Source organism: Euleptes europaea, chromosome 5 (assembly GCF_029931775.1).
Source record: "Euleptes europaea isolate rEulEur1 chromosome 5, rEulEur1.hap1, whole genome shotgun sequence".
Taxonomy (NCBI): Eukaryota; Metazoa; Chordata; class Lepidosauria; order Squamata; family Sphaerodactylidae; genus Euleptes; species Euleptes europaea.
Genome location: NC_079316.1, coordinates 52,003,328 through 52,074,892, shown reverse-complemented (window position 1 = coordinate 52,074,892; position 71,565 = coordinate 52,003,328). Strand labels below are relative to the sequence as shown.

The 71,565-nt window shown below is 46.6% G+C and overlaps 1 protein-coding gene across 1 annotated transcript; it reads left to right on the top strand.

Moving 5' to 3' along the window:
* Positions 1-29,375: 29,375 nt before the first annotated feature.
* On the top strand, positions 29,376-69,969 carry R3HCC1L (R3H domain and coiled-coil containing 1 like). The gene is made up of 7 exons (XM_056850163.1): positions 29,376-29,431; positions 51,754-53,582; positions 64,038-64,213; positions 64,691-64,761; positions 64,916-65,011; positions 66,007-66,147; positions 69,868-69,969. Exons 2-7 carry the CDS (start codon positions 51,768-51,770, stop codon positions 69,921-69,923), a joined length of 2,355 nt encoding a protein of 784 aa, XP_056706141.1. The 5' UTR covers positions 29,376-29,431; positions 51,754-51,767; the 3' UTR covers positions 69,924-69,969.
* The last annotated feature ends 1,596 nt before the right edge of the window (positions 69,970-71,565 follow it).

The following is a 71,565-nucleotide window of genomic DNA, read 5'->3' as shown; positions in this document are numbered from 1 at the left end:
TCCTTGTGCCACAACAGCTGGAGATTAGCCCCATAACATGGGGGGGGGGAGGTAGTACCAAGTGAAGCTTCTCAGAACAAGTAAAGAGAGGTCTCTTTCTCAAAAGTCTCGCTGGACATTGAGCATGGTGGGTGTGTTTACTGCCATGCTCTCATTCTCTCTTTCTTTTCAGACCCCAGATTCTACCCCATTGATGTGGTAAGCTCTGCCCAGCGCTAGAGTAACTGGATTTGTTACAGCACACAATCCCTGTGCCTTCAGTAGTTTTGCAGAAGAATGTGAACAGGCACAACTTCTCCTGATGCATTTCCGCAATGGAGGGAGAAGCTGCTCCTGCCGAAGTTCTCTCTTCCACTGAACTCTTACATGCTCAGGAGCCCCATCCCTCACTCATCCTGCCCTGCCCTTACATTGTGTCCTTCTGCTCTCCCTACCCCTCTTTTTCTGATATCGTTCTTCGTGGTTCCCTTGGTGGGCCGTGCCCCAGGGACCTATTTGGACTCTTCCTGTCGCCAGGACATTGCTCAAAATGTGAATTATTCATTCTCTCTAAAAGCCCTTTTTGCTGTCTTGCTGTTCTTGAGCACTTGCTATAGCTGTGTAACCGGAGCTACTGCCACACAGTCCCCTTCACTGCGGTCACCTCCCCACTTGCTGCCAACATACATGCGATGGGGGCTGGGAATGTCATACCAGGGCCCGAGGGGTGCATTTAGTCAGCCTGGCTTCTAAGTGCTTCTAACACTTGGGGGCTTTGAATGCCTGGTTAAGTCCGGGATTCCTCCCTCAGAAAGACCAAAGCGCTTTCTTGGAATGTTTCCTATACTTGGTAGCCATGGTGGCTCTCATCCTGGTGGCTCTTTCCCAAAGGTCCAGGGTTCCTGGCTTGTTGGTGTAGAGAATAGCAATAACCTTCCAGGCCTATGGAGCCAGCAACAGTACCAGGATGAGCAGGTCCCAGCAGTCTGGAATTCTGCAGTAGTCTTCCTCTGAGAGCAGGAGGCGGGGACACAGACGACAAACTAACCTTCCTTTTGGGCTGACTTCACTGGAGTCCAGGCAACAATAATAAGGAAGAGGTGCTGGCATCACAGTAGTGGTGAGGGAATGAAGAACTGCCCCATTAGTTAGTACATTGAGCTGTGTGGTGTTTCCAAACCCTGGGAACTGAGTAGGGTTGCCAGCCTCCAGGTAGTAACTGGAGATCTCCCGCTATTACAACTGATCTCCAGCCGATAAAGATCAGTTCCTCTAGAGAAAATGGTTTGGCAATTGCTTTGGCAATTGAACTCTATGGCATTGAATTCCCCCCTCCCCAAACCCCGCCCTCCTCAGGCTGTGCCCCCCAAACCTCCCGCCGGTGGCGGAGAGGGACCTGGCAACCCTAGGACTGAATCTGTATCTCTAGCTAACCCCAATGCAGGGCTAGTTCCATTTATATTGTTATCCGGGGTGAAAATTAATTTTGCTTCCTCCATCACACATCTCTGCTTCGGGGAGGGGGTTTACCCTGATTACAGCCCCTACCCCCAGTGAATGGAATAAGGAGAAGGGGTTGCAACAGAGAAAATTGTGGGCAGTGGGATGCACTTGCCTCTGCCTCTGACCATGTTGCCCCAGAGTTCTGGGGCAGGTAATATTTTGTTCCCAGTTGAGTTTTCAGAATATCCAGGCTTGGATCCAAGGCAGTGGAGCTGCACTGCATAGGTGATAACTGCCTCCCTCCTGCCGCTGCTGTCATTTATGCCCCTGCTATCGTGCCTCCAGGGGTCAGTAGACCCTCAGGAACATCATGGGGGTCAAAATGAGGGGATGCGGGGAGAGGAGAAATGGACAAAAATTAACCTCCCCCTCTTCTGCTAGCAGAAAGGGAATTTAGGGTCCAGGCCCGGGCACCTACCTATCGGGCTGCTCCTGTGCTAAGGACATAAGAGGTGACTGTGGGATCAGAAATGAGACCCCTCCAAAGGAGAACAGCCAGGAGTTGGTCTGGGCTCCATTGCAGAGGCCATTTGTTATGAAAGTTTCTCACGGATGGGAGCACAAGGTGAGAGGATGCCAGGAACAGCAGATGCATACCAAGATACTAGAACACAAGGCCAGCTAGGGCCAGCCTGCCCTGCTGCTTTGGATTTGGAATCAGAGCTGAAAGGAGGCCCTTGGAAGTAACTTTGATTTAGTAACATCAGGGACAAGTCCAGAGAGCTGTGGGTAGGGCTGTTGATTCGGTTCGGCCCGAACTGAAAATCAGCCGAATTTCCCCTGATTCGGTGGTTTTTAGTTCGGGAGGAACCGAACTCAAAACTGGCGGGCAACCGGGGGGGGGGCGAATTCAGCGAGTTCGGGAGTTCGCGAATAAATCCGACAAATTCGGGGCCGTCAGTAAGCAGCATAACCGTCAGTAAGCAGCATTCTCCTCCCCCGGCCAATCGGTGGCCAAGCTGGGTCTTCTTCTGGCCAATCAGTCAGGATTGAGTACTGGAGGAATCAGCTGATGTGCGGCCCAGCCAGGGAGAGAGAGAGAGAGAGCGAAATCCTCATGTGTGTGTGTGGGGTGCTTGTGCACATTCGCTCCTTTCTGTGGCTGCAGGGGGCGTATTTTTTGGGGTACAGACACAAAACTTTCAGCGGAGCTTCAGATGAAGCTTCTTAAGATACCCCCCAAGTTTTGTAAACATTGGGTCAGGGGGTCCCGAGATATGGGCTCCCCCCTTTTTCTTTCCATGGCTGCAGGGGGCACATTTTTTGGGGTACAGACCCCAAACTTTCAGTGGAGCTTCAGATGAAGCTTCTTAAGATACCCCCCACGTTTTGTAAACATTGGCTCATGGGGTCTAGAGATATGGGCTCTCCCCCTTTTCCCTCCCCCCTTTTCCATTTATGTGGCTGCAGGGGGCGTTTTGGGGATATAGCCCCCAAACTTTCAGCATAGCTTCAGACAATCATTCTTAAGATACCACCCAAGTTTTGTAAAGATGGGTTCAGTGGGGGCAGAAATATCGCCTCCCCCCTTTTCTCTTTCCGTGGCTGCAGGGGGTGCATTTTTGGGGGTGCAGATCCCAAACTTTGAGCGGAGTTTCAGACAAGTGTTCTTAAGAGACCACCCAAGTTTTGTGAACATTGGGTCAGGGGGTCCTGAGATAGTGGCTTTCCCCTTTCCCCTTTCCCCTATTGGGATGAATGGATCAGCCGATCCTGTGTGCATCTCCAGAGCAAAACGTCCCGTGCCTAATTGGAATCATCTTGGAATCCAAGTCCTCCCCAGCCCCTCCTGATGGAACAGAAGACAGCCACAGTAAGACCCCTTTGGGGGCTTTAATCTATAATTTTTCTCCTGTGTATGTGTGTGTGTGTGTGGGGAAAGCAGAGTCTGTGTGTGTGTGGGGAGGGAGCAGTTTCTGTGGGTGGGGGGGAAGCCAAAGGGGGCTTTCGTCGGTTCTGCCTGGGGTGTGTGTTCCCCCTCGAGTCTCTCGCTCCCTGGTTTGAGGGGGGAGGTTTCAGTTGTGTGTCTTCTGGTTTTCCCTGTTGCAAAGGTGTTGTTTTACAAGGTTGTGTTGCTTTGCAGTTGCTTTGCAAACTTAGCTGTTGTCGGGGCTGGGAGCTTTGTGCGTGGGCGGCAAGCTCTGCTGAGAGATGCACATTAAGGGTGGGGGGGGACCCCTTTCAGGGCCTATAACTCAGCCCCCCTGACCCAATCTTTACAAAACTTGGGAAGTCTTTCAATAAACGTCCTTTGAAGCTCTGCTGAAAGTTTGGGACCTCTAACCCCAAAAATGCCCCCCCCGAGCCGCAGAAAGGCGCGATTGTGTTTTTAATGGCTTTATTCGGCCGAATTTTTTTCCCGAACTTTGAATTCCCGCCGAATTGAACAGACCCGAAGTGGGGGAGTTCGGACTTCGGCATATCCCGAATCTAAACAGCCCTAGCTGTGGGACCACAGCTGCACGCCTTCCCCATGGCTAGTGGGGGGCCAAGAGAACTGGTTTCCAGTGCTAGTCTGCTGTGCCATGCTGGGTCCCAGCTGGCACTCCTCACATTTGGCATCTCATGCCCAGCCCCTGCAAAATGTGTCCTCAATCTTGCCACTAGGCAACGTATGCTGTTCAGACCAAGGCTGGGAAGATCTTCGGGCATCTGCATAGGGTATTTAGAGGCATTTGGAAACTGGAAACACTTTGAAAGCTGGATTGGCTGGTGGTTAGCGTCACCAGCATGAGAGAATGATATTCAAAGGGCAAACGGAAGCTGCATTTTAGCAGGATCAAAGTCCTTAGCCTCCCCCTCTTTAGAACTGCCAGCTCTGCCTGTTGCAATTAAAGCAGAAATGCATGTTAGGACACACTTTGCATGCAACTGACCGAAACCAGGGACAATGGCAGGAGGCACGTGAACAGTAGGGAGAAGGGGGCTTGCCCAGCCACTCCTTCCCCTCCACTGACCCTCATGAAAGACAGATTAACGCCAAATGAATCTTGCTGATTAATCAGTTCGAATCATTGTCTACCAGGAGTATTTGGGTTCCAAATGGATGTCACTTGACACCACAGCCCCTCCCAGCAGAAGCCGGTGCACTCTGATAAGGAGCATCTTTCTACGACCACGTGGATTGAAAAGAGCTCTTTCCCAGGGCACTGCCAAACTCTAGGCATGGCGCATTGTAACAATCCAAAACTACCCTCCTCCTCCAGAAAGTGGAGTCCAAAGATCTCTGTTACCATCTGCGAGGCAAAAAAAGGTTCTGTGGCTCACAATTAATTTGCCGGTCAGCAAGGAGGATATTTCCCAGTGTCCACCTTCCAAGTGGCAAATTCGTTTCCCGGTGGGTCCCAGCCAATGACTCTGCTCAGATGAAAAGCGGCTGCCACGTCTCTCTGTGGCCTGGCCACCACTTTGGTTTCTGTGTTTGGTCTACTCAGTAATCCCCTGGCACAGAGCAACACGGCGACGACAGCTCTCAGTGTGCTGCTGGGCACACAGTCGCTGGAAGATCCTGTGGCTTTCTCCCCGTTTCAGCCCAGTGATGCAAGAAAGCCTGCGCAGAGACATTATGAAGCTTGAACCCAGCGCTACTCAGCAAATCCCTTCGTGCTGTTCCACACAGCTGCTGCTCCCATTTGCCCATGTGCCAGGATCTCTGAGGCTAGCCCTTTCTGCAGCAAGGTCAGAAGCACAATTTGAATTTGCTCAGCAGGATCACGTTTGTATTTGCCAAGAAGCCCTAGGGAGGCACTTGCCGTGATGTTACTTGGAGACGCCGGCAACGAGCCTCAGTCACAGTTTCTGCTCGAGCTCCACCAATTGGTACCAAGCCCAGGGGTCCAAAATGTAGCTTTTATTGGTGAGGAAAGAGGAGTTAAGCCCTAAACAGATGTAAATCAGGGTTTGTCTGTACTGCACCGCATGGTTTAAGCTAGCAGGGGGAATGAACAACTCTTTACCCTGCAATGAATCAATCATCTTTGCAAGTGGGAATGCCGCATAATCTCCAGAAGAGGCTTCTAGGAATGGACACTGAATGTTGGTCTCCTGTAAAGCCACATAGCCCCCAGCACCAGGAGAACCACTTTCTCAAATCCGGTTGACTGGTCATCTATATACTCTGGACTTGCTAGGCTAGCTAGTCTGGCTCCTCTTTTCCCTTTGTTGTCCCCCCAACTATGAATTTTAGATTGTAATTGCCTTGAGGCAGAGACCATTCCATTGTTGTTACTTTGTGAAGTACCATTACACTGATGATGATGATGATGATAATAATAATATTGTTTTGTTCCACTCCTTACTGCATTAGGATTAGGATTGCTAATACCATATGAAAACTGTAGCTTGCATGTCTTTTAAAAGAAAAGGTATTCTTTTAAATAAGGCGGAAGGATGCAATCCAGTTACAGACATCGGATTTGGGATGTTTGGAGATAATGTCTAGAATTCTAGTTTGAAGCAGTGAGATTTTTATATCCCCAGAAACACAAAAGCAGTTGTTTTGGCCTGGCAGCTAAAATAGTCTATAACAGCAGGGTTTTGTGTGTATGTGTGTGTGTTTCTATGATATCTGTAGCTGTCATCCTCTGTACTTGATGGTTTGGTGTAAGGATCCATACTCTAATACTGTCTCAAAAGTGTCCATGCTGTGATTCCTAAGAAGCACAGAACGTGGTGCTGGGCACAGAATTCAGCTTCCTGACAATCTCAGCTTTTATGTGTTGAAAAGGGTGAGAATGGAGGAAGGTATGTGTTTGTGTGCCCATGACTATACATAGACTTGCTCTATTTATATTCTGCTCCCCAAATAAAAATCAAGCTCCTAATATTCCAATGTCGGCACCAAAGAATCGCAAATTCTGCTCACAGAAAACTAGTATCCTGCTTTCGATGTAACTGTGCAAATAAAAAAATGATGTAAATATGCTTGTTTTGCATACCTTGGGTCAATTTATGACACTGTTTTTAATTTGGAATGGAGCAGGTTCACCATTGGAAGGATGCCAGTAGGAGTACATGGATGCAACATGTCCAGGTACAATGAGAGAAGGACAGTTGGAGAACACACAGAAGAGAGAAAAAGAGATTTTTCCAGATGTCTCCTGCACAATTTTAAGGTTGCTTCCACATGGGATTTTTAGAAAGCAGGAACTCCCTCACTTAAAGGGAAAGATCCATGTGACACTGTATCCATTCCAGGTTCGACTTGTGGCATTCCTGAGGCTTTCTCCTTTCAACTAGGAGAAAAAACAAACCTGCTTTTCTTTTGTTTGAAGAGGGATCTGTGGAGTGGCTGTAGTGGGGGTGTCTGGGGGGTCTCAGTGGACACTCCTGCCCTCCCCACTGTAGTGTGGGGGGGGGGAGAGCTAAGCCCGCTTTCAAAGTGGATCGGAGTTGCTTTCGTCTGTGTACCATTACCCCTCATTTAGCCCTGTAGGGGGAAATGAGGAGGCGAGGGCACTGGGGACATAGATGTTCCTGGGTTGATCCCTGGAACAGCTTCATTTTTTGCACAGGTGTGACAGGGAAGGGAAGGGCAGCTGCAACAATAACAGTGTGGGGACATGGGGGCGGTGGGTGACATTCCTGCCTGTACCTGCTCTATTTATTGCTGCTGCTGTGGTGGGAGGGCATTTTTGTGCCCAGTGTAGAAGCAGCTTTTAAAGTGCGGTCTCCATAGCCACAAGGGCTAGAACCCCTTTTTAAAAGAAAGATGTTGCTTCCCTGTAGGATTCCAGTTCTGGTATCATGTAGGGTCAGAGTGGTTAACACTGTGGACACCTGATCCGCACTCTGCCATGAATTTAACCAGGTGCGCTTCTTGGAGGAAAGGCAGGACAAAAATGCGAGCAGCAGAGAGAGACGATGAAAACAGCACCGAGTTATGTAGCACTTCAAAGGCGATCGCATTCATTGCGGCGTGTTTTTTTTTTGCAGGCTCGAGCCTGCTTCATCACTGGCAACTTTAGGGATGATGAACAGCCTTTTTATCGAGTGCTTGATCCTGAGCGAAAAACCTTTGGTTGCAGTTTCTGCGGTTGGTGATCTGATTCTTGTGCTCTGCCCTGAATGAGAAACAAAGTAGGACTCTTGACATAAAGGCATATGATGGGAATGGGAGAGGAGGAGTTGCTGCCCCTATGCCTCTTTTACACTAAAGTAACTCCTTTCAAAGAAGAACAAGCCCTGGACCTAAATGGGGGTGGGGGTGGGAACACAAGATAATCTCCATTTTCCCGTTTCTGAAAAATGCCTGCTGCAAAGAATTTCATGGTAAATCTTTATTTGGGGGCACTCTAATGCTGGGAAACTCTGCACAGGTGACCTCACCGTTCCAGATATGTCCTCATTCTGGAAAATGTTGATCTGGCTGGCCATCTTCTTGGGGCTGATCCTTCTCCAAAGACAGAGGCCCAAGCAAAGTGCTGCATTGTGGGGTGATGGCTGACTGTGAAAGGCCTTCTGAAACAGCCTTGTGAGGCTCTGACAGCTCCTTTCTCTATGCTGCTCATCTTTTCACTCACGAGGTCCCTGTGGTCTTTGCGACCGCGGCTGCAGATCAACAGACAAAGGGAGAGAAGCGGCAGCCATCAGTCCTAGGAGCCATGTCAAGGCCACGTCAAGCACCATGGGCTGAGCGAGGGTCTCCTGCACTGCGTCCATGAGCTCTAGGGCAGTGAGATGGAAGCACAAATCAGAAAATGCCTTGCAGGGGATATCCAAGGTAATCAACTGGTGAGTGGGACATTCTAGCCTTCACAGGGTAGCCTTAAGGGGTCTAGTATTGGACAATGGAAAAACTAGAGCTGCCAGATTCAGATCCCAAGAGGACATCTTTAAAGCCACAACTGTAAGCATGCTTTATGGAAGTAAAGTGCATTGCAAACAGTGGGAACAATGTATTCGGATCAGTGTTGCATAAAAGGAAAAACTACCACCTGCAACTTCTCCCATCACTGCAGATCTGTGATGGGGAAAGCCAGCCTTGGTGGAATTCTCAGTTTTGGCAGCTCTTAAAAATACAAGAGCCTCTCAGAATCTGAACCAGGAAACCCTATGGAGAACAATACTGTTTGCCCGGATATGATTGCAACAGGAAATCTTGCTGCTGGGCAGAATTAGCTCCTGAACTCGTTTCACAGCTTTCTCCAGAGTCAAGTGAGGGGCAGACAGAGGTTCAAAACTGCCTCCGCCTCCCCCCCCCCAATTTCCAAGTGCCTTCTGTTTTAAAGGGCATTTCCATAATGCATACCCTTCTGTCCCAATGTTAGACAGCATCATGTAGCTCAGTCTGGCCACAAAAAAAGAAGAAGAAAAAGGGTAGAGCAAGTGATAGGATTTGTGGTGTCATCCTGCACCAAAGTGATCAGTTCGCTTCAGGATGTCTCATGCTCCCTCCAGAGTCCTCAGCCTCCTTGGTACTCCTGGGTGCCAGGATGCTGATTAATGTCCAACTTTTCCCAGGATTCTGCAGTGGCCGAGGAGCTTAAGTTACAAGGGCTGGTGAGTGAGGATGAGTCAGGAACGTTAGAGGCTGTATACAGTGGCGGACTGGCCAGGGTGTCAGCTTGCCCAATGGCAAGTGGGCCCTGTGCCCCCTTTAAACATTAGACAATACGTTAAAAATGTTAAGGACCTTTTAGTAGCTTGAAAATATAATGGAAGTTCCGATACTATTACTGTATGCAACTAAAATTTTAATTGTACCTTTTTTTCCACTTATGTATTTTTTGAATATTTTATTTATTTCTTATAAAAATTAAATGATAGCCTTATAGTTGTGGGTGGGCCCCCTTTGTCTCCTGGCAACCAATATTTTTAGACCCAGTCCGCCACTGGCTGTATAAAGGCAAGAGCCTGCGCGGGGCTGTACAAAGGCTGCCTCCGTCCCCATTTGTTCCGGGCTCCAAACGCTGAGGCAGGGGATCTGCTTTAGGCACCTGGTTACAATCTGATACTGGGCTGCTGCTATGGAAACCACTGCTAAAGCCAGGGCCATGTCCATAGTTGGACTGACAGGAGGTCCTGAGGTATAGGGTGAATAGCTCAGGTTTGCAGAGGGCCTTGGGAGTCTATATTAATCCAGGCTGGTCTATATTAATCCAGGCTCTCATGCATCCTGCATATTTACTGGGGGTGGGGGAGAGAAAGATCCCCCCAAGAATCCATTTACTGCTCTCTCCGGGGGCTGTAGAGAAACTAGACGGGCTGGTTCAGGCATTCTTTGTCGAGTTAGAAGAGTTTGGAATGAATCCCCCACCCTACCCAGGGGCTCCTATTAGGGATCCCTGCAGATGAGGTAGTCAGAGCAGAGCTGACATTTTCTTAGGCTCCACAGGGGGACATTTTGGAAAGGCAGGGCTTTTTCTCTGTACCAGCAGGAAGACTGGAATGGACTCCCAGTGCCACCTTGGGACAACGTGATTCTGATGCTGTACAGGAAGGTTTAAGCAACATGCAAACAAGGATCCCTGCTCTACCCATGCAGATGAACTGAGGAGGCAGAGTGTTGAGGGGGTAGAAATGGACTGTACCACTTCAGATTTTAGATGGGGATCATGTTTTTTAATGTTCCCCTACATTAAAAAAAAGAACTCTGCAAACACAAAGCTAATGCATCTGGGGAGGGGGCTGGGGAGGGGGAGGGTTGCCAACCTCCAGGTAGTAGCAGGAGATCGCCTGCTTTTACAACTGATCTCCAGCTGATAGAGATCAGTTCACCTGGAGAAAATGGCCGCTTTGGCCATTGCACTCTATGGTGTTGAAGTCCCTCCCCTCTCCAAACCTCCCCTTCCTCAGGCTCCACCCCCAAAACCTCCCACCGGTGGCAAAGAGGGACCTGGCAACCCTAGGAGGGGGCAGGCTGGGCTATAGCCTTGTCCCTAGCATGCTAGGTTTTTTTTGGGGGGGGTGCACTTGCAAGGAGATTTTTATACGCAGGAGCATCTAAAATTGGTACAATCTACTATTCCATTCTACCATCTGATTCTGCTGCAGGTGTAGACTGGACCTCAGGGTGGGTGAAGGAATTAAGGAGTCCGATTTGAAATGCAGCTGGGGTCCAAGGGTCAGGGTTCACAGGCAGGCACAGTAGGAAAAGGAGCAGGAATTAAGGCTCCTACTGCGGTCTGCTGCAAGAATAAAAAGCAGAACAAGGCCCCACTAGGCCCTAATAAATGTCAAAGTCAGACACATTTGTAGGGTTGGGAAATTCATGGGATGGACCCTGGAGAGGGTGGAGTTTGGGGAAGGGAGGGAACTCAGCAGAGATGTGATGCCATAGAGTCCACCCTCCAAAACCGCTGCTTTCTACAGGGGAACTGACCTCTCTAGTCTGGAGATCACTTGTAATTCCAGGAGAACTCTGGAGGTTGCCACACCTAGTGTGAAAGCAGGACACATCTAACGTTAAGAGCACAAAGATCTGGTTTACCGGGAAAGACGTAGATGCGGCCATGCATTATCTCACCTTCTTCTCTTACCTCTACCCAAAACACGGCCTGCTGAGAATTTGTATCCAATCTGCTTGCAGCTGGGCCAAAGAAGGCTTCTGTACAGTATTAGATAAATTTCAATACGAGCAACAGCTTGCATATGAAAAGGCAAAGCTATCACCATTTGCCCATCATCATGCAGGGATGTTTTTGTGAGAATGTGGGCAGGATAAATTTCTGAGGAACAGACAAAGAATTGCACTGCTGGGTTGGGGGGAATGAAGAGGCTGAACAATATAAGCCTGAACTGAAAGCTTCTATGCTTGTCTTTCATCTCTCATCAGGTACAAGGCCAGTGCAGTGGATCATAAAGGCACCCAGCACTTCCCAAGGGACACTGTGCCAGTGTGTTTTCATATAGTTTTGCGGGGTAACTTGTACCACATTTTTCCTTCATCCCATTTAACTGTCCCTTGCTTCACAGTAAACTCTGTTGATTCATTTCTAATTGGGCAGAAGTGCAGTCTGGTTAATGGGAGAGGAACTGACCTGAAATTTGTCAACTTTGGGAGGGTGTGTGTGCATGGAGACACCAGTCTCTTTTCTGAAGCTTTTTACAATCTTGAAGAGCTTTGGGGTCAGGAGAGGACTTGGAGGGAGATTCCAGAAAGTAAAAGCCACACCGGTAGGTGACCAAGTGGAGCTTCCGTGCACCTCAGAGCTACTGTGCTCAGAGTTCTGACATGCAGAGTGGAACCTCACTTTTGCCAGTTTCGGGATCAACATCATCAACCCAAATTTTAAGCAGGTGTGATAACTAGGGTTGCCAGCTCCAAGTTGGGAAATACCTGGAGATTTTGGGGGTGGAGCCTGAGGAGGGCGGGGTTTGGAGAGACTTCAATGCCATAGAGTCCAATTGCCAAAGTGGCCATTTTCTCCAGGGGAACTGATCTCTATCGGCTGGAGATCAGTTGTAACAGCAGATCTCCAGCAACCACCTGGAGGTTGGCAACTCTAGTGATAATACACCTAAAGGCATGCTCTGTTTTGCAAGGAATGGACTTGCCGCAACACCTCAGGATGCCAAGATCAGCCACAAGCACAGGGCTGGCACCACCCAGGGCCAGCACCAGCATGCCCTGAGATAGGGCAGCTGCCAGGGCCCAAGGCTTCCAGAAAGGCTCACAAGCACAGATCCCGCCCACCCACATTCTTCCCCTGCCATTCACCCATGCTCCTTTTCCCCCTCTGCTTGCGAACACTGCTGGTGCCACCTGTGCTCCCCGCTGATCATATTGCCCAGGGAAGGCGTGCAGGTGGTGCATAGTGGAGGCAGTGTTTTGGGCAGTCACTGAGGTGGCACTTCCAGTCGCATGTACTTCCCTACACTGTCAAGGAAAGGGCTGCTGGTGGTGCGGATGGCTGTGAACACAGGTGGTAGAAGGGCCTGCAAGCAGATAGGGGGCACAGGCCAGCAGGGGAGGGCATGAGGGTGGGTGGGCAGGAAGGGAAGTGCAAGCAGGGGGGTTGGTGCTGGGCAGAGCAGGAGAGGGGAGCTCTGGGTACTTTCTGCTCAGGGCCCCCCAAATCCTGGAACGGGCCTTGGTATCAACTGCTCCATATGATGCAGCCCTGATTCTCCTGGCTCTCCTGAAAGCCAGCATGGTGTAATGGTTAAGAGCGATAGTTTGGAGAGGTGGACTCTGATCTGGAGAACCAGGTTTGATTCCCCACTCCTCCACATGAGTGGCAGAGGCTAATCTGGTGAACTGGATTTGTTTCCCCACTTCTACACATGAAGCCAGCTGGGTGACCTTGGGCTAGTCACAGTCTCTCAGCCTCATCTACCTCACAAGGTGTCTGTTGTGGGGAGGGGAAGGGAAGGTGATTGTAAGCTGGTTTGATTCTCCCTTAAGTGGCAGAGAAAGTCGGCATATAAAAACCAACTCTTCTTCTCCTTAAAAAATATGAAAAATACAGGCCTGATTTAAACATCATGTCAAAATTCCCCAATGAGGCATTCTGTACCTCATTCTAGATGTGCATCATTAAAATGACAGCACAGTGCCCAACTAGCCTACAGATGCTGGCAACCTAGAATGCCACCCAGATGACATTTTCGTAAATACCCAGAATTATCTAGAAGAGAAACTGCAATTTTCACTTTTCGCCACCAGAAGGCACTGTGCACATCAGGGTGGCTCAAGGCTGGCAGCTCATTCAGGCAGAGGGTGACCCGGGTAGGGGAAGCAACATCTGGAGAGCGCACAGCTGCCTCAAATCTCCCTGTCCTGCGCAGGGCCTGGGCTCCCTGCCACTCCCTTTGCCTCCTGATGCCATAAATCATTTTCTAATTTATAACATGAATAATTGATTTTACCGTGGCAGCCTCGGTGATAAATCTCTTGTGCGCACATGCATAAGAAAATAATAATAATCTTACAGTGAGCGACCGGGGCTCCCGCTATTGATTATCTGTGCAGAGGGCCACTTTCCCACGATTCATACTCTAACTCTTTCTGCTATGGCGCCAGCAGATACACTGGGAGATTGTTCTGGGTGACAGTGCTCCTCTCCCTCGGCCTTGATAGAAGGGGGAGTCAAAGGCTCCAGGGGCCTTGCTGGATTCCCTATCACAGTGATGGATTCCCTACCACAGTGATGGCGAACCTTTTAGAGACCGGGTGCCCAAACTGCAACCCCAAACCCACTTATTTATCGCCAAGTGCCAATACGGCAATTTAACCTGAATACTGAGGTTTTAGGTTAGAAAAAACAACTCATACATTCTCATATTTTGCGTTAAAAGAAAAACACAATAACAGAGCTTTCAATGATACAAACAACTTTTTATTGAAAGGTAAAAGTTTGCATTTGGCATGCATCTCTCCAGCACTCACCCTCTGCTCAGCCATCGGACATTATTGTACATAAGTAAACAATCATACTGTGCCTGAACCTCCTCAAGAAGTGCTTTAAACTGTCGACAATTCAGAGCACGAGCCATGATGTAATTCACCATTTTTGTGACATCTTTGAGGACATCGTCACATTTTTTGAACAATTAATGTGATTTTTGCTGTTGTGTGAATGCTGATAATTTGTCTACCCTTGGCTGATACTTTGCAAGTTTGAGAGCAACACATGCAGCACTCAGGTCGTCTGTTAGCATGTTTCTGGTGTCAGATTTGATATAATTCAAAGCTGAAAACAGCTGCTCACAAGCATAAGATGATCCAAACAAAGTCAGGAAAGCAATCCCAAGTGCTTTCATTGACTTAAAATTATTTGGCAGAGAATTCCACACTTTAAGGATTTCATTTTCAGAACTAACTGTGCTGTCCTTTGGCATCCCTTCTATCTTCTCAAGTGTTTCACGCAGGTCCTAGAATTTATTTTTCCAGATAGAGCTTTCTTGAAATTCTATTAGCTCCATTTCCAGATTTTCTAAATCTAACCAGTGTAGGCAGGAAAGATCAAGTTCTTCAAATTTGGCTTTATCTGGAGAAGTAAGAAAACACAGGGTTGTCTCCATCTTACGGAACTGTAAAAATCTGTTACTGAAATTCACCTTTGCAGCTGCTACAATGCTAGAAAATTCCTTGTAGATTTCCTGATGGCTTGTAGGATTGTCTGCAAATGTAGAATTTTCTAAATGCTTTTTTAGACGGGAGGGGCCCCAGACAAACTGAAGAGGGGCGCCCCCCCGACAAACAGCTGAGCTGCCCCACAGCTCAGCTGAGAGGGGGGGTGGCAAGGTGCTCGGCCACAGCCTCACAGTCCAAACTGAAGACGGGCGGGGCGCCCCGACAAAGAAGGAGAGGGAGGGGCTTGCCCCGGGTGCAAGGAGAGGGAGGGCACCAGTGCAGGCTTGGGGAGCATGGGCTTGGGGAGAAGGAGCACCGCCCTCAGTGCCCTCACCACGGCAACACGGCACAGCCCTAGGCAGACGCGACGGGTCCGCGCGTGCCCACAGAGAGGGCTTGGTGTGCCGGCTGCGGCACGCGTGCCATAGGTTCGCCAACACGGCCCTACCAGAAGGAAGGGATAATGCCTGGCTTGGGGAACAGCTCTGTTCAAGCTTTATAAGGTCGAGTACTTTCATAGGCTTAATTCCCAAGGCTTCCTTTGCAAAATGATCAACACTAGGACACCATCCTACCCGTGTCTGCCATCCAATATGAAATGGCACTGTAGTTATTTATTTTCTTCATTTATACCCCACTTTTCATCCTAATGGGGACCCCAGTGGCTTTTAACATTTTCCCCTCCAGTTTACCTTCACAATAGCCCTGTGAGGTAGGTTAGGCTGAGGGTGTGCGATTGGCCCAAGATCACCTAGAAAGTTTCCATGGCAGAGTGGAGATTTGGACCAGAGTCTCCCAGGTCCTAATCCAATACTGTAACCATTACACCAACTGGCTCTTATTTGTTTCTCATTTTAATGGAAAGGTTCTCTGTATACTCCTCTGGAAGACTTTTTTAAATTACTCTGTTTCAAATATTCCAGAACCTGCTACACCTACATCATAGCAGTGACTTAAAACTTGAATGCTCCATAGAGGAGTGCTGATGGGATAATGCAGGGCTGTGAGATTTCCCTCTTCTTTGACCCATTGATGACGGTGGAAAGTGCCAACGAGTAGCAGCCAACTTATGGCAACACAGTAGGGTTTATTATTGCCTGCCACTGTGCAATGACCCTGGACTTCCTTGGTGGTCTCCCATCCAAATATTAACCAGGACGGACCCTGCTTAAGCTTCCGAGATATGATGAGATCAGGCTAGCATGGGCCATCCAAGTTCGGGATTTGACCCATTAGTCACTTAAAATGTTTAGCCAGAAATGTTTAGAAACATTGTCAGAGTTAACAAAAGCAAGGGAGATAGCAGTGTTTGTCAAAAGCAAATTAAAAACAAAAGCCACAAAATACCTTTTGTTAAGACCAACCAAACCAATACAAACACAGCGCTGTGTTACATTGGACAGTCTTAATAAATGTTATTAAATGATGTCTTGGTTTAGACAACGGCATAGTGAGCCTCCTTGAGATAAAAATCGCACATGTGCTGTAATACAGAGGAAGGCTGAAATTTAGTTATAAAGCCATCTTCATGAGTGGCCGCCAATCAGTTCAGAACCCCAGTACCAGTGCATTTAAAACTGCCTTTCTGTTTCTCACATGTGCACCCCAACAACAGAAGGGCTGAAAAGTGCTTTTTGAGTGGCACATGTGAATTCCACCTAAATCAATAAAGCAAGTTAAGACAAAAGAAAGATGGTTCTGCAGGGGTGTGTGTGTGTGTGTGTGTGTGTGTGTGTGTGTGTGTGAGTGAGAGAGAGAGAGAGAGAGAGAGAGAGAGAGAGAGAGAGAGAGAGAGAGAGAGAGAGAGAGAGAGAGAGAGAGCGCAAAACAAAATTGGGGGTGGAAGAGTGGATAAGGGAAAGGGAAGGTGGGAAAAAAAAGGAAAAACATAAGAAAGCAAGACTACATAAATCCACAAGTTTCATATAGCATAAGGACTCTGCAGAAGCAAGAACTATGTGAAAAGTATGCTATAATCTAAATAAAATTTGCTTTGAAGCATATTCCTTTGATCTAATTCTAACTTACTGAGTGTGCTTAGGAATGCCTTTGCATCACTGATCGCTAGTTTGATCCTAAAGAGAGTGACACCCTTCTAAATCCATTGATTCCAGTTCAGTTGAAGGGCGTAACTCTGTTTAGGATTACGTTGTGCTCCTTTCAATTTACAGTTTTGCCCGCTGCAAAGAATTTGTTCTGTCTTTCACACACCACTCACACTGACAAGAACCTAGCCTTATTGAAGTGAAATCCTAGGTTAATGGTCAGCTTTGCCAGGCATTAGCATCACCAGGACTACTAAGGGTAGGGTTGCCAACCTTCACAACCCGAGCTTGTGTTGTTGTGGTGCTGCTGTGGAAAAATCATCTGTATAATTGTCATATTTATTCATTTATTTGGAAGCACATGGTGAATTAACCTATTTATGTTTATTGATATATGGTCTTACCTGTCTAAAGTTTCCTGTATGAAGTGAATACAAACTTTTGGATGTCAAATTGTATGATGTAAATACAAAGTCTTGGATATTTTTCTCATAGATATTTTTTCTTATACATATGCTTGTTCAGTATAAATATTTTACACAGTAAATTGCTATTTCTTAAAGAGCCCTACGTGCTGTTGTTTCTTGTTATAGCCATAATTTTCAGCATAGGTTATTGTTCTGATAGAACCTTCAGGTACTAGCAGGAGATCTCCTGCTTTTACAACTGATCTCCAGCCAATAGAGATCAGTTCACCTGGAGAAAATGGCTGCTTTGGCAATTGGACTCTATGGCATTGAAGTCCCTCCCCAAACCCCGCCCTCCTCAGGGTCCACCCCAAAAACCTCCCGCGGGTGTCAAAGAGGGACCTGGCAACCCTAACTTAGGGCCAAAGTAGACATGGAGAGAGTTTCTGGAGGTAGACTGTGTGTGTGTGTGGGGGGGTGTCTTAATTTTACATTGAAATTTGTGAGTGAAGAAAGCTGAATTATTACCCAACTTTGCCATATACTGGCCCTTCAGGCATCAGAATAGGGCAGGGAGAAAAGCTCTGCAGTGGTAGAGTGTGGTTAGATAAGGTAGGGGGCATCTTTTGTTGTAAAAATTAGCTTTGCCTCTCTCTCCTTACTGTAAACATGAATGGGGCAGACATGTGAATGACAAATATGGCTACTTGCATCATGCCTAGTTTGCTCTTAAGGGAGCAAAAGAGCATGACTGCCACACAACCCCACCCAGGTCATGGCCAATCCTTACAAAGCAGGGGGCTGTTCCTGTTGGCAGCAGAGGATAGGACTCACAATAATGGGTTTAAATTACAGGAGGAAAGGTACCGGCTGGATATTAGGGATTTTTTTTTAAATAGTAAGAGTTGTTTGACAGTGGAATCAGCTACCTAGGGAAGTGGGGAGCTCCCCCTCACTAGCAGTCTTTAGGCAGAGGCTGGACAAACAATTGTCAGGGGTGCTCTAGGCTGATCCTATATTAAGCAGGGGGTTGGACTAGATGGCCTGTATGGCCCCTGCCAACTCTATGATTCTATTCTAAAGTGGCAAAGCAACCTGAGAGGGTGGCAAGGGGACCTGAATTCTTGGCCCATTTGTTCTCCCCCACCAAAAACCAACAGTATTTAAAAGCTGTTTTTCTTCCAACAGGGATTACTTCGGATCACAGCGCATTGTGGGGCTGGGTTTAAAAAGTGGCTTTAGAGGTTCAGTTCCTGTCTCCACCTGTCTATGTTGCGTGTTAAAAGCTCCCCTGCCCCAGCTTTCTAGGGATTTGACAGTGGTTCAGTCCTGACACTCATCCACCACTTTAGTTCAATCTCTTTGTCCAGATGCAAGTCTTTGGGCCTGAGAAAGCTACCATACATGGACTCTGCAAACACCTGGCACCAGCCCCACTTAATGTCCCTCTAAGCACGCATATCTCTGGCTGCCTGGGGCCCATCCCTTTCCCATACCACCCTTGCCTACGTAGCCCTAGAAAGTGGCAGCGCCACCAGCTCCGCCCCGCCAGAAGCTAATAAAGCAGAGGAGTAACGGAGTAAATCCATATGGCTTTAATATGCGACATTAAAAAGTAATGGGAAAATCAATCCCAGCCACAGCAGGGTTCCCTCAGCAGTGAATGCAACTCAGGCACCAACAGTCGTCACTTGGCACTGCCATGGGAGCGTAAGGTGTCAGGTGCTGCATGGCTTATGCCGTGCCAGAATCCCCTGTCATCTGGCAGCTAGATGCCCACGTGAGACCAGCTCCAACCTTAAATTGTGAATAACAGTATCGTCAACATTTTTAATCCTTTTCAGCACAGCTGTTTTGGTAGGTCAGACACCCTCGGTTTGCATTATGATGTATCAGTGGGCACCTATTAGCCAGGGACCAGGAGGAGGCATTAATAGGTGTTGCTACCATATTGGAGACAAGAGGTCCCTAAGCTCCAGTTGTATGAAGCTAGGGACAATGCAGTGTTTGCTAGTGCCAAAGGTAGGTTACTGTGTTATCCTGTGCCATCCTGGCAGCTATTTTATAAGCCCAGCATGGGTGCAGGGTACCAAGGACACCCCCTGGACTTTTCCTGGCTGAGGTTTGATGCCAAAGCTGACTACAGGATGGAATGGGGATGAGAGGGATCTAGCACTGTGCTCCAGCTCCCGGAGTTTCAGGGGGACCAGTTTGCTTCCACAGTTGAGAATTCTGTGTTGCATCCGGATGATCTACAGGAGCAACTGAATCCTTTTGGCTGCGCGAGGAAAGACAGTTCTGACTGAGGTCTTCAGGAAAGCCTTCAGGAACTGATACCATTAGGAGCATCCCAAATGGGGCTGAACTCCTCTGATTAGTAGCTATGGGAGTTAACAGAAGGAGTAAGCTTGAGACTGTGATATGATAGGTGTGTGTGCGTGTGTGTGCATGCATGTATGTCTGTGCCCTGGTGTGCATGTGCAAATGCAGGCTTGAATTATTAAAGAGCCGAGGAAGCATTCATACCCAGGAGTGAAGGGCAGGAGTTATCGCTGTTATTACATCCTCTCCGTGCTAGAGAGATGGAAGCTTATCACCGCCATCAGTAAAACTTCCCTGCTTAGCAAATTAAATACAATACCAAGCAGCATGCAGGCCAGAATTACCTGGGCTAGCGAGCGCCAGAATACAAGGCATGGCACGGTGCCTGCTACTGAGCACTCGGCAGGAGGTGTTATTATTGGCCTGCATTCTGTACATTCTCTAGGGAGGCCAGAGGGGTACGAGATCGAGATCGGCAGCTCAAAGGAAGCCGCTCATTGTATCATACAAGGACACCGCCTGGCTTGCTCCAGAGCAGCTTGCCTTCTCCCCCACCACTGAATACTCCGGTGATTTGGAAACATCCCCCCACCCCACCCTAGTTGACACAGCAGAACTTTTCTTGTGAATGCTATGTCATCCAGCAGGGCATTTTGCTCAAAAGCCGCCTTTTCCGAGGGCCAAGCATTTAGTAAGCCCCACCCCCCTATTGGGATGCTGTGAGATGAGGGGGCCAAGGCAGGGCTGCAGGGAAGTGCCAAGTAGTGCTAGATGCAGGCTTTGTGCTCTCGGCTGTGATAACTACTCTGTCATTACCTGAGAGACAGATTAATCAAAGAATAATTAACTTTACTGCCTGCAGGGAAAATAACACACAGTCGTCTTCCGCTCAGTGGGTCCCTAGACTTGAGCAATCCGGTCCGGAAGGGAATCCTGGAATATAGGAGTGCTGCGTCTTGTCCCCCCTATTCTCCAACTCTTGCACACGGGCACAGATGACTCCCGCGGGACCGCGACAGCTGGTACAGCCGCCTTAATGAGAATTGCTACCTTTCACAGAGGGAAAAAGTCATTGCTCAATTGTATGTTTCAATTCACTCAAATGCATGCACATTTGGGGGGGGCGGGAATCCCAGGACATATTGTTGAGGATGACAGAGATGGGGACAGGAACAGAAAAGAAGAAGAAGAGTTGGTTTTTATATGCTGATTTCCTCTACCACTTAAGGGAGAATCAAACCGGCTTACAATCACCTTCCCCCCCTCCCCACAACAGACACCCTGTGAGGTAGGTGGGGCTGAGAGAGCTCTAAGAGAGCTGTGCCTAGCCCAAGATTACCCAGTTGGCTTTATGTGTAGGAGTGGGGAAACCAACTCAGTTCACCAGATTAGCCTCCGTCGCTCATGTGGAGGTAGGGTTGCCAACTGCCAGGTAGTAGAAGGAGATCTCCTGCTAATTCAACTGATCTCCAGCCGATAGAGATCAGATCACCTGGAGAAAAAATGGCCGCTTTGGCAATTGAACTCTATGGCATTGAAGTCCCTCCCCTCCCAAACCCCGCCCTCCTCAGGCTCCATCCCAAAAATATTCCGCCGGTGGTGAAGACGTAACCCTAGTAACCCTATGTGGAGGAGTGGGGAATCAAACCCAATTGTCCAGATTAGAGTCCACCGCTCCAAACCACCACTCTTTAACCACTACACCACACTTGCTGAAATCCAGCAAAAGGGCACACCTGGATTTATTTTGCAGCAGTGAGTCCAGTCTTGCCTTATGGCTGTTGGTGCCTTTCTGCAGGTATTGAGCAATAGATAGGTGGTTATTGTGTTAACAGATTAAAGAGATGTTCCAATACTTCTGGGCAGGGGGTGGCCTTCCTCACACATGGTATTTCCTTTTTTTGCAGGTATACATTCCTGTCTGACATTCACAGCCTGGCTTTCACACTGTTACATTTCCCCCCCATCCCCACTTTACACATTGGTCCAAACACTGTAAGGCCATGGAAGCTCTCCTCCGTGGTAGTAGGTTTCTTTTTTTTTGCTTGGCCAGAAATGTTGATCTGCAGTTGTGGAAGGGAGGGGTGTGAATCCCCAGTACAGACTAAGGTTTGAGAACAAAGGAAATAATGTAAGACTCCTTGGCAACTGATAGGATGGAAAGTAAAAACAGGAGTACAATGGCACTTAAAGAGAAACAAAATTTACTCCAGCATAAACGTTTGTGAGCTCAAGTCACGACATCGTCACATGTATGAAGTATAGATCCATACATCTGGCAAATTTATATTAAAGGCTTCAAAAACTTGAAAGGCAAGAGGAGAGATATTACAAAGAGAGGACAGTTAAAAAAGATACAATTGAAAGAGTAACCAACTCATAATCCAGGATAGATTTCATGAGAAGACACAAAGAAGATTATTGTGATGGGATCTTCTACACACGTGCAGGCAAACTCTATAGGTGGTGTTTGTGCTACTCATAGCTAGATCCCAAGGCTTCCTGATGTCCTGATCCTATGCTGGGAAGACTGACTACATGATACTTCAAATGTGGATCCCTTCCCTATATACACACACACACAGCTACAGGCATTTGGAAACTGCTGCAGTTTTCAAGCATTTATAATAGCACTGGCATGATTTTCATACATCATGGTGCACATGGTTTGTACATGGCTTTTACTATATCAATGTAAGAAAAAAAAGGCTATTTGTGAAAGTTACAGTGAAGGCATCAGTGCTTCCTGCAGTCTTAGTTCTTTAGTCTAGAGTAGAACAGAAATCTTGATGCCCAGGTAAGCATAAATAGAACTTGCTTGTGATGGTTTATGGAAGCAGTGCCCACAGGGAGTCCTAGGGGTCTTCAGCAGTGGGGGCTGTCAGAAAAGAAGCTTAACATGTAGCAGCAGCAGAAATTACCTGTGTTTTGCTGCAGAAGAAACACAATCTCCTTTTCTCACACAGACCACACATTCATTCATTCTCCTCTGCCCCCACCCTACACTAACTCCAATCAGGTCCTGTCAGCGCCTCCTCATTGAGGCTAAACACTGGGGAGATTCAAACCGCCAAACTGCACTGCAAACAAATCCACCCGGAGCTCTTGCTGATGATGGGAGACTCAGCTGGATTCACATGCACATGGTGTTGATTACTAACTAACAAGGCTATGAGCAAGGGGAACATTTCTGGCCTCCTAGAGCCAATTCACAGAAATTACCAAATTGTAAAATGGCCTAATATGCATGTCATACATGCATATTTAATTGACCATATTTCACTGCAAGGAAGCAGCAAAGAATGAAAAAACACTTCTATGTTTTCAATACAAAGAACTCTGACGTGAGCCATTCAGAACTAACTGCTCTTAACGACAGCCAGTATGGTGTAGCATCAGACTAGGAACTGGAAGACCCAGGTCCCTGCTCTGCCACAAAAGCTCACTGGGGGGACCTTGGGCCATTCACACTCTCTCAGCTTAACCTACCTCACAGGGGTGTTGTTGGGAGAATACAATGGAGGACAGAAGAGCAATGCTGCAGCTGCTTTGAGTCCCCATAGGGGAGAAAACCTGGGCATAAATATCTATACAAATGAAATATATGGCTGCTAGAAGGGCAGCAGCCATTAAAAAAATGTCTCTTCCCTTCTCAGTCTGAACTGATTATTCACTGGAACCAATGTAGGATGAGCTGTGGTAGTTTATGGGGTTGGGGCTACTGTATGCTAGGTTGACACTGAGCCTTCATTCTAACTCTTGTTATTCAAAGGGAATCTTTAACATGTACACACTGATATTTCAGAGCTGTTCAAGGGATTTGCAGTTTATCATGGTCATCAAAGATATTGGAGAGGAAGAGTGCAGGAAAGGCCAGTGATGTTGATTGAGGGATGGGATAGAAGGGATTGGGTTTCAAAAGGCACGTGAATCCACCTTACTTCCTTTGTTTAGCCCTTTTGCTTCTGCTGGTTTGGGGAGAACAGTCCTTGGGTGAAAAACTGGATCCTTGGGTGAAAAACTGCCCCACTGTGTCAATAGGGCTGCCAGCTTCCAGGTGGTAGCTGGAGATCTCCTGCTATTATCCGTAGGCTCCGCTCCAAAAATCTCCAGGTATTTCCCAACCCGGGGCTGGCAACCCTATGCGTCAAGCAGCTGCCTACAGGTGAATGACAAGGAGACAACTACAGCTGGATAGCATCCTGCCAGGAAATGAGAGCTTATGTGCTTTTATCTGATTAAGGTATCAGACAGCTCATCTCCCTTTCTGATACAAACTACCGTAAGCCAGGCCTAGCCCTTGACAACAAAGTAGAAATACAGACACACAAGACCTTGCTAGGATACTGTTAGGCCAATGTTGCAATCAGATCAGCACCCAAAGTGGCACAGACCTCACCAACAACAATCTTGCCCCCTTCTGAAAAGTTATTTAGCAGCCCTAGGCAGCTGCTTTGAAGGAGGGGAAGGGCTACTAAGAGAGAAAGTAGTTAACCCTTTCCCCCCCATGTCTTTTCCACAATTGCCCCTCTGAAGCTCCAATTCACTCTGCCTCGTATATGTATAATTCAGAACCTTTATTCTCCTCCTCTGCCCCAGAGTGTTTTGCAGCCTTGGAAGAGTATTTTAAATCCTGGGAGAGGCATGAGAGAAAAGGGTCAAACAATCTCTCACCTAGCAACTCTTTCCTGGTCTTCAAAGTAGCCATCTGGGATTGCTAATCAGCTTTCTGAAAAACAGATGAAAAATCCTATACCTTTCACATCTCCTCTAGCCTGGCTCTTAGGTTCAGCAGGCCCAACCACTCTGCATGTTGCAGTCTTATAGTGCCTACATCAAGATCTCTATTTCTTTGCTAGAAGTATTGTCTGATTTGCTGTTCAAAGCCACAAAAATTTGTTCCAGAATAATAGAGATGCTAAGTCTGACCTATGTGTGTATTTTCCTATACTTGATGGTTTAAGATAGAGAATGGACAAGGCATCTTCAAGGAGAAAAAAGTGGGCCCAGCACTGCAGTGTGGGACACTAGAGAGGATCAGGGCTTCGTAAAACAAAGTATATGGAAAGATGCTTTAGACCGTAGCAGATGAGAATGCCAAGAAAAGGACTTTCTGCCCTTTTAGAGTTCCTAGAACTCTAGTGTCACATAAGCTGTGGGCAAATGACAGCTTGCCATCTGCTCAGAGCAGACAATCATATGACCATTGCATGCCTGGACTAGCTGGAACATGGGTATGGCAACCAGTAATTTATAACTCAAGGTGCTGAGTTAATAACATGGTAAGATCCCAGGAAGATAAACACAGACAACTCTTCTACCCAAAGTCTCAACCAGGTTAGAGAGCTAGATCCTAACAGTCCCATAAATCCTTGCCAAGTGAACTTCCACAGCTGCCCTTCCCGTTGGCTCCATCTTTACTCAAAACATGTGCATTTTCAATTTTGTTAAAGTCCCGTTATCAGTATCAGCTTTCTAGCTTTGGCAGTTCTCAAGAGATCCTGCTGGTTGGTGATTCTTTGACATTGCAATGTGGCATTGCCATTCTTCAGTTACACATGAACACACTCACCACAATCAGATAAGCAGCATCAAAAAAGGCATGTAGTCAGAAAAGATGTCCAAGACAGAAATGTAGCCTCCTCTTAGCTGAATACCCAGGGATCTGACAATCCAAACAGAACACTCTTTAAGCCCAATAGACTTGAATTCACATGTGCCACTGAAAAGGTTTTTTTGGCCCCAAACCTGCTATTGCTGTGCAAGTGTGAAAAACAGAAAGGCAGCTCGAAATGAACTTGTCTCAGGTTTCTGACTCAACAGACAGCCATGCAGGAAGGCTGATTTACAATTACATTTCCATCATCCTGTGCTTTACACAATACATGCATAATTTTAGCCTCGTCACCTAAGGCATCATAAAGCTTTGGTATGACATAAGTCCCACCCCCTACCCATGACTGGGCCTTCAGCCTACAAAATTCAGACAATAATGTGCCACAAACAAAGAGTGGATGTATTCTAGAAATTTGCTTTCAATTACTCAAGAAAATGAGCTAATCCTACAGTTGCAGAGAAAGTCAACCCCCCTCCCTAGATTAGTATCAACTTGACCTTGGGGGGGACCTCCTCCTGACACCAAATATGATGAGCAGTTAGTCCCCAAGCTACTAATATAGCACCACTCAGTTGCAGAGAGATGGAGCCTGAATATTGTACACTTGGAAGAGCCATAAAAAGATAACGAGTCTTTAATCAACGGAGTAGCACCATCAGCCTCAATAAGGAAGAGAAGTGCACACACCTTCGCAACTCTCAGTAATTCTTGGACCACTGGAAGGCCATCCCCTTCAGGATGGTCCAGAGCTTTGATTCTGCATAGTATTGAATAAGGGTTTTGACCTGTTGGTAAGATCTGGCTCAGCTGAGTTCATGCATTCCTTCCATGGGGACACCACGCCCTATGAAATGCCCTAGAACTATGTCTGGGGTGCATAGGGTTCCCTCCCCCCCGTACAATTCACTCTCAAGCAAGGTGTCATCATGCCAATTATATACTTCCTTTGTAATTATCCCTATGAATAAAGGACTGAAGGATCTTAACCCCTAAGCCTTGGGCCACAACAAATCATACATAACCACGACTGGGAGACTGTCCCCTGGCATCGTATCTTGCCAAACATTTTGTTTTTGCACAATTCTCTCTAAGACATGGTAACTATAGTAATGAGATGCTTTCCTTTCAATTATGCTCTTGAATAAGGAACTGGATGTTTTGTACCTCTAACTAAGCCTTGGGCTTATTTATCATCATACATCCTCATGTTCAAGTGTGGTGTAGGGGTTAGAGTATCAGATAGGATCTGGGAGACCTAGGTTCAAATTCCCACTCTGCTACGCAAACTTGCTAGGCAAACATGGGCCAGTCACTCCCTCTCAACCTAACAGGCTTGTTGTTGTCAGGATAAAATGGAGGAGGGGAGAACAATGTTTAGATATTTAGTATATAAATATCTAAACAAAGCAAAAAGTGATGTCCCCTGTTGTGTCCTGCCCACAGCTTTGTTTTTGGTCCAGTCACCCTCAAGCATGATGTCCCCATGCAAATAACCTATGAATAAGAAACTAGAAGCTTTGCACAATGGGGACAACAATAAAAGGGTATCTCATATGGAGCAGTGATGGGAATGTATGTCTTGCAGGGGCAGCTCCTTATTCATGCTGTTCATGAAGCTCAGCAGCATTGCATAAGTAATTGGGAACTGGCCTTGTCCTGTGGTCCTTGGTTGGCTCAAAATGGGGCTTCAATGGAGGCACAGCAGTTCGCTCCCAGGAGCATTTCAAATACTGCTGTGCAAAGATAACTGTGGCTGTTATCTTGTTGTGATTGACCTCCTAGAGACCCTGTAAAGTACCTGGCAGCAACCTTTAGGGGTTTAACTTTCCACAGGTAAAAAGGCCTTTGCTATCTCCAGTTACTCAGGACCAGGGCTCAAATTATTGGGGGTGGTGTGGTGGATGTAATGAAACCCACAAGCCCCATCCTCCTGACCCTGCTCAATTTTAGCTCCTCTCATTGGAAGTACAACCCTTGCTCTGTTCCTACAAGGTTTTGTACAAATTATACATATAACTCTGCCACAAGCCAGGTTTATAAGGCTAAATGCAGAACAATCAGGATAGTGCTTGGGAATACCATGCCCTCTTCAGTTCAGGCTACAAACTACAAAACTAATAACCTTCTCCTCCTGCATATCTGCACTGAGAGGATTGGTCTAAATCCAAACAACAAAAGACAAAACCTGCAGAAATATCCCAAACACTCTTCCTCTTTGTTCTTGCTATGGTTGCAAAATGGGGGATACAGAAAGGGAAATGCCTACCAATGCTGAGCTCACCCAACAGCAACTGCCCCTGGGAAGGGGTAGCAACAGAGATATAGTATAGCGGAGTTACCTAGCAGATTATTATTTTCACTAATCTAATTCCCTTTAGCCAGTGAAATTTCTGCACTAGGCTGTTTCTCTCCACACTGACAAATTAATATCCACAGGGACCTCATCTCGTTCTGGGCTGATTGCTATCCTCCAATAGGGTTGCCAACCTCCAGGTACTAGCCGGAGATCTCCTGCTATTACAACTGATCTGCAGCTGATAGAGATCAGTTTACCTGGAGAAAATGGCCATTTTGGCAATTGGACTCTGTGGCATTGAAGTTTCTCCCCTGCCCTCCTCAGGCTCTGCCCCTGAAATCTCCCACCCATGGCAAAGAGGGACCTGGCAACCCTATCCTCCAACCGTCCCCTGAATTAAAAAAGGGCATTTTCAAACACTTGTCCACTATGGTCTTTCTCCATTTTGGGTCTTCATAAAACAGAGACCAGCTAGGCCTATTGCAGAAGCTCTGCTCAGCCCACACAGAATCCAGACGTGGTGGGATCCATTTGAATTAAATGCCATCCAACCCTCTCCTGCTCACCTTGGAACCATGGTTCTTTGGGATCCACATTGCCTCAGACAGAGGGAACATTTTAAAGAAGTCAGTGCACTTTCCACTCAGTTGGAAAACTCCCTCAGCCACTGTATGTGCACATGGGACTCTTGGGGCATCACAACATACTTTGAAGGACAAGAGAGATTATCTGACCCAAGCAAGTGCAAAGGAGGAGAGGGGCTGATAAGGAACCCGCTGGCTAAAGACAGATCCAACTTGTGGTCAATGCGTGGATGGAGTAAATAATGCAGAGCAGGAAGAGTACCCACCTCAGCCAAGCACATAGCTGCACATAGACGTGGTGGACAGAGCCTGGTGGAGGGCGGAATGCAGTAAGTAAGGGAAGCAGATTGTGATTCCTGGAGCCTTATAAAATGGTAGAAAGCCGCCCATCACAAGAGGTAGGGGGCCTGCCCGTTTGAAACCCAAGCACTATATAAGACAAAAGAGTTGACCACACTGTTTTTTATCTGGATGCAGTCCTCCTACTTCTGGGTCTGCAAAAAAGACATACTTTGAGCGTATACAGGGTCTTTCCCTCACCACTGAAAAACTCCAAACCAGTCTGCACCTTGTGAGCGGTTCAGGGAAAGAAAATACCAAGACCACGGTTACACAGGCCGGATAACCTACAAGAACCAATGAACTCTGACCGTGAAAGCCTTCGACAATATTTTTAAAGCTTCCGAGAGTCCAGTAGGTCACAGGGCGCAATTACAGGCAGGACGAGGTCCCAGCATTTTATTTAGGGTTGCCAACCAGGTACTAGCTGGCGATCTCCTGCTATTACAACTGGTCTCCAGTCGATAGAGATCAGTTCACCTGGAGAAAATGGCCGCTTTGGCAACTGGACTCTACGGCATTGAAGTCCCTCCCCTCCCCAAGCCCCGCCCTCCTCAGGCTCCACCCCCAAAACCTCCCGCCAGTGGTGAAGAGGGGCCTGGCAACCCTAATTTTGTTCTCCTCAAAGGGAGATTGGAAAGAGAAACTGCTGAATTACAGTTGATATTCAAACTAAAGACAATGCATTTACCTGGGCTGAATAAAGACCTCGCATTCATGGCTCATGACCAATGCTGATTTCTCCACACCCATCTCTCCCCTGGACATCACAGACTCTTCTGCAGACCACACCTAATCCCATCAAGCCTGCTAGTCACATTGACATACTGTGAACATTGACATACTAATGCTTGTCTGAATTCACTCTCCTCTACTTAAAGGCAGATGGATTCACATTCTAGCTGTATCTGAAGAAGTGAGCTATGGCTCACGAAAGCTCATACCCTGTCAGAAAATATTCTTGTTCGTCTTTAAGGTGCTCCTGGACTCTGGCCCTTTTCTACTTCTTTATTCCCTGGGTACCTGTGTGGGACTGCCTGAATCCGGATAACCGGCCTGGAGGGTAGTAGGAGCAGTACGGGTACGACTGGAGAAAGTGACTCGGGGGTGGGGAATCGCAGGGATGACGGGGAATTATCAACTCTGTCCCTATTTTTTTTTTTTGAAGTTTGCGTGGCTTCTCCCGTTCTTTCCTGACAAAGGGGAAGAGACTACAATTCCCAGCGGCCCCTGCGGGCGAAAGGGGCGTGGCCAGATTAGGAGCAGGAGGAAGAGGCGAAGACGGAAGCGGCTGAGGCGGCGCGACCCGGCCCTGCGCCCGGTAACTGGCAACCCCCCCCCCCCCGCTTTACGGTGAAGGGTCTGAATTTGGCTTCTTAAAAACTGTTGCTTCTCTTCCTTTTCTTTGGGCCCGGCTACTCTGAAGTGTCTTCTTGAAATATTTATCCCCCTCTCCCGTTTTACTTTAGGTATTTCCATTTGGAGAGGGTCTCCCCTCCCCTCGTGTTGCTTCCCACCAACTCTTCTGTGCCCGCCTCTGGCTAGGTGGTTAGTTATTTTGTATGCCAGCAACAAGTGGGTAGCGGTGACTTTTTTGTTTGTTCGGTTTTTTGGAGGGAGGTGCTGGGGCTACAATACCTATATCCATGGAAGCCCCACGTTGCGACTAGAAGGACCTGAGCTGTAGTTCGCACATAGCATTGTGGGGTTCTTTGTTGTTGCTGTTAAAGGAAATGTATCCCCTTTTCAGGGCTTCCTGTAGTTGAATATTGTGCAATAAGCGTCCGGCTCTCCAGTCGTCTCCCTTTCAGTGGCGCTGATAACACGAGTGCCCTGACCTGGATGGCCCAGGCTGGCCTGATCTCGTCAGATCTCAGAAGCAAAGCAGGGTCAGCCCTGGTTAGTATTTGGATGGGAGACCACCAAGGAATACCAGGCTTGCTGTGCAGAGGAAGGCACTGGCAAACCACCTCTGATAGTCTCCTGCCATGAAAACCCCAAAAGGGGGTCGCCATAAGTCGGCTGCGACTTGACGGCACTTTACACACACGATAATACAAGTATTGTATTTTCATAGAACTTCTATCTCAGTGTTTTGTTACTGTGAAATGTGATTGTCTCCTTTTCCCTTTTCAATGATTCATGTAGAATTATACCCTGTGGAATACAGTTGTGCCAGAGTGGCAGACCCTTGTTGGATAGTGTCTGTGACATCACTGCCAATGAGGAGCACGGCACTTCACTCTGTCACCCTTGTCCTATTGTGAAAAGGTTCTTCTGAAAGCTGAAAGACACACATTTGGGCAGTGATAGTGATGTCACAGGCACAGCCCATTTTCCATTGCATGGGGGCTGCATAATATGGTACCAGCACTTGTTAGCCTGATTACCAGCCTACAACGTGGGCTGTTTAACTAGTTGGGTTTGCTTGCTTTCCTTGTACCCACACAGCCGCAGTGAGGAGCATCAAAGTCTGCATGGGGGGGGAGGAGGGGCTCCTGCTCCCCCCTTGCCATTTTCCTGAGCTTAAATGGGGGGGGGGTATTGGCCACATTTTGGAGTAGCATATGCAGTGTTCCCCCCTTCCAGTGGTCCCAAGTCAGGTTGGGCCCTCACAGACTTTTTAAAACTATGTTCACCACAGCTGCTGTGTGGCTGTAGAGAAAGCGAGTCATTAAAAATGATATCATGTAGTTTGGCCCTAAGTGTGTAAGGCCTGGTCTACACTGCTAACTAAAAGGTAACAGAAACCACATCTGTGGAACCCACAGCCCTCCCAAACCAAAAGGTTGTTACAAACGATGCTCTAGTTCTGACAAATCTTAAGGGAAATAGTTGTATTCTCTTTCTTAAGCTACAGCAGTTCAGTATATTACAATACAAATTTATATTTTGGTGTCAATTCTCTGTTAACAATGGAGCAGCATTTCTACAATCTGTCATCCAAAGAAGGTACCAGAAAAGCCTTTCCATCAAAATCATGTCTCAAGGAGAAAGGCATACCATAGTTGTGGTGTGGGTGTCAAGAGTGAATCTGCAACAGTTAGTTGTTCTGTTTTGGTGCACAGTTAGTAAATTAAGAGGGAGTATGCGGTGAGGTGTAGGGAGAATATGTAATCCCTGATTTGTGCGGGCCAGTTCCTTAAGAACTTTATGGCTTATATCCAGTATCTTAATAGGTGTCTGAAAGACAGCATGAAACTAATACAGATACAAGAAAACTGGTGAAATATGCTCTTAATGTACCATCATTTAAAAAACCCAAAAAGGCCACTTCATTCAGGTCCACTTGAATTTGCTGAACAGCTCTCAACAGAACCATGTCGTAGAATGTATTCAAGCAGGCCAGCCCTACACATTTTTTTATCTCTAATCACTGATGTTGTCTGAATTTATGTTATGGCTACTCTGTTCCTTTTTAAAAAATACTGTCGATTCGAATATATTAGGTAAACTTACTTTATATGTCTGATCAAAGAACTTAGATTTTTCTCTCCATTGCCAGAGGACTTGTTTGGAACTTTCTGCAGTTACTAATGCCCTTTTGTGTGAGATTTGAAAGGGTATCCATTTTAATATGTAATGGATAGGTATAATGGACAGACATTGAAACTCCATGTGCCATTCTGCATACCTTTCTCACTCAGTCACCCTGCTATACATCCTGATTCCAGTGCCACTTGGGAGTGGTTTGGAAGTAGTTTGTATGTACGGTATATGTAAGACTAATAATATAAAACCCTGACCTGGATAGCCCAGGCTAGCCCGATCTAGTTAGATTGGATGTTGTAAGCAGGGTCAGCCCTGGCTAGTATTTGGATGGGAGACCACCAAGGAGGTCCAGGGTCCCAACACAGAGGCAGGCAATGGCAAACAGCCTCTGTTTGTCTCTTGCCTTGAAAACCCTATGGAGGTTGCCATAAATCGCCTGCAATTTGACAGCACTTTCCATCACCAATAATCTGAAAATCTCCTTTTCCTTTAACAGAAAAATGACAGCAACAACTTGAGTTCTATAGTATAGAAAGCTGGTATCCCATTTAGTTGCTCAGATATTGGTAGGAAGACCTTTTCAAAATGTATCAAAACTGCCGATCCATGTGGCTGTTTCCTTTAAAAGCAGATGTTACATGTGGACAGTGTACGAAACTTTTCTTAATGATCAAATGATCTTTCATTCCTGTTTATTAGGCTCTATCTTGTTCCAAAGATCCACCTTCCCTTAAGTGGATTTGAATGTTCCTTATGTGGCTCCCTTGCTGTGAGCTCAAACAGGGGTTTCTACTCCTGACAGTCTAGTATCTGATGCTGTATTTGGGGAGGCGTATCGATGTCACCCACCCTGTTTATTCCCCACCCTTTCCCTGTGCATATTAGCTTGGAACAATTTATGTGAGTAGCGGCTGTAGTCCTTTGGGCACGATGGATGAACTATGGAAACTGCTGGGGCTTTATTGAATTACAAAGAGATTCAGTTTGTCAGAACCCCTGCAGGATGGAAGTTATATGGTATCCCTCATTACTGTGCTGCACCTCCCTCCTTTCCCAGTATGCATGCAGTCCCAGGCATTCGATGCCTCGTAAAACATATACCCTTCTTTCCCAGCCGCCAGGCTACGTTTTTCATTGTCTCCTGCCAGTGCACGCCATAACTGCCATTCTTCACCATCATACTGCAGCTTTTTTGCATTGTTCACATTTCTGCTGCTGGTGATCAGCTGTGTGAGGGGTCACTTTCTGACAAGAACTGTTTGTATTATATTGGGATTAGAGGAGAAGAGGGTAGGGACTGATGTGAGATGCTGGGACATTTGGAAGATTTACAACAACATTTCATAGTGGGTATGAGCAAGCTTTGGAGCTTCACAGAACTCTTCCTTAAGCAGGAAACAAACCCTGAGCAGAGCTGTTCCAGGAGGTCAGAGGCCTGTTGGGACCTGGCTGGCAGGAGGAGGTAGACAGCTCAGTGGCCTGCTGTGACCATTTTGTTCAGCACTTTGCAGATAAAATCTGCTGATGTGGACAGGATCCTTGGAAGTTTGAGGCCTACCACCCTACCTTGTTATGACCCTTCCCCTTCCTGGTTACTTAAATCTGCTGGGGGGAGGCTGGCTGACTGGGTCTGAGAGAGGGAGTGGTCACCTCAGCCCTGAAGCAGGCTGTGGTGCATCCACTACCTACCCTGGACTCAGGAGAGCTCAGTAATTAATGACGAGTCTCAAATGTTCCATTCTTGAGCAAGGTGGTTGAACCAGTGGTGGCTGGACAACGACAAGCTTTTCTGAAGGTGGTGAATTGTTTAGATCCTTCCCAGTCTGGTTTTAGGCCTGGTTATGGGGCTGAACCAGCCTTGGTCACCCTGTAAAGAACCTGCACTCAGAGAAGGGCAGAGGGTGTGCGACTCTGTTGATTCTCCTGGACCTTTCAGCAACTTCCAATACCATTGATCATGGTATCCTGGACCACCTTTCTGGGCTGGGATTGGGAGGTGCTGTTTTGCAGTGGTTGTGGTCCTACTTGAAGGGTAGGTTTCAGAAGGTGGTGCTAAAGGTCTGATGTTCAGCCCCTTGGACTCTTTCTGATGGGGTCCCTCAAGGTTCCATCTTATCCCCTATGTTCTTTAACATCTAAATGTAACCTCTGGATGAGGTCATCCGGAGATTTGGGCTGGGTTGTCACCAATATGCAGATGACACTGAACTCTTATCTCATGCTTCTGGCTGATACTGGAGAGGTTGTAAAAACCCTGAACTGGTGGGTAGAAGCAGTTTTGGAACAGATGCAGGCTAATAGACTGAAGTTTAATTGTAATAAGATGGAAGTGCTACTGGTGAGGGGAAGATCTGATTTGGGATTTAAGGTATCACCCATTCTGGATGGGGTTGCATTCCCCTTGAAGGAACAGGTCAATAGTCTGGAGTACTCTTGGGCCCCAGGCTATTGCTGAATAAGCAGGAGGCAGATGTGGCCAGAAGTGCCTTCCACCAGCTTTGACTGGTTAGCCAGCTTCTGCCTTCCCTGGACAGAAAAGATGTGGCCACTGTGGTGTGTGCCCTGGTTACACCTAGATTAGACTACTGTAATTCATTGTTGCCCCAATCGGAATGGTCTAGGCTAGCTCAATCTTGCCTGTTCTCAAAAGCTAATCAGAAGCTGGTTAATATTTGGATGGGAGACCACTTTGGAATTCTCTCCTCAGGGAGACTCATTTGTCCCCTTCTGTTGCCATATGTTGATGGTGGGTAAATCTTTTTTTTTTTTTTTTGGGCATTCCCTCCCTAATATTTTAACTGTTGCTTTTATGTTTTTATTTGTATTTTAAGTCTGGTTTAGTTGTTTTAATGGTGTTATTTTTGATGGTTTTTAAGATGTTGTCTTATTATGTATGTTTTAATTTGTAAGCTGCATTGATGGCGCATACAAGGGCAGAAAGGCAGGGTGTAAGTTTTGTGAAATAAATATGAGATGTATATAAAACATTACTCGAGGATAGCAGTGATCTGGTTGTGTGATGTTATTCTGTAGTTTCAGCCAGCAGCAACAAAGGCAAATGTCCTCACCAAAACCTAGGGCTTTGCAATTGTCAAAGCATTTTGATAATGTTACATAATTGTAAGCATTTACGATTGTATTTTATGGACTTTTGGCCACACACCAACTGAAGATAACACTACATATCTGGTGAAGTGGATTCTAGTCCATGGAAGCTTATGCAATAATATATCTGTAAATCTTTTACAATGCCGTAATACTTGCTTTCGCTGCAACAGACTAATATGGCTGTCTGGAACATTAAAAGCTGTATATCACATTTCCATAAACATTTTTGTATATCACATTTCCATAAACCAAATTTCCATTATAGTCTTTAAATGCAAATCAAATACGTTCATCCCTGTATGTGTTATCAATCCTGGCTTGGTGAAAATGCACATGAGTAAACAGCTAGACAGAACGCAGAGAGAATCTCTGTGAGAAAAGTAGTGAAGTCTTGAGGAGAACATAGTAGCTGAAGGGAGTCCACCAATGGGACAGCAAGTGTAGAGAGAGTCCTGCTTACATTCATCCTTTCAAGTTGTTGTTTTCTCAGCAGCTGTCTCAAAAGATACTTTGCAAAAATAGCCAACATTCCGAGTATTCTGACAGCAGATTGGTGAATTCAGTTTTCTGATGAGAGAAAACTTTGGTGGCACAGGTCATGTTTTTCTACTATGGGCTTTTTGAAGACAGTCAAGTGGACATCTTTTAGCATTGTGGATCTGGTAGAAAAGAGTTGGGTACAGCAGGTGATGCAGACAGGATTTAATTAAGAGAAAGTGGCTATCAGGGTCCCTTTTTTAGATGTAGAAAAGAGTAGGAGTCCAGTAGCACCTTAAAGACTAACAGGGTATGAGCTTTCGTGAGCCACAGCACACTTCTTCAGATACAGCTAGAATGATGTATCTTTGGTGAGTTTATATGGACCCTCCTCACCACAGGAGCTTCTTCCTACTATAGAGAGAGAGACCTAATGATTGCCAAAAACCACTGCCTGAGAACTTGACTGAAGTAAAAGGGAAGGGAGGAGTTTGCCTAGTGCTTCATACAGGGGCTGCCGTGCATGTAAGGGGACATCAGAGGTCTCTCCGTCACAAGGAATGCCACTTCCTTTTGCCTCTACCTCTTTGATCCTCATGGTGTGCCCCACCAGTTCCATCCAGTTTGCAATGGCCAAAGCTGATCTTTGTGATCACGGGGAGCATCCGGTCTGTCATTCTCCCCTTCCTCCCAGGTGTGATGTTTCTGCAGCCTGAAATAGCAGCAGCTCTTTCATCATTGTCAGCTCATCTCCAATTTGCTCTCACCCTGTGTCTCTTTCCAGGTTTCTGCCCCTGCTGAATATCTGCATTTCCCCATCTCTGCAAGCTGTGCCTTGCCCGGCTGAATCGTGTTTTATTTCTAGCCTCGCTCACTTCCTTTGAATTATTTCCTTGCTCTCTCAGCTCTTTGCCGCAAATTCCCCTTTAGTGTCATCTGCAAATGTAATTGTCAGGCATCTGGAAATAAAATTTTGGGGATCTTTCCCTGAAGTTCAGTCACATTGAATTTTAATGCTGTTTCTCCACCCAGTATCTTTTTGATGGCAATTCTGATAGAGTCAATCTTGTGCTCTTTTAATCCTGACTGCCCTGATCACCCATGATCCTGTCACTGTCTAGATGTGTTCACTTTTTCTTGGTCTGTTCCCTTTCTTATACTCTGTATTGATGTGTGGATTGGCAGCAGACTCTTTCACAATTGCACAGCTATCTCTTACTGAAAATCCAGACAGAAGCTGCTATGTGGGGAATCAAGGAGAGGAGCTGGCATTCCAAACTGTTTCTTGTTTGGACCCCCTAACCAGAATTCCACTTTTTTTTAACCAACAGCTAACCAGGTTGCTGTAATTTAACTGGCCAAACCTGTCTTCTACTGGGATGCATGTCACTGTGAGGTACTAGGTTTATAGGTAAAACAGCTCCCCCCCCCCCACAAGGTCATTCCTCTCATTTTTATTTTTCTGGTTCAGGACAGATTTAAATAATTTTATTCCTGCTGGATTCCTTGTTAATTCCATCTCTCCTTATTTATTGATGTGCTCTCTAGCAGGGATACTGCCCATGATATATCTGTAAAATCCTGCCTAATTTCTTTAGTCCTTTCGGTCAGACATGAATTCACTCTCCTCTTTTGTTAAGTTGCCTCTTCCATGCAGCTTAAAAAAAATGCCATTGACTCTAAACCCAATTTTACTGAGGAACTGGCATTAGAAACAGAATAAAATGTGTGAATTCCTTCCTCTTGTGACTTTTTAAAAGGATGTCGCCTTTAGATGCTTGCAAAATGCAATTGATTCCTTGTTCTTTGCGTGCTGAGGGAACAAGTGTAGAGGGCAAGGCAATTTTTGAGAAGGGTGTGGAATTATGTAGCAGTTGCTGAGCAGAGTCAAAATAGATACAGAATCATATGGCGCTAAAGTCAGGGCCAGGTGGAGATATGGGACTGGTCTGCTGTCTGGATTCAAAGCTGTTTACTCTCCTGAGAGTGTTGCCCAGGGATCCCAAAATCCCAAGTAGGTGTAGCAGAGCCCCAGGGAAGTGCTTCTCGGTTGCTGGCTCACAGGCTCTGTCTCTTGATGCTGAATACACTTAATGGTATGATCTCAACAGGCTCATGTTAGGCCACTGTTGTGTGAGGGATTTTGCAGCAATCATAGAGCCTGCCGCTGCATGAATAGAGGTTGAGCCCAGGTTTTGTTCTGCAATAAAGATCAAAGGGATGGGGCTTGCCACTGTGGCTTGTGCTGGAACCCAGAAGAGAGGGGATGGATTATGTCTCAGTTTGTGAGCTTGGGCTGGAGAGCTTAGCAGAGCAGCAGGGGTCCTAGACTGGCTGCATAGCTTTGCATGTTGCTGATGTTGGCTTTCACCAAAGCAGCTGGATGCTGGTTGCAAGCAAGGTCTGGGTGGTAGCTGCATTGTGTGTGTGTATGTGTGTGCGGTGTTAAGTGCTGTCAAATCACTTCCAACATATGGTGATTCTGTGAATCAGTGTCCTCCAATGCATCCTATCCTTAACAGCCTTGTTCAGATCTTTCAAACTGAGGGCTGTGGCTTCCTTTATAGAGTCAATCCATCTCATGTTGGGTCTTTTTTTTTTCCTGCTGCCTTCAACTTTTCCTAGCATGATTGTCTTTTCCAGTGACTCTTACCTTCTCATAATGTGACCAAAGTACGACAGCCTCAGTTTAGTAATTTTAGCTTCTAGTGACATTTCAGGCTTGATTTGATCTAGAACCCGCTTATTTGGTTTTTTTTTTAGTGGTCCACGGTATCCATAACACTCTCTTGTAACACCGCATTTCAAATCAATCTGCTTTCATCCTATCAGTTTTTTTCATTGTCCAGCTTTCACACCAATATATAGTATATGGTATAAATTAATTTGCTATTGGTTGCCAGTGACACATTCTTACACTTAAGATTTTTTTCTAGCTCCTTCTAGCTGCAATACTTAATCAAAATTCCTTTTCTCCTGTAAAGCAATGCCAGTCTCGGAAAAGCAGTTATGTTAATGAATAATCCATTGGCCCAACTGTTAGAGGTTAATTATCATTGGGAGATCCCTCTGGCTGGCAGTAAATGAGGGGTTTTTGTGTGTATTGTAGGGGTATGTGGGGGAAGTCAGGTGTTAAGTATTTTGGGCCATGGGGACTACATATCTTGCTGAGGATGGGTAGGTTTTCCATGAGAATATGCAAGTTACGTTGCAGTTCTCCAGCACATAATAAGAGATCTGGGGAAATGAATGCTGTGAGGCCTCATATTTCTTCTACCAAGGTGCTCCCTCTGAGGGGGAGTCACACTAACCATGTGCCGGGAGACGAAATGAGTGGAGCCATCCAAAGGGCTTTCTAATTTGGGTTGTTTGGAGTCTCCTTGCACTTCTCTCTCTTTTTATTAGCGTTATTATTTTGCAAGAAGTGCCCGTTATGCAGCAGGCAATAAAGAGTGACATTGTGCATGTATGAGTTCTGAATGACACCTGGTGCCGTCCCTCAAGGGCACTTCGCTGCTCCCTAAGCACCTATCCAGAGCTGCTCCCTCATAGCAAAAGCAGGTGGAAAATGGGGTGTGGAGGCAGATGTTCTGTAGTCGATGCTGAGCCTGAGGAAGGTGGCAACAAATTCCCTAGGGCCAACAGCAGGGCTGGTGTAAGCTCTGACTTCTCAGTGCTGTGGGGCAAAGGGTACCTGGCATTGCCTTCTCTTCATTGCCCAGCCCAAGGGGTTGCTGCTTCTCTCCTGTGATCAAGGCTTTAAGGTTAAATATTCTATTGATGGAGTTATGGATTTAGTGGAATCGGAAACCTCAAAGGCTAAAAATACAGTTTGCTGCCAGGAAGCAATCCAGGCTGCTGGGAGCTTCTGGGGAGCCACTTCAGCTTTACAACTGACTAGCTGTTCATGTGGTAGAGGGCTTCGTGCTCGAGGGTTCGTCTCTGTCCTTCCTTCTCGGTGGGTTTTCCCAGTCTGTTCCCCCGCCGCCCATGAGGGGTGTTCCCCTAGCAGTGGCTGCTGCCCCCTGTTGTACCAAGCAGTTTCTGGAATCCCAATTGCTGCTGCCAAGACTGGAGCCTTGACAAGATTATGTTCCAAGGATGGATTGCAGAGGTAGTGGAACAGGAGGGGATTATTTTGTATGTGGTTTGTTTGCTTTGACACTCTCAGCCCTGACCCTGGCTAGTATTTGGATGGGAGACCTCCAAGGAATACCAGGGTCGTGATGCTGAGGCAGGCAATGGCAAACCTCCTCCCAATGTCTCCTGCCTTGAAAACCCTATGGGGTCGCCATAAATCAGCTGTGACTTGATGGGGTGGGGGGAAAGTTTGTTTGCTTTGGACTTTCTCTAGAAGTGTTGCTGGTTGACTGTTACCCACCTGTTGCCAGCATATACTGCTCACTGTGCAATCCTATGCAGAGTTACGCCAGTCTAAATCCATTGAAATAAATGGGCTTAGACTGGAGTAACTCTAGGATTTTGCACTGTAAGCCACTCTGCACTCCTGTTTTACAATAAGCTCAAGCTCTTTCTCCCCTCCACCTTGTTTAGAACAGAGTTGCACCAACAAAGTAAGGCATATGGGGTGATTACAGTCCCTGTGTGAATGATGGCAGGAGTTCTAAATATTTAACCATTAAAAACATTTGTATCCTGCTTTTGTACTGTCAAGCCTTCAAAGACAGCTTGCAGTCTAAAATCAGTGCAATAAAATCCAAATACAACATCCAAAAATTAAAAATGCAACAAATCACAATAGCAGGATGCAAACAAAATACAAATAACAAAAATATATCCTTTGTCAGATTTGGAGAAATAACACTGTTTTACCCTGGAAAATAGAAAAGTCAGTGCCATACAAATATTTCTAGGAAGGTACACATGAACACATGAAGATGCCTTATACTGAATCAGACCCTTGATTCATCAAAGTCAGTATTGTCTACTCAGCGGCTCTCCAGGGTCTCAGGCAGGGGACTTTCACATCACCTACCTGCCCAGTCCCTTTAACTGGATATGCCAGGGATTGAACCTGGGACCTTCTGCATGCCAAGCAGATGCTCTACCACTGAGCCACGGTATTCTGTAGCCAGGGTACCATCACAGAGAAGGCCCTCTCATGGTTACTATACACCTAACCACTGAAGATGGAGGACCCAGGAGGATCTCAGAAGCTGATCTTAAGTGATGTGCAGTTCCATATAGGAGGGGGTGGCCCTTTTCTACTTCTTTAAGGAAATGTTTAAGGCCTAGCAAAGCCCGTTAAAGTCAGAAGGGTGGAGATGGGAGAATCCCGATGTGTCTGCATTTCTGCATTTTTTCCTAGACTGAAGCAAGTAACACAGCTGATTCTAGTTTTTCTTGTAGGTAGCCAACCATGCTGTGTGACCCTCCCGTGTTTCAGATTCTCTCACTATGTGAATTGCAGGGAGAGTGACAGAACACATTGAGTGTGTGTGTCTTCAGTGCTGTCAAGTTTCATCCAACTTATGTCGATCCTATGAATTAATGATTTCCAAAATGTCCTATCGTTAACAGCCTTGCTTAGGTCTTGCAAACTAAGGGCCATGCTTCTAATCAGAAGGAGATTGAGACTGGGAAGGGCAGCGATGAAGGAGCTAGAAAAGGTCCTTAATGATAAGGATGTGTCGCTGGAAACCAGGATCATGATAATTCACTCTACAGTGTTTCTCATTACTAGGCATAGATGTGAAAGTTGAACAACGAAGAAAGCAGAGAGGGAAAAAATTGATTCATTTGAAATGTGGTGTTGGAGGAGAGTTTTATGGATACTGTGGACCGCCAAAAAGACAAATAAGTTGGTTCTAGATCAAATCAAACCTGAATTCTCCCTAGAAGCTAAAATGACCCTACTGAGGCTATTGTACTTAGGTTACCTTATGAGAAAACAAGACTCACTGGAAAAGACAATAATGCTAGGAAGAGTTGAAGGCACATTGAGACATCATGACAAATCCCTTATTGCTTTGGATGGATGTGTACCAGGTTGTTTGCTGTGCTCGCTGTCACCTCCCCTCATTCACAGAGTGTGATTGAAAGCATCCTGGTTTACTTTCATTTGGAGCCGAATTTGGTGTGATGTCCACACGCAGGTGGCCTGGGCATACTGTGGGTTTGTTTCCTTCCCACAAACCAAAATTCTAAACCAGTATTAAACCATAGTTTAGAATTCCAGCTTGCGGGCAGGAAAAAAAAGCTCCACTATGCCAAGGCACCTTTATTCAATGTCTCAGCAGATTGTGGAGATTGAAGACTTTGCAAACCTGCAGGCTTTTAATTGCAGTCTGCGCATGATGGGAGGCAGGAGGAGCATGTGAGCTGGCAGACAAGCTTGTGAGGTGTGGAAATAAAGATGGGGTAATGGTAGGTGCAGAGAAAGGAATGCTATGTAACACAGAAAAAAGGGGTAACATAGGGTATTGAGAGGTATGTGGTGTTCAGAAAAAGAGGAGTAGGGACCAGACAAGAAAAAGGAGGAAGTAACAGATAGGCTTGCAGAGACCTGTGGGTGAGGAAACAAAGGGGGTGCAACTGAGACAGGTACAAATACATGGTATTTATAGTAAGGTGGAGGGAAAGAAAAGGAGGGAAAGTTGTACAGAAGGATTCAGACTGTCCTGTAGTGCTCAGAGGAGAAAAAAGTTTGCTGTGAGGTATATAGATTAAAGGGGAATTGGTTTAAAAGAAAACAATAAAAATTGCTTTTAAAAAAACTTATCCATCCCTCTTGAGTTGGTAGAAGTAGCCTTAAGAGTAATTCTGAGTCTTGCATCCCTGTCTTGAAAGACATCTGCCTGAGAGCCACTAGTGTTGAGCTTTTCCTTTGCACGTTGTAGCCCTGCTCAATATGAGAGCTGCCTTTATCTCCAGCACTGCCTTTGAAAGGCCAGTCATAGTAAGCATTTTCGTTACTTGTATGGTTTTCAGCTTCCATGTTCTGCTGGGATGGGATGGGATTCAATGTAGAAGTTAGGGCAGCAAGTTGGAAGTTACGTTGCTCAGTGTAGTATAAAAAGGAGACACGCCAAGGGACAGTGATTCAATCCTTTGAGCATGAAATGGGTTGGTGCCGAGGCGTGGCGGGGGGCGTCTGGTGGAGTGTGTAATAGACTGCAGATGCAAGGGAGATAACAAAACCTGGAAAATAAAATTTGTGGGCTGCAGCTCCTCTCCCCACTCTAAAAAACAAAAAAGAAACCTTTGCTGAGTTTGCTGCAGTAGCCATAGCCTAGTTATCTTGAGCATCATGGTCAAGGCCTCTTGAGATAAGAACAGAAGAGTCCTGTTAGATCAGACCAAAGGTCCGACATTGTGTGTCCCAACATGCTGAGTCAGATGTTTCTGGGAATTCCATATTTCTGTTCATTTTCTACACCCTCTGAGTCATGTCTTCCCTTAGTTGTCTCCCCCTCCCCGCAGCTAAGAGCCCCAAATGATTTAGCTGTTTCTTGTAGGGAAAGTGCTCCTACCTTTTAACTGTTTGGGTGGCCCTCTTCTGCACCATTTCCAGCTCTAGGATATCCTCTTTGATGTGGGTGACCAGAGCTGTATAGTTCTGCTATGCTGTAAACAGAGTTCAACCTGGCCCTTTGGATATGTGCAGCTCCATATTTTACACTAAAAACATACTTTGCAGTGTGCTTCTACATAAAGTGTGAGCATCACACACTCATGTAATGTATTCTTTAAATGCACTTGTGTGTAGAGTCAAGAACCCTGATTGGACCAGGACTCCCAGATGCATGAACACAGGTGTGTGGTGTCCATACATAACAGTCATGTTAGCTTGCAAGAAGTGAAACTTCCCCAGCGGACGTGGAGTGTTGGAGGAGTGTTGAAAAGGATGCAGATTTTGACATGAAAGGAAGTATTTATGGTTATGGTTCTTGTGCTTCTTCATGATGAAATGCTGTGGCAATCTGACGGCAGTGGTGGCAGAGGTAGAAGAAGTCTGCTGAGTTGTCTTCAGGAAGGCTTGCTGTTTGGACATCTAGATTGAGCGAACCAGGAATTTTTGGGCTCAGCAAAGGAATCATTGCTTAAGTCAGAAGTTTGCAACCAGTGGCTCCAGAGCCAAATGTGACTCAGCATGGAACCAAATATGGTTTTTTTAAAGAGAAAACAAAATCTGTAAGTTAAGGTACATTGGAGGGTTAGGTGGGGTGCTAGAATAGCCAGCCTGTCAAGGGGATGGCAGGCAAAGATTTTTATGGGACTAAAGTATTTTACAGAATGGCAAATGGTAGATATGAACCATTGCCAGGGATCCAAGTGTGCCTGTTTATGCCAGTGCACTAAAACACTTGTTTTGGATGCTCCTGGGCATATTTATTTCTTTTTCATGAAACCTCGTGTGTGCTACTTCCTAATAAAGGACTTGCAGAAACTACGGATTATTAATCAACATGTCACTTTTCAGTATTGTTAAACTGTATATATTCAGTTATGCAAATGAACTTTCTTATGCTCGCCCTTACGTTGATCTCTTGCTCTGAATTTCACTGTATTTTAGCTCTTTAATGATAAAAGGTTACTGACCCCTGGCTTAAGTGATATCTAGGTCAGGGAAAGCCGACGTCAGTATTCTTGTATCTATTGTATTCTCCAGACAGTAGTCCAGTATTGGAACAACCTGACCTCCTCATGGCTGGCCAGATTCTATAATTAGGTTGCTGTCCTCTGGCAGAAAGAGCTTCATAGGTATGGAGCATGTGCTGTTAGTGATATGAGATTGTTGATGGGAGAGGGCCCGAGGAACAAATGTGCTTTCTGAAAGATCCCCTAAAGTGACAGATTGCCAGTGAAATACTCTGCTGACTGGTTGCTTCTTTTCTTTATGAGTAAAACTGAATTTTTACTATACTTTGATTAATGTAAGCAGGGGGTGGCTGGGGGCCTGATAAGTTGCTTTGGGAATCCAATACTTGCTGTCAGTTGGCTACCTCCAGTATAGGTGATCAAAAGGTTGCCAGTGATCAAAATGCCTGATTCAGTGCTAGAACGCCTGTCCTTAAAATACATGTTGTGTTCACTAGGGACTGTATATCTGGGCTTCCTGGTATTGAGCCTTGAGCTCTTTCATACACAGCAGTCGCGTCTTTTCTTTATCTCTGTGATCATCGGGGCTAAAAAGCATTGAACAGAACCTGAGACCCCTTTTGTTTCAGCAACTGTGGCTGTAAAAGCGGCATTGAAATCGGCAAGTGTCAGCAGCCTAAGATAATAAATGTTCCCAGATTCAGCCTGTTACTATTGTGGTGCTGAATTGTGGCTAGCTTGAGAACAGGTCTGATAAACTTCCAGTTTCTGAGAGCTGCTGTTAAATTTCTAGGAGCGAGTTCATGTAGAGCTGGAAAAACATTTTAATCCTTTGAAGTCCGCATCAAATTTTTAGGAGCCCAAGCAGACTCCTGGGATTTTTTCAGTCCTGTTTGAGAGGCTATTTCCCATTATTTGTTGTACTGGCCACCAGGCCTGGCTGTAGGGTCTGAATGTCAGAAAATGCTCCCTAGCTATAAGAACAATTGCAACAGAAAAAGGACATTTTGAATTCTTGGGATGTGTGTGTGTTTTTAAGGACTGGATGAGTATCTAGCAAAGGTGGCTTAAATCAAATAAATATTTTATTGCAAGGTTGTATCCTTGAGGTATTTTCTGGTTTTATGAGTCTGTGAACACAACGGTGGTGGTGGTGGAAAGTGTTGTCAAGTTGCAGCTGACTAATGGCGGCCCAGTAGAGTTTTTAAGGCAAGAGACGTTCAGAGGTGGTTTACCATTGCCTGTTGAGACACTGGACTTCCTTGGTGGTCTCCCATCCAAATATTAACTAGGGCTGATCCTGCTTAGCTTCTGAGATCTGACAAGATAATGCTAGCCTGAACCATCCAGATCAGGGCACAGCTGTGTTAAAGGTGAGGAAAGGCAGAGTGGATTGTGGCATGGTGCCCTTGTGCTGTGAGGTATATGAGCAGTTAAAGGGATGGTAGGGAATTGGTTGTGTTACATAAGTTAGGGGACAGAACTGGAACTCCCCATCCTTCCCCCCCGACCATCAAATTTTGTGGACCTTTAAGCTAGATAATTATAATGAGTGTGATACTCAGCAAGCATCCCACTTGCTGCTGTGTTGCTATTGGCTTTGTGGAAGAATTGGGAGGTCCCAGATCTCTAGCTGCCCCAAAGTCACTCCTTGGGATTAGTCTTTCCATTCTGCTGGTTGTGTGGAAAACTACTCAGTGGATCCTCAATTGATGGTGTTTGCAACCCCCCACTCCCCCCAAGGACACCTGCCCCATTCTGTTTGCATCTGGGTAACTATGTCCATATTACCAACTTCACAGTCTCCTACAGGTGTAGATCTTCAGTGTGATGCTCAGTTCTGTCCATATCACTCAGATGACTGCAAAAGGTAACAAAGAGCGGTGTTTTTGTGTACTGTTGCCCTTCAGAGCTGCAGCGGAGTTTGCTGGCATGAGAGATTCTCAGAGTGCTCAGCTGACTGAGCACAGTCCCTCATTCACGGTGGGTGTGGCTGCTCGGAAAGAAATAGATTGTACTTCGTTCTGAAAAATGACTCCTCTGGGCTGGAGCTGTCTTAATGATACGTTCTCTTCTCGCAGAGTCAATAAAGATGAAGGGGACCATTCTGCTGGTGAAATTAGCTTATTGGAGAATGGAAAAAGATCCAACGGCTCTGTCCGCACCTCGGTTAGGAAATAGATTATACTGGTTTTTGGCCTTTGTCAGTCTGTTAAAGTTTGCCTCTTACCCCGAGGATGCTTTCTTGATACCCATGCTGTCTTGTACTCTGAGAAGAGCATGTTGTGAAATGTCCAGGAAGCCTTCAGTGCTATTCCAGTTACGTTTTCCGAAAAGTGATCTGGGCGTTAGAGATAAGCTTCTCTACCCCTCAGGAGGACATGGAGAGGGATTGTATCCACCATCCTTGTTACTGAGGCTAGCAGTCCAGCACTTCTCTAGAGAAAGCTTACAGTACTGTCTTTAAGGGGAGGACAGTGGCTCAGTGGGTGGGGCCGTGGCTCAGTGGTAGAGCATCTGCTTGGCATGCAGAAGGTCCCAGGTTCAATCCCCAGCATCTCCAGTTAAAGGGACTAGGCAAGTAGGTGATGTGAAAGACCTCTGCCTGAGACCCTGGAGAGCTGCTGCCTGTCTGAGTAGACAATACTGACTTTGATGGACCAAGGGTTTGATTCAGTATAAGGCAGTTTCATGTGTTCATGTGAACAGGGACTTTGGATTGTATTTGGTATGCTGTTGCCAAAATAGTGCAATGAGAGATTTTGGGGCAGATGAAGTAAGGCTACCGCAAACTTCCTCTGGATTGAATATTGAATCAACAGGCTTCCCTGAACCCTCGACGTGTTCTCTAAGCAATTTTTTAAAATGCAGTGTGTTTGCAACCATGGTACTAAACGGAATGTAGACTGAGTTTTGGCATGAGCCAGTAGGCAAGTATTCTCTGGCCCAAGTGACGGATGGATCTCCCTACCTTGTTTTTTTTTGAACTATGATTCCTGCTTGGTTTTCACTTCCTAGGTATATTCCAGTTTGTGATTTAAAAAATTAGGTAGAAGTGCTAGTTAAATATCTAGCTGCTGCTTCTCCTGCCTTTGGGGTCGGGGGTTTACCTGTGCTGTATTGTGCGCAAGGCTTCCGTGTAGGTGTACCTGCCTCCAGATTCTACGCTGTCTGTGCGTTGCACTTAGTGAGGAGGGATCTGTTTTCAGTGAAGGGGAGGGGAAAGGAGAACAGTACGGATCAGGGAGGGGAAGGCAAACAGAGCCTAATGTACCGGAGGTGCCTCGGAAATGAGAACCTTGGATGAATTCCTGGCCCTATTGATTGGTGTACAGTTTATGCATCCTGACATTCATAATCTTGGTCTGTTGCTGATGGTCCAGATTAATGGGCCCAGGGGCTGTCCATCCGTCACTTCCCATTAATTACCAGAGAGGTGTTTTTCCAGTGATTTACCTGACAGTGGGGCCATGATGAATACCCCTAAACAGAGTGGGCAGTGATTAATCTTGTGGCCACACCCTTCCCCAACTCTTCCTTCCCCCACAACCACAGGACAGACCCCCGAGCCATCCGTCTCCATAAACGTGGCCTGATGCATATTTATGGGGGCCTGGGGCCTGGCAGATAGCAGCCTTGCTGTTTGTGCCAAAGCTTATGAAAAATAAATCTCTTTGGCACCAGGGGGCTGCAAATCCACAGGGCCTCAGGGTGGCGGTTACAGTTGAAGGCCCTGCGGTCTGGGGTTTGGAGGAAAGGGTCAGGGTTTTTTTAATAAGAGGAAGCAAATATGTCCAGGCATTCATAAGAGGCCTGAGAACCAGGATTCCTGGATCCTGTCCCTTCCATTGAGAAGGGAGCAGGCTCTGGTGAGTAGCACAGCAAAGCAGAATTTTTAGGTGGCCCTTCCATCCCTTGAAGGGGAGCGAGGTTTAGTGGGTGGGGCCCTGGCTCCTCATTGTTATTCCTTGCCCTACATCAGCAGAAGTTTGTAATTTAAGAGCTTGGACCCAAGACTTCCTGAGCCTTGCTTCTGATTTGCTGCACTGTGTATATTATATCTCTAGCTCTTTCCCTATGTGAACAGTGCTGATCAATAGGGCTCCTTGACCAAGATGGCATGAGGCTGAGCACTGATTTACAAAAAATCTTGGGCAAGCTGGACTCATAGCCGTTGCTCACACTGGTTGTGTGATGCACCTCAGTCATTTCCCAAATGAGCAGGTTGCCCTGGTAGAAGTCAACTCTGGGTTTTTGCTTGTCCTCCTCCTTGTTACCCCTTTACATTTCTAGTCTGTTAAGTTTGTGAATTCAGGACGTCTGGCTTCATCTGCTGTGCCTGAGAATAACCTCAAGCAAGTAATCCCTTGCCCCATCCCTCACTCATTCATTCAAGGTCAGGATTATCACCTCTGACTGGCAACAGCTGCCCATGGTCTCAGGAAGAGAGAGTGGTTCGCTAGCACGTCTGCCTGAGTTTCTTTAAAAGGTGGTGCTAGGGATTGAATTTGGGGCCTTGTGCCACTGTCACAGCCCCTCCCCAGATTTATCTATTCATTTGTTTTAAACATTTATATGCTGCCTTTCCACCCAAATAGGGTCCCCAAGGTGGCCAACACCATTTAACTTTTAAAACATTAAAATAGCCCTTAAGATGTATATCTATAAATATTAAACAATACAGTAATAACATGAAACATACAAACACACACAGCCTGGGAGGAGGGCCAATAAGATTCTACCGGGGGTACGCCAAATGAAATAAACAAGACTTCACCCACTGGCAGACGACAATGGCAGAGAGGAGGCAGACTAACCTCCCTGGGGAGGGAGTTCCAAAATTTCAATGCCTTGATTGAGAAGGCTGTTTCTGAGGTAGCCACCTGACTAGCCTCTAATGGCAGGGACACCTGAAGCAAGGCCTGTGAAGATGATTGGAGTAGATGGGTAGGTTCGTATGAGAGAAGGCAGTCCTTAAGGTGTGCTGGCCCCAAGCCATATAGGGCTTTAATAACAGCACTTTGAATTGGGCCCAGAAACAAATTGGGGGCTAGTACAGATGGAACAAGACTGGAGTCACATGGTCCAGTCAGAGTTCTGGCCGTAGCATTCTGTACCAACTGCAGCTTCCAAACAGTCTTCAAGGGGAGCCTCATGTAGAGCACATTGCAGTATGTTTGCTTGATGCAGCAGCAGGTTTCTGTACTAGAACGTGGGAGAGATACGGGTCACTGTTGGCAAGCATTCCTTTGCAAACAACCTGTATTATTTCTCTTTCTTTGGAGCCAAAGTGGTACTTTTTCTGGGAACTGGGAACAATTCACACAGTAATGAAACAGGAACAAAAGGTGCTGTATTGAACAGATCACATGTATGCAACAAGCCTCAATTTATTTGGTCACACATGTCTTCCTGTGAGCATCTTCTATCTGACGGGCCTCTCTCACTGCAGACATGAATCTCCTGTCTAAGGTATGGATCTATGTGCAGGTCATTTTCGTAAGGCAAGATTCAACTTCTAGTCACTGTCAGGCATCCTGTTGTGAAACCCACTTGATTGGAAAGTGCTTGTGGGAAGGCATTGGTAATAGCACATGTAGATGCTCAGCGCAGCTCCTTCTGCTCCAGATTTATGGATATTTGAGCCTTAATGTAAAGCTGTGTGTACTATATATTTTTAGAAGCATAGCTAAGAAGAGATGCTTAGCATATACTGTGGATCTTTTACCTGTTGGTTTGTGGGGCTTAAGTCTGTTCTTTAGGTGCTTGTCAGTTTAGGATTTATATACTGCACTTATTGCATATCCATAGGAACTTGATTGGAAAGAGGAGAGGGTACCGTTCAGCCTGTTTCTTTCAGCCATGGTATTCATGTAGCTCCTGCTATAGCATTGAGCTAGGGAATTTGGTATTGAGGAGAGGGTTACAGAGAGGCATTCTTACCACCTTTTCTAAGAGCTGGGGGCTTTATTAATTAATAATTTCCTATAGAGATAGCAAGGTGGAGTTTATTGGAGCTTGGAGCTATTTTTTCTTGGGATGTAGGTCCTGGGTGGCTCCTTATTCAGCTCATCTATGACTTCTTGCATCTCACCCTAATCTCTCTGTGTTCAAAGTATACCCGTGTGACCTCAGTAGCTTGGGCTCCCCTTTCCGGTTACTTGTTTCCCAAAAACAGGATTTTGGTAGGTCTCTGGGGTAGGAATGAAGTGTGGACTAAATTTGCATTTCCATTTTGATCTGTTGCAACTAATTCTGTTCAACTGGTTTATCCTCAAATTTCTTTGACAAGCTGTGATTGGATGCGAAAAGTTGTGTAGTTATCAGGTAGGACACGGAGATGAAATGGTTAGTTTGGAAAGGAACGGCCGATGTTCTGAAGGTAGCAATCCCCCCCAACACACACACACACACACATTTTGTGCCTTGAAGGGTGCTAAGCTTATGGCAAGCATTGCTGTGATTCCCTGCAGAGTACAGGTAAAATTTATTTGGGGCTAGAGATGTAAAGGTCTGGAGAAAGGGACCTTTACATCACAACAGGGCTTGAAGCAGCTGGTGTCAGGGTGCTGATGTTGTGGCGAGAGCAAGCTTATTCATGCCCGTCTTTGGGAAAAGCAAGGACAACTTTCTATCTAGGATCTCAAAGGAGTATGTAACAATGCCTCTTTCCTCTCTTGCACCTATTGCAAAGCTGCTGTGGCTTAATTGGGTGTGACTGCCTTGCTTTCTAGGAAGCTCTGTCTGAAAGGCATTTAAGGGTAGAAATAGGTGGTCACAAAGGAGGCTGATGCTATCAAAACCTGATGCAAGGAGTATGTACTCACAGAACCTATTGATCAAAAAATAACTAAGGGACTTTCTCTCCTTGTGTGTGTCACCCATGTGCCAGCTGTCCGCTGCATATTGTATTTTTTGCTGTACTTTTTTTGCTGTATTTTTTGCTCCAAGGACTGAAGAACTCTTTTGACCTATTCATGGGTCTTTTTAGCCACAGCCCCAGTGGTATGAAATGATAAACTGTTAGGGGTCAGGAGCTTGTCTTTGGAGCCAGCGTTTAGGCAAAGTTCTTTTGTTAACAGTGATGGTAGTTTATGTTTTATCTTTGGTAATGGCCACTTATGAGCTAGTTCTAATTATTTGTTGGAAAATTGTATAATTTTTGCCTGTTTTTGTATTATTTCTATGACCTGCCATGGTCCCTCTGTTGGTGGGGAGAATGTGGGTAAATAATTTAAATAAAAAGATAATCTGAATGCAAAATTGGATCTTCAGAAAAATATGATGCAAATACAGATTAAATGTAAACAGAAAACATTCAAATAGCTGTAACTGTTTCACATTTGAAAGGTCCAATACTGACACAATAAAGGGGCCTGCTATAGAATTAAGAAGGGTGTTTTAAAAAGTGTGCTTGTGATTGGAAAGAGCAATTTGGAAACATGAGCAAAAGTCTGGTGTTCCTCCGGGCTCTCGGGGGCCAGTGGAGAGTTGCTTTGGTGTTCTACACTGCTGGTGCTTCCTGCTCTTTGATTGGCTATTCCCTTACCTTTCACTCTAATGCATATTCAGCTCCTCTTTTCCTGTCTTCTTTGATTCAGCAGTGGAGTAGAATAAAGAAGACAATCTGGCTGCATTCACTGAAACCCTGAATCTTAGACCTGAAGTAAATAAGGCAAAGCTGTTATATGCAAAAACTCTTTTTAATGTGTTCTGAGCTCAAAATGTAGGTTTTGCTGTGGCAGGATACATACAGCTGTTGTTGTAATGTAGTTAAAACAGCTAATCCAAAAGCATGCAAACACGCATTTGTCTTTTGCCTAGAGGAAGTTGTTATTTCAGCTAATTCTACTAGCCTTCTCTTTTTCCATGCACTTTTGTTTAGTAAGAGGTAACAATTCCAAGTTAAGCAAACTCCTCATGTCTGCAGTTCTGTGTCTCCCCATCACGCGGGTCTTCATTGTCGGATGTGGGCATTGAACTGATTGATTTGCACTGTTACAGGTGTCGACGCCGCTATGCAGCCAGATACAGGGAAGACCCGGATACGGCCCAAGAAACCAGACATGGCCTTGTATGTTCCCAGAGCTCTGCGCGAAATTGCAGTTCCCAAAACCAGCACCTTATTGGCCACCAGATGTGACAGAGAGGTGAACCATTGTCCACCGGGGAAGGAGATCATTAAAAGACATAAAACAAGGCCAAGTCCCAAAGCCGGGAGAGGCTTGCTTCACAGAGAGCAGGGAGGAGTCCTCTCTCCTCAGGAAGAGAAAAGAACAACATCCAGAGACTGTAACGATGTATTCCACCAAAGCAGCCCAAGTCCAAAGATGAAGTACAAGGAGGGGCCACAGCCCCTGCGTAAGCCCAAACCGTACATGCAGTTGCCTTCCCCTGGGTTCCTGAGTCAAACTCCAGGACCGCTGCCAACCACTGAAGTGGGGTCATCTCTAGAGTGCAGCACTGTGCTCTCCACCAGCTTACAGGAGAGGATGGCCAGTCTTCAGATCCAGCCAGATTTCATTAGTGTGGACTACACTGAGGAAGAAGAGCATATGCTTCCATCAGCAGGACAAGGGACTTGCAGCATTGAGATGAGCAAGCAGGCAGGAGCATTCTTCCTAGACCAGGTAGGGCTGAGTGAGAATGTGCTGCAGTGTGCTAGTGAGAGGCTCTCAGATCAGGCAGAGATGAATGAAGATAGTACACTGGCCAGTAAGGTTAAGCATCTGAGCAAATGTGACTTGGGACCAACTGGGGTAAGTGGGGATGAGACATTTGAAAACTCTGGCAGGGAGGCCACAGGCAGCAGAGAGGCACTTGAGGATTGCTCATCAAAGTGTTCAGGTGAGAGAGCATCAGCTGAAACAGACAGCAATAACAGCATTTCAGGGCACATTAGCAATACACACAGCACATGTAAATACATAGGCAGCTGCAGTCAGACGGAGATGAATGACAGTAGCATGTTGGAATATGCTCCCAAGAGCGTTCCAGGTGAGACAGGTCCAAAGGAAGTTAGTGTGGCTGAGGATGCAAGTGGGAACATTCTGGCTCAAGCGGAAGTGAGTGAGTATAGCATCCTGAAGCATGCAGAGGAAAGCAAGAATGGAGCATACAGTCATGCAGCTGAATACACGTCTGATTGCAACATAGCTAATGTGACTGGCTGCGTGGGTGAGAGCACCTTGATCCAGACAACAACTAGTAGCCTGGCAGCCAGTGCAGTCAGGCAACTCTCAAGTTGTTCAGAGGTGGCTGCAGGTGATAGCTGCTCAGATGAGCCCTGTGGGAGGCTGGATGGTCTGTCCAGTTGCATATTCAAGGAGGGTGACCTGGGGCAGGGGTGTGGCAATGAGAAGGGGGGTAGCTTCTCTCACCTCATCCACCAGGGCAAACCTGAGTCTGAGGCTTCACCAGCAGTAGGAGGTGCCACTTTTGGTTTAGGAGATCAAAACTCAAAGCACAATCCTGAGGCCTGGAGTTCTGCCAAGGAGGCTGCCAGCTGCTTACAGGAATGTACCCCTGAGGAGCTGGTACACTTGCCAGCTGTGGAGGATCCCAAGAGCACTCTGGACCAAGCAGAAGCACCCTGGGGTGGTGCCTTAATGGAAGCTCCAGCCCAGAGAAATGTGGGCATGAGATTGCTGCATCCGTCTGGAGACATGGCCGAAAGGGAAGCCGAACCAGATGTGCCATCCAGCTGGGAGGAGCCCACTAGCACCAGTGATGGTCCTGCTACCCTCAGTGAGGACGGCAATGTGGCAAGTGAGAGCTGGGATTCTCTCTTCAATGATGATGGTGATTGCCTGGATCCACGGTTGCTGGAGGGGGTGAGTACTCTCTTCCAGAACAGAGGATCATGAGACATTCTCGGAGGAGCTATGTGCATGTGGGAATGTATGTTTCATAGCTAGTTCAGAGTTAGGCCAATGCTTCTTCCATGTGATCTTGATCAACTGTGTCTCCATGGTGTTTTAAGGTTGTGGAAGTTTCACAAACACTGTGTCTAGAACTTTTTTTTTAAAAAACCAGATTTTAGATAAAATGTCGTATAAAATTAAATGCACGGACTTCCCATATACTTCGCAACATTTTTTTCTACATCTATGAAGACTAGTAACTCGCTTATTTAAATTTTTGATGAGAACGTTGGAATTCTGAAGCCGCTACCGCCACACCGTTACGCTATATGCTGAAATGATGTATTGTGTGCAGATTTCCATCCCCTTTGCTAACGGCGAGGTGAGGGGCCCATGTACTTTAAAGTCAGGATGAGTATGGATGCTTGCACAAAGGTCAAGAATTATTCATCTCCTGGGTGGCTTGCAGTAGGCAGAGTTGTAGCACCCCATACCATGTGCAAGGCAGGAACGTGCAGCAGACCGAGGAGAGATTGGGATTCCATACTTTTCCCTTATGAAGACTCCATGGATGCTCATGGATGCCCAGTATCTCGTATATTCAGCTTTGGGTTACAGATCTCATGCCTCCTTGGCCTTTCCCGGGGATGGGGGGGGGGGAATTCCTCAATCTGCCCACGCCATCTCTGGCTTCTCACCCTCCTCCTCTGTCCACCAGGCCAGGCTTCCGTTGCCCATGGCTTTTAAAGCCCTTCCTAACATCCAGACCTTCCTCCTTCCCACTGGTCCTTCTCTTCCCCAGCATCCCCAGGCCTGTCTTAGTCCTAGGGAAATATCCTCTCCTCCAATAGTGGCCGCCCCAGCCAGCTACCCCCAGCCAACTGGGTGGGTCCTGGGCCGCTTTATCCAGCTGTCCTCCTCACTCAACATGGCCTGGGGAAGGGTCCCTGAGTCTGCCACGCCCGCTTCCCTCTTTCAGCTCTTCTCTGCCACATCCCGGCTGGGAAGGCGAGGCCAGTGACCCCTCCTGGCCACATTTGCCTGTGGAATTGCTCGACCCAAGTGGCGACTGAGGAGTCAATAAACACAGAAGTACAGCAATTAACTACGGCAGCCGATGCCTGCAGCAGGCAAAGCTCCCGACTACTTGCTAGACTCAGCATGGCTATGCCTCTGTGAAGCAAAGAGAAATACAGTCCTCCGCTGACAGTATATAAAATGTATGCAATAAAGCAAGTGGAAGTGCTGTGCGTGTGGAGTCTGCGTTGCTGTGGAGCAGAACCATCGGGCTGCTGACCAAGAGGCATGGAGAGATGTACCGTGAAGTTTCGTGGAAATGGCAGGTTTTTAATTGGTGCTGGCTTGTTAGCATATTGCCCCGTAATGGTGAAGTGCTGAATGTATTACAATGAGGCGCTCAGCACGGGGAATGTGCAGTTGCCTTTGGTTTGCAAGGAAAGCTCAGTGTCGGCTGGATGGCTGAAAGCCCCTTATTAAAGCTTAAATCAATACCATAAACCCACTACTTTTTGGAGTGACACAAAGGTACCTAAAGTAACAAAGTGTCCTAATATTGCTTCAAAGTGCATCTAGGCCTGCTTAAGAGTCAGGGTTGAACTGAATGGATTCTGCTTGCTAATAGCTCCTGTGAACCACTGAAATTAACTAAGCAGCCTCATTACTAAGGGTTAGCTCATAAACCATCCTAAACCCCTGGCAACGGAAGCTGTTAAAACTCCATGGGGGCAGCTTTTACAGGAAGTAGCTCTGGGTTCACTGCTGCTTATTCCAATCAGTAGCGGCACAGAAATTAAATCTCCCTTTCTAGGCCGGTAGCCTACCAATCCAGACCCAGCCCAGGCCCTGTGCTTAGCACTTCTTGCACAATTGCGGGTGGGGGGCATGTTATCCTGGCGCCTTTAGCAGAAATGCTGGCACATCAAGTGGGACTTCCCTGCGTAGCTGTAGAAGGGGCAGCAGGGATGGAATTGCCCCCAAACCAGGTATTTTTCCACATGGAACTCCTTCTTCCTCTGCCAGTTCTGCATGTTCAGGCGCATGATGTTATCCACCAGTTCCCAGGTGATCACGGGAACACAAGAACTGGCCCCTCCCCCAACAGGTGAATGTTTACAGATACTTGCTACCAGAGTCATGGTAGCTAGGAACTCAGTTTAAAAGCTGAAGTTGAGCTTTTCAAGAATTCAGATGCCAAATGAAGGAGAAGACAAAGGATAACATTTCAGTCTGAGAAGCAGACAGGAGAATTTTTTGGATGCCGGAAGCCACAGCGAAAGGAAAAACAATTTAGATTATCTGGCAGGACTGTGTCTTTATCGTTGTTTTCTGTAACAGTCAGGCTGGGTTGGTGTCACAGGGGGAGCAACAACCATGCAACAGAATGCCTGGGTGTAAACAGGAATGATGAGGCATGGAAGGATCCTCTTGCAAGTGCGCATTTCAGTGCTTTGTCCTTGGTTCTCATAAACCCCAGTCATGGATTTGGCCTCCTGTGGACATGACCTACTGGAAATATTCTTTCTTATAAAACAATTGTGTATCTTAAAACTATGCCTGTCCGTTAAGTGAGAATTGGTGCCAGTACATTAAAAATGTTTGCATTCGAAAGCATCAATTCTAGATATTAAGGGGAATGTATAATATGCAAAAAGGAAGAAGAGGAGGAGGAGGTCCTCCAAGAACAACTGGGCAAGGCCTGCAAGCTAATTTTCAGCCAAGCTGTGGGGATTACTTAGGATCATGCAGGCTGTGGGGATTTTATTTTATGATTTATAGATTTCTTTCAGCATTTAATAACTGCTTCTTTGAACAGTGCTACAATCAGAGAATGCCCCCAGAAATGGCAGTCGCCACGCCAGGTGAGGGATGGATCCATGCAAATTTATTTACGTTATTTATAATCTGCCTTCGTCACTTGGTCTCAAGGCAGATTACAAAGAGTAAGTCAAATATAATCAATAAAATGGGACATCCAGTAAACAAAGAAATAGGATTTGAGTTATAGAACCAATAAATAAATAAACCTGGTAACTGATGAGCAGACATTGGAGTGACTGCAGAATGGGAGTAATATGCATGTTCCATCTAGCTCCCGAGAATAGCCGAGCTGTGGTATTTTGCACCAACTGGAGTTTTTGAATTAATTTTGAGGGGAAACCAATGTACAGTGCATTACAGTAGTCTAGTCTTAATGTCACCATGACTTGTATCCAAGTAGGCAGATCAGCCTTCTCAAGGTAAGGGGGCCATTTTTTGAGCTAGGCTGAGTTGTAAGAAAGCCTTTTTTGCGACTGCATTAGCTTGCTTCTCCAGCAATAATGTTGAGTCCAGTATAACCCCGAGGCTCTTAACTGAGTTGGCGTGGGTCAGCTTAACCCCATTGAAAGTGGGCAGCATAGCGTCCTTCAAGACTTTCTCCTTCCCAACCAGTGTTCTGTTTTTCCAAGGTTAGTTTCAGTTTGTTCAGTCTTAACCATTTAATCACAGTAACCAGGCAGCAGGACCTCTACCACATCATCAGGAGATTTGGAGAAGGATATATATAGCTGAGCATTATCAGCATATTGATGATAGCCAACCCCCAAACTATGAATGATTTGGCCTCAAGGCTTTACATAAAGACTGAAGAGCATGGGGGATAGGATTGCACCCGGTGGGGCCCTACAGGATAGGTCCCACACTGATGAAAACTGGTCTCCAGTGGCAATTTATTGGATCTGGTCTGTGAGGAATGATTTGAACCAGTCCAATGCACAACTTGATGCCTACTTCTGCGCCACAAGGAGATGACATGGTCCACTGTGTCAAAGGCGGTAGAGGAACAGGGAGGCCTGACCTTTGTTTACATTTAGATGAATGCCATCAACTAAACTCAGCAGAGCTGTCTCCATTCCATAGCCTGATCTGAATCCAGACTGAAAAGGGTCTAGAAGAGCTGAGTTATCCAAGAAGACCTGGAGCTGGTCTGCTACTGCTGTCTCGATTACTTTGCCTAGGAAGGGCAGAATAGAGACTGGGTGATAATTGGGTACATAATTTTTCTGTAGGGATTTTTTTTTTAGTAGTGAATGGATAACCCCCTCTTTGAGTGGCTGAGGGAAGGTGCCCTGAGTTAGTGATTGATTTATAGCAGATACCAAGGATTTGTTGATGTGGTCTTGACATGAGTTTAGAAGCTAAGATGGGCAAGGATCCAGGGCACAAGTAGTGGTCTTCACAGATCCCAGGAGTTTGTCAACATCCACCAGGGAAATTGGGTCAAAGTGGTCCATAAACAGAACAGGCGTTTTTTTAGGCAGCTCTTCCAGTGGACCTATGTTACAGTCGGCATCTAAATCAGAGCGTATTCTTGATACTTTTGCAAAGTAATAAAATATCACAATAAAATATCACAATTATTTATCTGGTACTGATACAATGAAGACTCAGTTTTTGGAGTCAGCAGAAGCCTTGTTACCTTAAATAATTGGGATGATCAGGAACTAGCTGATGCACTAGTAGCAGAGTAGAAACATTTCTTAGCCACTGTCACTACTGCTTTATAGGTCTCACAGTGAGCTCTATAACATGATCTGTCAGATTTAGTACGAGTTCTCTGCCAGCACCATTCTAGACGTCTCCCAACCCTTTTCAGATCACCTAACTCCATGGTAAATCAGGGGGCTGGTTTTCATCCCAAGGTTGAGAGAGGTCATTGAGGGGCGACCTTGTCAATAACTTCAAGGAGCTTCAAATTCAACACTTCAACTGCAACCTCAATAGAGCACATGTTTGGAATCCTAAAATCCCCTAGAGCATTCTAGGGGAGTCATAGTAGGAGTCGTAAGCCTTCACATTGACCTTGGTTTTGAGTAGGTAGTGGTCAGACCATGGTTCAGGGCCAATCTCCAGCCCTGAAATCAAACCTTCCCTCAAAGATTCAATGCAAAAGATTAGGTGCAAAGTGTGGCCTCTTTCATGTGTTGGACCAGTCACAATTTGGGAGAGACCCAAGGCAGACAAAGAAGTTATAAACTGGGCTGGCCCCAGTGAGATATAATCCGCATAATGTTGAAGTTCTGCAGAAGGATGAGTCTGGGTGTCTCCAGCACTATATCCAAGACCACCTCTGCCAATTCAGACAAGGTGCCCACCTAATCTATCCTGTTAGATGGTGTGATGTTTTTATTTAAATTTCACAGGCAAGACATTAATGAAGACATTCTGGTCATCTGATTGAAGGAATAGCATGCTATAGAAAAAAAAGTACAAAGAATGGTTTAGGCTATAACCAATCCAGCACTGTTTCCTTTCAGCATTATTGCTCATTGTCCTGGGATAAGTATGTGTATTTCCATGGTTTGTGCATTTTTCCCTCCTAAAATTGTCATTTGGGTTTCTTATTCTTTCTCCTTAAGAAACAGTGAGCTTGTGCCATTGCAATTGCATCAACATACCCACACATACTTTCCCCCAGGCCTACATTTTGTTTAACATCTCCCTTCTCCCTTAAGGCAGAGAACCTTGAGACAAGCTTGCTTGTGCAATAGTTGGGACTATAGGGTCATGAAGTAGCGAGGTTTACCATCTGTTACAAGAAATTAGCAGACAATGTTAACAGGATGTCTTCACAAATGGGTATGATGGTAGAAAATCACTTGGCGGGGTGGGGGGAGCAAGAAATGCTTCAATAACAGAGGTGAAAGGATAGGACAATAGCCAGGAATAGGAGCAGTGGAAGACTTTTGTCCAGACCAATTGCACAAAAGTATGTATGTCTTAAAAATATTGTCGAAGGCTTTCACGGTCAGAGTTCATTGGTTCTTGTAGGTTATCCGGGCTGTGTAACCGTGGTCTTGGAATTTTCTTTCCTGACGTTTCGCCAGCAACTGTGGCAGGCATCTTCAGAGTAGTAACACTCTGTCCTTCAGTGTTACTACTCTGAAGATTCCTGCCACAGTTGCTGGCGAAACGTCAGGAAAGAAAATTCCAAGACCACGGTTACACAGCCCGGATAACCTACAAGAACCTATGTATGTCTTGTTCTTCATCAGCCTTTTTGTGAAAAGAAAAAACAGCATTTGGGTTGTCAAAAATGAAAACCAGGTGCCACCCAAGTATGTAGCTGTCTTTGCATGAATTTAAGAAGCAGAACATACAAAAAAGCTTCTGGGGAATAACATCTGCTGGGATGTATTTGCCCTAGTGATTGCTCCTGAACTTACTGCAGTATCCACTGCAGACATGCCCCTTCTTGGGTCAATTTGCATGTATCTTGCAGTAAATTACTCACAGAGGTATACTAGACTACTGTGGGAAGTTCCTGTGTCAGTTTAAAACACTTCTCCGTTAATTGCTAGTGTAAAATGCAACTAAAGTTTGTGTATTAGAGAGGGAGAGATGCTGGGGAAATGTTGTAGTGAAAATTCATGGGCAGGATTCCTGCAAAAAACAAACCAACAGAGTTTGGCTTTTCTTCTGCAGTTCTAGCCCTGTGGCTGTGTTGATGCAGATATGCACTTATCCATATCTTCCTGCTTGTGTTTAAAAAAGAAAAATAAGGTGAGATAAAAATAGACAAAAACCCTGAGAAAACAACTTGTGTCTAAATAAAGCTGTGTCTGTGCTATTGCTTGCCCCAGTGAGAAACTTACTCTAATTCCTTGTGCCAAGGTCAGTATAACTCATTGTGCTGCGTAGGAACCAGAGCACTGGTATTGGGGAGTGTGAAAAAGTGGGGTTGTGGAAGAGAGCAATCAGATCTTTGCAGACATCAAGGGAGGTGCTTTGCATTCCATCACCAGTTGAACATCAGTGCCGGGCTGAATGTTTTACACACAAGGTGGATGGGAGGAGGTACTGATTTGTGTGTGTACATGTGTGGTGGGAACAGAGGACCAACTGTGCTCATTGTAGGTGGTATAGTTGGGATTAGGGGTATGCATTCAGATATTTCCAATCTGAAATGAAGTTCCCTTAGTTTTCAATCTGTTCTGACACTAAACAGGGAATTTCAGCCACTGTTTCTGATTGTAACTATCCAGATGCACACCCGTACTTGAAATATAGAAACATAAAGTTGGAAGAGAACTCCAAGGTCATCTAGTTCAACCCCCTGCCCAACACAGGAAATTCACAGCTACCTCTCCCCCACACACCCCAGTTACCTCTGCTGTATGCTCAGAGGAGGAGGAAGAAGAAGAGTTGGTTTTTATATGCCAACTTTCTCTACCACTTAAGGGAGACTGAAACCCGCTTACAATCACTTTCCCGTCCCCTCCCCACAACAGACACCCTGTGAGGTAGGTGGGGCTGAGAGAGCTCTAACAGAGCTGTAACTTGTCCAAGGTCACCCATCTGGCTTCATGTGGAGGAGTGGGGAAACAAATCCAGTTCACCAGATTAGCCTCTACCTCTCATGTGGATTGTCTCATCATAGGGTTTTCAAGGTAAAGGTTGGTCAGAAGTGGTTTACCAGTGCCTTCTTCTGCGCAGTACTAACCAGAGTTAGCCGTAGTGGCACTGCCGTTGTCTATGAAAGATCTTCCGCCAGTGTCACCTTCCACTACTGCTGCTGCCCAGTAGCTAACCTTCAGGGATTCCTCTACCCCCATCCCCATTGGAACTGCCTGTTCTGTTCTGCTGATGTGGCCATTGATCCCTTAAGGGGGTGGATGCATCTTCGTCTGGTGTCTCAGCTGTGACCATTCCGTCTTGAGTGACTCTGCTAGGAGTTTAGTCTCTTGATAGAGTCTAGACCCCTTACGGTATTGCTCTCAGCTTCCCTGACACTCACAAACCCCCTCACCACGTTAAGGTGTGCATCCAGAAGGGGTCAATTTGCAAGATCTGAGCAAGGCTGTCAAAGATAGGACATTTTGGAGGACTTTCATTCATAGGGTCGCCATGAGTCGGAAGCGACTTGACGGCACTTAACACACACACACTCATGTGGAGGAGTGGGGAATCAAACCCGGTTCTCCAGATCAGATTCCACCTCTCCAAACCACCGCTCTTAACCACTACACCACGCTGGCTCTGATGTTAGTGGACTATGTATATTTTGGGTCTTGCCTTCTATGGGCACAACACTAGCATTTTCTGCCTGCCTAGCAATCGTGACTGTTGATTGTTGTTAGGGTTCTGATGGTGGGGGGGGGGGGCAAGGGGAGCATCAAGGATCTTCTCCCTTTTGGCAGCCCCCGGCTTTCCTTACACAAAGGAGGCTTGTCTCTGAGACGGCTGTGCTTGGTCTTGCTCCTCCTGAAGACGTAGGTGGATTTTTCTTGTTTTCCTTTCACAAAATCGGGATGAAAAAGGCACTAAACAAAACCAAAATCAGATCCATCCAGCCCAACCCCTTTTCTTTTGACCCAGTGAGGAAACTGTGAGTCGGTCACCCCTCAATGCATGTGTATATGTAAACTACATGCATATCCAAATTAGGAGGGGGAAAACCTTTAATTTGTAACCGAAGGTAAAAATCTCCCTTCTGTGCTTTTCTGAATTATCCAGGTTCCCTGCGCCCACAAGCAACATGGCTGCCCTAGCAAGCTGCCCACCCAGTTGTGCAGAGCCTTGCAGTGTACTCCTTCAGTCACCCGTGGAAAATATGCAATCATTGGAAACATATCTCTATAGAAGATCAGTTCAGGGGGGGAAAGCTGTGTTTGCTATTGGAGATGATATAACTAGCCAGTACACGTGGGTGGAGGGGGTAAGCTATAGTTTAGCACAGGTTCTCAAGGGGTCACCTTCCCACCTCATGCAGAAACGCCTGTAACTCCTGATGGGTTATGAGGCTCCACCACCCCAGCCCTGTGCCTCTTCTTTTTCCATCTCAAAAGCCGAGCAGGAATCCGCAGCAGGCTGCCCTGCTTGCCTGGAACGTGCACCGGCTCAGATAAATCTTTGGAGAGCGTTGAGCCGTGGCAGACAGTCTTCATTTCCTGTGTCCTCTTGCTCCCTGCTGCCTGTGCATCCGCTGGCAGAACCTTTCCCAGCACAGGACAACTCTTGCACATTAGCGATCTCTGGGAAGGAGACTGAGAATAGGAGGCTGGGACTGTGTTAATGCGGCACGAGGGCGCACAGTTCCTGTAAGTGACCCAAGACAGGAAACACCAGCATTAATGGGCTTGCTTTCTCAGTGTGTGAACTGTTGCTAACATATTTGTTGTAATAGATGCCTGAACAGCATTGCTTGAAACACATATGCTCTGAATAGCCTCATAGCAAGCTCGTCATGGTCAGAATTCAAGTTGTGCAAGGATCAATGGTGCATGCTGAGCATTAAGCTCTCCCTCCTCTATTAGGCATCATAGAGAATTTTCCATACTTTGTGAAATGCTCTGTCTCATCCCCCCCCCCATTGTTCAGCGGGCGGCCCCCAGCCGTCTGTGTCGCCTCTTCTGCACCCAATGGCTTGTGAAGGGCAGGGGTGCTCATGCAGAGTGCAGTCCACGGTCTCTGATAGTCTGCTACGCCACTCGGTGTTGTAATTGCTGTACTTCTTCAAGTGTTTCCAAGGCGTGAAGCTGTTGGGATCTGATCACTAAGTTTCATAACGTTTAGGTTCACCGCCTGGCTCCTCTTAAACCTACAATGGCACACACTCTTTGCTGTCCCTGTTGTTGCAGGCTCACCCCTTCTATTACCCTTGACTATTGACTGCGTTACTGTGTTGAGACCACCCTTGACAACACCATTATATTTTCTGGTTCAGCATCTGTTAGGGTATAGTAGCTGCCAGGGGAAATACAGGTCTCCACTTGGCACTGCCTTGCTGTGTTTGGCTTTCTCCTTCTGGTTCTACCTATTTACCTACTGTAAACAACATACCCACCTTGAATACCGAGTTACAGTATGCAGCTGCTTCTGGAGTTGGTTGGGGTGCAGCTAGTCTCTCTTCTGTGGGGTGTTGAATGGGCAAGATGTATCCTTGCTGAGAGCAAAGGCTCCCTCCAGCTCCCTCCTCTGGAAACAATGAGGGGAACCACCTCCCTGGAACTGGTGAAATGGCAGAGGGAAATGTTAAATGGGGAAAGTATGCAAGCAGCAGGAGGCATCTGATCAATAACTCCCAATCTCCCGTGGTCCATCAATCCTTCTCCAGAGCATGAGCCCACTGCCCCATCAATCAGCCGGTGCACCCGCTTCAGGGCTGCCAAAAAAGCCCAGAGGCTGGGGTACGCAAGAGTGCTTGGCAGTGGGAGGAAGTGCGTGATTTTCATTTGCAGGGTGGGGATCTAGTGAAAGGTCAGTTCCCTGAAAATGACACCTGTGTGCATTTGTGCGTATGCATTTGTGGCCTGTGGTGGGTGTATGCATTTGTGGCCTTTGCCACAAAGGAGGAGGAGGGGTGAAGAGGGCCTTCTGATATGTCACTTTGCACATCTGGTTCACTGACACTGCTTTCTCCTCCAGCTGTCTGGCCACGCCTCACCCCCCTCTGGATTTCAGGAGCCACGTTTTGACTACTACAGCCACTCTCCAGCTAATCTGGACCTGAGTGAGTCCGAATTTCCGCATGTCATTGAGATCTATGACTTCCCACCGGAATTCCGCACAGAGGACCTGCTGCATGTTTTCTGCAGTTACCAGTGAGCAGTATGCCCCATTTTGCACAATTATGGGTTCACCTTTGTGCTAGTTTTGAGAGTGGGGGTGGTGATAAGCATGAGAAATTTTTCCAGCTTCTGAGATTTCCTTTTCCGTTGCCTGCTGCCTTAAAGTCTTCACCTTCCCCTCCCCCTCCCTCTGCTCCATATGTTTAATGCCACCCCTCAGGTGTGGAGGTATTCCCTGACTCAAAGCCTTTAGCACCTGCCTTGCTCCAAAGCTACCCAGCTATGGTTTGGCTCTGCTTCCCATTGAAGGAGTGCTGTACCAACAGTGCCAGACAATCTTTCAACCCTCCGGTGAGAAGTTGAGAGTGCAAAGATACAGCCTCCCTATCTCCCATCCCATCAAAAGTTCCCCTTGGATAAGAGAGGAGCTCTGTACTGTTGTTTTTCTTCTTCCCCACCAAGAATGGCCTGACACCCCCAACTTCTCTCTCTTTTGTTCTCCCTCACCAGGAAGAAAGGCTTTGACATTAAATGGGTTGATGACACACATGCGCTGGGTATCTTCTCCAGCCCCATTGCAGGTAGGAGCTTTAGCCTGGCACCAGAGGATAATCTTACTGGTTGGAAAGGAGATTTGTGGCATAGCAGGCTATGCCTCTTGACAGTTTTCAGCAGGCAAGAAGTCCCACCCGCTTGATCCTATTACCTATACTATGCCTGTTTCTCTTCCTACAGCTGGAGATGCTCTCAGCACCAAGCACCTGATGGTGAAAACCCGTCCGCTGTCACAGGCCACTAGAGCTGCGAAGTCCAAGGCCCGAGCCTATGCTGGTGAGGCCAAAAAGGACCCCAATCTCTACATTGCCAACAGGAGAAGAGAAAGAGCTTGTTTCTCTCCTTTGCTCTGCACCCCATGCCCATAGCTTGGGGTGAGGAGAAGAGAAGGAAATCAGCTGGGCTTCTGATCAACCCCCTCCCCCCAACCAGTTTGCTGCATCTCAGCAAGACTGGGAGGCAACAAAAATTCCAGGATAGGAGAGCAAAAGAACCTCGCTGCCAGCTGATCTTCTGGGAGTTGGCTTCTGATTTCCCCCCTCAAAAAACTAAACTAAACTTTGCTCGGTACACAGCAAAATTTCCCCAGCAGGAGATCAGAAACGGACTCCCAGCTGATCTCTTATCAGCTAGGTAGCTCCTTCTGATGGCTGCATGCAGCCTGTTCCTGCAAATAAACACAATGGGTTGTGAACAGCCCATCGATTAATTGGCTGCCTGATCACTGCTGGTGAACGGGAAGAGAGCTGAACTGGTAGGTGTTTGAGCATCCCTATTGCGAATGAATGGCACTGTGGGTTGGCGCAGGTTGGTGAGATTTTAGACATTTTGTAGTGTGGCCTTCTGTGAGCCAAATTACCCTCCTTCAGACTAATCTGTGATCCTGCCAGTGCTTGCTCATATTACATCCAGCCAGGTGGATTCCCTCTGTCATTGTTATTTCAGGATACCATGTCCGCTGTGATACATCTTTGATGCCTACCTCTACCCTAAAACCAGTTAATATGTTAAATCTGGTGTGGGAAGCTTCATAGAGGTTCTCTTCCTGCCACTCGCTACTCTGGTGTACCTGTGGCAAAGGGGAGCTTCGCAGCTACAGCTGGTGTTCTGCTCCTTCTCTTCTGGCATGTATCCTTTCAGGCAGCCCCTGCTTTAGCAGAGGGGATGATTTGGTTCCCTCAACGTTCCCATTTTCCCTTCACCATGGAGAATAATACATAGTGCTGGGAGTCAGTACTGAGACTTCTGCCTTTCCTTGCCAATTCCTCTAGAATTCCTGCAACCAGCCAAAGAACGCCCTGAGACTTCAGCCGCTCTGGCCAGGAGGCTGGTGACAGGCGCCCTTGGTGTGCGGAGCAAGCAGAGCAAAGCAGAACGTGAAGCCGAGCGCCAGCAGTTACAGGCAGCCCGAGGTAAGCCAAAGAAGACAGGCAACATTATCGGTATGGGGAAGTCGGGGGTTAATGTTGTACAGAGCAATGAGTGTGTAAGGTTGTGCTGATCCGAGCTTCAGTGTTGTAGAGTGTAGGTGAGGGATGCTTGGGGATTTCTTAGTGTCTCAGCCTGAGGCTGCTGTACTTTTCCTTACTGCCCATGTTCTGGGAGCCCCTGAGGAGTCCTCGTGGCCTAGCTGTCTGCTTCAGAGTGGGATGACAACTCAGCTGAACCAACTGTGTGCTCTCCCTGGTGTCACACACCCGGCTCTGCCTGTCTGAGTTCCACAGGGAAGCTCCTGGGCAATCAGTGACTCTGCTTTCTGGATCACTAGGTGTGCCTTGCTGAAACATGCAAGGGTGTAGAAGAAGGAAGCTCCTTGTTGTCAGATTTCATATGGGGAAAGGGGTGCTCTCACTTCACTTAGCCAGACAGTCTCTTCCCATTCACTGCTGTCAAAGTAGTGCACAACCAAGTGGAATAAGGTGTCCTTGCTGAGGAAAGTCTTGTGCTCCCTTCCCAGCATGCTCTGGGGCACAGGAAGCCGTCTGACAGGTGGCTCCTCCTGGAGCTGCTGTCCCTTGCTTGTTGTTATCCTTTAATGGCTCTGTCCCTTTCTGGTGTGATGGCAGCTGGCTCACCGCCTGCCCTTCGGCTGCACCAGCCAGATAACAGTGATGGAGCGTGCTAGCCTGGCTGGAGAATGCACCGTTTTGCCCTACTTGCTTGGAAACCGTAATGAGCTTGCTGAGGTCTTCGCACGTTCCCAGCGTGTCTGTGTCTTCCTCTGCAGGAGAGAGGGACTCCACTGAGTATCAGCCAGTTGAGAACTGTGTCCCTGGTCAGTGGGGAGCAGATCATAGAAGCTTTGGGAGACACTCTTCTGTCCTGCACCCACATCACATCGCCAGCATCCCCTCCAGGGAGGGCATTGCTTGATATTGCCTCTGGGACAAGTTCCTAGGCTCCTAGGCCCTGTGTTTTTTTGAGCAGCTTTGTGCAAAGTGTCCTGACATTTGCCATACCCATAGGAATCTGCCTAGGAATCTCCTGTTCCTCGATCACTGGATTTCCAGGACCCAGTTTCACAAATGTGTACTTGTAGGCCATGCCCGGCTTTCTGACTCTGCACAGTTATTTACTCTAGGTGTAGCAAATATGTAACTGGAGGTCAAAACTAGATGTTGCAGCAGGAAATCCATCAGTCCCCTATTACTTTTTTAAATGTGAAGTTTCAGCTGTGCTGACCCCTGGTTTGGATTAGGGTTTGTGGGAGGTTAGGGCTTAATGGTGTCCCCTGCCCAGTGCTGTTTTCAAGGGCAGCTTGTCCAGCTCTGTCAAAGTCCCATTTGCCCTAGAAGGGAAAAACAAATTCCTGTGGTCTCCCCTGGACAAATAATAGCTCTGGGGTGAGGAGGAATCAAACAGTAAAAGCAGCACTGGAGGAGAGAGTCTTCTAATCTAAAAATACGCACGTAGTCACACACACACCCCCATATGTGCATCCTAGCCCTGATCCAAATTAGGGTCCTTGGATGGTTACAGTGTAAAGTTTAAATTGTAGCTGTAGGTTCATTTGCAGATCTCATATTGCTGCAACTGGTTTGGCCTTACTGATCAGGCTTGGCTCAAAAAGAAGAGCTTCATGAAATGAGCAAGGGGACTGAATTACTAGACAAAGGGCCGAGGACCACAAAAGTCAGAGGTAAATGCTATTTCCCCAGCTCAGTCTCTCCGTTCTGGATTGATACTTTTATCCAAGTGCAATTTCCATTACTGTTAATACGTACACTGGAATGTAGATTTGTTGACCCAGTCGTACAGATGGGTCAGCTGAACACTTTGCGAATACCCCCTGCACCACCTCAGCCTGGGTACGGGAGTTAAAAATCAGAGTACCCACCTCAGCCCCATTTTTGCTTGTTCAGCACCTCTGGGCTTTTTAGAGAAATTATGTCCTGCAGCGTGGAAGGCAGAATACACTTCAGGGACAAGGGCAGAACCACTGAAAAGCCTTTCTGCCCTCGTCCCTGAAGTGTATTCTGCCTTCCACGCTGCAGAATCTCTGGAAATAATCAAATATCCTTGGAGAGATCAATGACAGGCTGGATGGCCTTTTATCTCATGTGTTGATCCTGGGAGTGGGAGACAGAGTACCTTAAGGACAAACTGAACAACATGCTAGAGATTCCATGTGTGGCGTTCCCAAGCATTTTTTCTTTGTTAATGGTAGTGAAGCTGGGGTGGGGCTTTGAATTGAAACCTAGCCCCCACCGCACCGTTTTCCCAACCTGGAGTTGCCCCATAGATACCTGTTTCAGATTCTCAAAGGCCCTTCAGGCAGAAATTATCATCAGAACAGGTGGTGCAGATAATTAACGATGTAAATATTTCAGATGTATTAGGTGCCTAACTTCAAAAACAAGCTTTTTGCACTTCAGAAGGGTGTTGACAGTTGTTTGTCAGTTCAGCTGATAAATTTCCATGTGATTGATTTGATTTCCTGCTTCCAATCTCACTTCTTCTCCCCAGATAATTCTCATTCAACTCAACAAACACCTTCCCTTTCCTGTGGAATATTCTCAGGAAGCCCTCCACACACACCCCCAAAGCGAGTCTGGTAGCCACTGCCCAATTGTTCTTTTCCAACTGGATTGTGAGTGTTGATCAGGCTAGGTCTCTGTGACATTCTCAGCTTAATCAGAAGTTAATAAAGATTTTTTTCCTCCGTAGCTTTAGCTTGAATAGGATCTGAATCCAATAATCAGTGCAAATGCTTCCATTGCCATTACCGCTGCCAGTAACAGTATGTGCTCTACAAACTGAACTTTTCGAAATGACTCCCTTGTTGGTTTTCACATACATGTGAAGCCTGGGTCACTGTAGCCTCATGTTTGAGCAGATGGTTTGGCTTATCATGTCTTCTTTTACTGTGCCCAGGTAAATGTCTTTGTAGGCTTTTCCTTCTCATGGCCATTTGAGAAGAGGAAGAGATTCTAGTTCTCAGTCCCTCTTTCTTTGGGGGTCCTGGGAAAAGGGCAAGGGTGTCCCTGGAATGGTGAGAGCAGTCCTCAGCTCCATTCAGTGTCTTTAGGGCCAAGTGACGGAAGGTATGGGTATAACTGGCCCTGTTTACCTGTCACTCTGGGAGAAAAGCAACTTGGGTGGGGGGGAATAAGATAGCATCAGAGGCTGCAGTGTTCAACTTCGGACGCTAGATGGTACTCCAATCCAAACTACTGCTCTAGGACACAACTGAGAATTCTGGTCCAGCTGCAGGAGGCAGTATAAGTCATGCGTAGGAACAGCTAATTTACTTTAATTGCAGCTGCCGGCTTCTTGGTGTCTTGTGTTCTTCCCAGCTCACTGGCCTTCCCTGGATCTCTGATCCAGGCAGAGGTGAAATGCAGCACACTGGAATGTTGGATGGATTCGGCTGGGCACGGGAACATACTGGCGTGGTGAAGTCAGCACCGGGCACACTGTTCTGAGTACCAGCAGGGCAGCTGACCGCAGTTTGTTGAAGAAAGCAGTGTGGCATGCCACAGAAGCAGGGCTGGCAGCACAGCCTAGTATGTCAAGGGAATAAAGGGGAAAAGTGTACCAAAGAAGTGGCGAAGGTTTGTGATCTCATGGCTCTTCTAAGTCCTGGGCTTCCCGCATTGACCACCCCATCACCTGTCACTCTCTCCTTACAGAGCGGAAGCGCCTGGAGGCCAAGCAGAGGGAAGATGCCTGGGAAGGCCGTGAGTGAGCCAACTCTATGGCAAGGTGCAGACGCATGACCATAGATTGCTCTCGGTGAAGCAGGATTGGAGCTCCAAGTGACCTGGCTCCTTCAACATTGGAGAATTTCTGCCATTCCCTTTGGGATAAGCAGCAAAGTATCGGTCCTTGTTTATAGCCAGAATGTGCTTTAATGGGAATGTATGGGGCTCAAGCAAAGATCCCTCTAGGATGTTTCTGAGGCCTCTGGATAGTGGGGCTGGAGTGCTTCAGAGTACTTCAGCATGAGTTTCCATGCGGACAGCATGCCCAAAGACCTGTGGCTGGCACTGCTCACGGAAGAAGTTATGCATTACATATGCTCGAGTGCTAGAGCCTTCCTGGCTACTGTAACTGCCCACACTGTGGGCATCAGACGGAGTTTTCTAAGACTACGCTGAGTTGTGGCAGCTGTTTGAACAGACCAGCTATAATAGCTAGGTATTCACTGCTGAATTTTACTATTAAAGTATCTTTATTTTACGTATTACAGTGTGTCAAGCAGGCAGCTTGATTTTATTTGCTTCATTTATACACCATTTCCCCCCTAGTTGGGACCCAAAATAATATACAATATTTCCCCCTTCTCCATTTTATCCTCATAACAGCCCTGTGAGGTAGATCAGGCTGAAAAAATGTGATTGTCCCAAGGTTACCCAGAAAGTGTCCATGTGTAGAGCGGGGATTCAGATCTGGGTCTCCCAGGTCCAGGTCAGACGCTCTCTAGCACTTGTTGTTTTCTACCTGCAAGTTGCTCTTGGATTGGGATTGTGAATTCTTAGCACTGTGAATTCAGCAATGCTGATGGTACTCAGGAGCTGCCATCACAGTGGTGGGATTGGACTGAATCATAGTTTCTCCAGAATCTTTAAAGTTGGGGTGTTTACTGGAGGTCAGCATATGGTACACAGGGAGATTGTCTGCATATCCACTGGTAACATTCTGAAGCAGCTAAACGTGAAGTTCAGAGAAAAGGCTGAACTCATTTTGAGACAGAAATGACTGCCATCACTTGATGGGGTGATGGGAAGATAGGATAGATGTCAGAGGCCTCCTCCACCCAAGCTGCCTGCGAGGACACAGGCCCTGGGTTGTGCTGACAGAACAGCTCCTGCCATGTTATGCATGCTGGTGGGATTCCCTTCTTTGTGGCAGGAATGCTTTGGCTGCAGCCCCAGCAGCAGGTCACTCCCATCCTGTGAATAGCTGGCTTGGAACAGCCAGAAACGGGGCAGCAACACAAACATGCTTGCTGTGGCCTCTGGGCAGCTGGCAGGAAAGGTTGGATTTCACTTTACGGGTAGCGACCCCTCAGGAATGCTTCCCGAGGACCAGCAAACAAGCTCCTATCTGTTCCAGGCAGCTGCATTACAACCACCTCGGCAGCAGGCAGATTGGCCACTTCCTTGTTAAACCTGCATAGTCAATACACCTCTGCCGGAGATTCCTGTGGTCAGACACTCCCAACTGTTTGGGGTCAAAACTCGGGGGCCAGTTTGACTCTCTGAGCCCAGGCCAGGAGTTCTTTGGCTGTCGCAGCGGTCAAGATCCAAGTACACCAACATGATTTCCTGTGAGGAAGCAGACGCGACGGCAGTCCAAGCGCTGAAGGAGCACAACATGCCCTAGAC

Coding starts and splice junctions, on each gene's coding strand:
- R3HCC1L (XM_056850163.1), top strand. CDS start 51,768: ATGCAGCCAGATACAGGGAAGACCCGGATACGGCCCAAGAAACCAGAC. Junction 64,762..64,915: donor CTTCTCCAGCCCCATTGCAG/GTAGGAGCTTTA, acceptor CTCTTCCTACAG/CTGGAGATGCTCTCAGCACC. Junction 65,012..66,006: donor CAAGGCCCGAGCCTATGCTG/GTGAGGCCAAAA, acceptor CAATTCCTCTAG/AATTCCTGCAACCAGCCAAA.